Here is a 72,089-nt window from a genome sequence, read left to right as displayed (position 1 = left end):
GAGAAGAGCAGAGAACAGTTACTAATAGTTACAGAAAGAATTGGAGAAGGCAATGGCACCCCACTCCAGTACTCTTGCCTAGAAAATCCCATGGATGAAGGAGCCCGGTAGGCTGCAGTCCATGGGGTCGTTAAGAGTCGGACACCACTGAGCAACTTCACTTTCACTTTTAACTTTCACACATTGGAGAAGGAAATGGCAACCCACTCCAGTGTTCTTGCCTGGAGAATCCCAGGGACGGGGGAGCCTGGTGGGCTGCCATCTATGGGGTCGCACAGAGTCAGACACGACTGAAGCGACTTAGTAGCAGCAGCAACAGAAAGAATGAAGCAGTTTGGCCAAAGCAGAAATTATGCTCAGTTGTAGATGTGTCTTGTAATGTAAGTAAAATCTGATGCTGTAAAGAACAGCATTGCATGGGAACCTGTAATGTTAGGTTCATAAATCAAGGTAAATTCAACATGGTCAAGCAGGAGATGGCAAGAATAAGCATCAGTATCTTAGGAATCAGTGAACTAAAATGGATGGCAATGAGTGAATTTTACTCAGATGACTATTATATCAGGGATTCCGTGGTGGCTCAGATAGTAAAGAGTCCACCTGAAATGTGGGAGACCTAGGTTTGATCCCTGGCTTGGGAAAATCCCCTGGAGGATGGCATGGCAACCCGCTCCAGTATTCTTTGCCTGGAGAATCCTTACAGACAGAGGAGCCTGGTGGGCTACAGTCCATGCGGTCACAAAGAGTTGGACACAACTGAGTGACTAAGAACAGGACAACATTATATCTACTACTGTGGGCAGAAATCCCGTAGAAGAAATGGAGTAGCCCTCAAAATCAACAAAAGAGTCCGAAATGCAGTAGTTGTGTTCAACCTCAAAAACGACAGAATGATCTCAGTTCATTTCCAAGGAAAACCATTCAACATCACAGTAATCCAACTATCAACGCTGAAGAAGATGAAGTTGATCAGTTCTATGAAAACCTACAAGACTTCCTAGAACTAATACCAAAAAAGATGTCCTATTCACCTATTCACCAGGGGATTGGAATGCAAAAGTAGGAAGTCAAGAGATAACCTGGAGTAACTGGGAAGTTTAGTCTGGGAGTACAAAATGAAGCAGGGCAAAGGCTAACAGATTCTGCCAAGGGAATGCACTGGTCATAGCAAAACCCTTTTTCAACAACACAAGACACGACTTTACACATGGACATCACCAAATCGTCAATACTGAAATCAAATTGATTACATTCCTTGTAGCCAAAGATGGAGAAGCTGTATACAGTCAGCAAAAACAAGACCTTGTGGCTCAGACCATCAGCTACTTATGGCAAAATTCACGCTTAAACTAAAGAAAGTGGGTAAAACCACTAGGTCAGTCAGGGACAACCTAAATCAAATTCCCTATGATTATACAGTTGGAAGGAAAGTTATGACCAACCTAGATAGCATATTCAAAAGCAGAGACATTACTTTGCCAACAAAGGTTCGTCTAGTCAAGGTTATGGTTTTTCCAGTGGTCATGTATGGATGTGAGAGTTGGACTGTGAAGAAGGCTGAGTGCCGAAGAATTGATGCTTTTGAACTGTGGTGTTGGAGAAGACTCTTGAGAGTCCCTTAGACTGCAAGGAGATCCAACCAGTCCATTCTGAAGGAGATCAGCCCTGGGATTTCTTTGGAAGGAATGATGCTAAAGCTGAAAGTCCAGTACTTTGGCCACCTCATGCGAAGAGTTGACTCATTGGAAAAGACTCTGATGCTGGGAGGAATTGGGGGCAAGAGGAGAAGGGGACGACAGAGGATGAGATGGCTGGATGGCATCACTGACTCGATGGACGTGAGTCTGAGTGAACTCCGGGAGTTGGTGATGGGCAGGGAGGCCTGGCGTGCTGTGATTCATGGGGTCGCAAAGAGTCGGACACGACTGAGCGACTGATCTGATCTGATACAGTGGAGGTGAGGAATAGCGTCAAGGTATTAGATCTAGCAAACAGTGTGCCTGAAGAACTATGGACAGAAGTTCATAATATTGTATAGGAGGCAGTGAACAAAACCATCCCAAAGAAAAAGAAATCCAAGAAGGCAAAGTGTTACAAATACCTGAGAAAAGAAGAGAAGTGAAAAGAAAGGGAGAAAGGTAAAGATATACCCAACTGAATGCAGAGTTCCAGAGACTAGCAAGGACAGATAGGGCCTTCTTCAATGTACAATGCAAAGAAATAGAGGAAAACAACAAAAAGGGCAAGACTAGAGTTCTCTTCAAGAAAATTGGAGATATCAAAAGAATATTTCATGCAAAGATGGGCACATTAAGGGTAGAAACAGTAAAGAACTAATAGAAGTAGAAGAGATGAAGAGATGGCAAGAATACAAAGAATAACTACACAAAAAAGATTTTTATGACCCAAATAACCACGATGGTGTGGCCACTTACCCAAAAGCCAGACGTTCTGGAATGTAAAGTCAAGTGGGCCTTAGGAAGTACTGCTGCCAATAAAGCTAGCTGAGATGATTGAATTCCAGTGGAGTTATTTAAAATCCTAAAAGATGTTTGGCAAAACTAATACAATTATTTAAAGTTTAAAAATAAAATAAAATTAAAAAAAAAATCCTAAAAGATGATGCTATTATAGTGCTGCACCAATATGTCAGCAAATTTGGAAAACCCAGCAGTGGCCACAGGACTGGAAAAGGTCAATCATTATCCCAATTCCTCAGCAGGGCAGAACTAAAGAATGTTCAAACTCTCAGACAATTGCATTCACCTCCCACGCTAGTAAGAGTATGCCCCAAATCCTTCAAGCTAGGTTTCAGCAATACGTGAACCAAGAACTCCCAGGTATTCAAGCTGGGTTTAGAAGAGGCAGAGTTCAAATTGCCAACATTCGCTGAATCATAGAGAAAGCAAGGGAATTCCAGAAAAATATCTACTTCTCTTTCGTTTATTACTCTAATGTCTTTGACTGTATGGATCATAACAAACTGTGGAAAACTCTTAAAAAGATGGGAATAACAGACTATCTCACTTGTCTCAACAACCAGTTGAGACAACTGGTCAACCAGTCAGTTTTTTGTGTAGGGTTCTAACTCTTCCTTCTTGACCTGCATTCAGGTTTCTGAGGAAGAGTTAGAACCTTACACGAAACAAATGACTGGTTCAGGATTGAGAAAGAAGTATGACAAGGCTTTTTTTGTTGTTGTTATCCTGTTTATTTAACTTATATGCAGAGCACATCATGAAACATGCTGAGCTGGATGAGTTACAAGCTGGTATCAAGACTTCCAGGAGAAATATCAACAACCTCAGAAATGCAGATGATACTACTCTAATGGCAGAAAGTGAAAAGGAACTAAGGAGCCTCTTGATGAGGCTGAAAGAGGAAAGTGAAAAAGCCAGCTTAAAATTCAGTATTAAAAAACCAAGGTCATGGCATCTGTTCCCAATAATTCATGGCAAATATAAGGAGAAAAGGTGGAAGTAGTGGTAGATTTCCTTTTTTTGAGCTCTAAAGTCACCATGGATAGTGACTGCAGCCATGAAATTAGATGATTGCTTCTTGGCAGGAAAGCTATGATAAACCTAGATAGTGTATTAAAAAGTAAAGAAATCACTTTGCTGAAAAGGTCCATATAGTCAAGGCTATGGTCTTTCCAGTAGTCATGTATGGATGTGAAAGTTGGACCATAAAGCAGGCTGAATGCCAAAGAATTGAGGTTTTCATACTGTGGTGTTGGAGAAGACCCTTGAGAGTCACTTGGACAGCAAGGAGATCAAACCAGACAATCCTAAAGGAAATCAACCCTGAATCTCATTGGAAGGACTGATGCTAAAGCTGAAGCTCCAATACTTTGGCCACCTGATGTGAATAGCCAAGTCATGGAAATGACCCTGATGCTGGAAAACATTAAGGACAGGAGGCGAATGGGGTGACAGAAGATGAGATGATTGGATGGCATCATTGACTCAATGGACTTGAGTTTGAGCATACTCTGGGAGATAGTGAAGGACAAGGAAGCCTGGCGTACTGCAGTTCATGGGGTCACAAAGACGCAGACATGGCTGGGCAACTGAATAACAACAACAATCTCTTAGAAAATGGGGTCTTTGGCAGATGTTTAGATCATGAGAGTGGAGCCCTTAATGTGGATTAGTGCTCTTTTTTACTTTCAAGTTTCATTGACGTGAAGCAATGAAATTGACATGTAGCATTGTATAAGTTTAAGGAGTACATTATAAATTTGACTTTTATACATCATGAATGATTATTACACGGAAATGGCAACCCACTCCAGTATTCTTGCCTGGAGAAGCCCATGGACAGAGGAGCTTGGTGGGCTACAGTCCACCGGGTGGCAAAGAGTCGGACACGACTGAGTGACTTCACTTTCACTTTCACTATCATCTCATATAGGTACAGAAATAAAGAAATAAAATAAATCAGGTTCGATGCATGATACAGGATGCTTGGGGCTAGCACACTGGGATGACCCAGAGGGATGGTATGGGGAGGGAGGTGGGAGGGGGGTTCAGGATGAGGAACATGTGTACACCCATGGCAGATTCATGTTGATGTATGGCAAAACCAATACAAATTTTAAAGTAATTAGCCTCCAATTAAAATAAATAAGTTTATATTAAAAAATAATAAATCATGGCATTAATATGCTGTGGGACAATATGAGGCTATAATATAGAATGAAACAGAAAAGAACATATTGATCTAAAAGAAATCTGTTACATATCGTTGAGAAAAAATTGTAAACAAATACACATGAGACCTTTTTTAAATTTATTTTTATTGAAATATAGTTAATTTACAGTGTTGTGTTAATTTCTGCTGTAGAAAAAATTATTCAGCTATAAATAGATAGATATTCTTTTAATATTCTTTTTGAATTAAGTTTTATTTGGGGTAAAATGAGGACCTTATCCCAGGATTTATCACAGGATATTGAATATAGTTGGGTTTCCTTGGTGGATCAGTGGTAAAAAGAAACCATATGCCAATGCATGAGACACAGATTCAGTCCCTGGGTTGGGAAGATCCCTTGGAGAAGGAAATGGAAATCCACTCCAGTATTCATCAGAAATCCCGTGATCAGAAGAACCTGGTGGGCTATAGTTCATGGGGTCATTAGTCAGACATGACTTCTCAACTAAACAACAATAATTGAGTATAGTTCTCTGTGTTGGATAGTAGGACCTCATTGTTTATCCATTCCCTATGTAACAGTTTGCATCTACTAATCCAAAGTTCCCATACATGTTTTATTTCACCTCTCTGATTCTATTTCTTGTGTTCATTTTTATTATTGGTAGTTCCCAGAACTGTATCCTTCATCCTTTCTCTTCTCACATATGGCCCCTGAAAGACTTACTCTTTTATAGTGGCTTCATCTACACCCTATCATGTTTATATTCATGATAGAATTTTTCTAATATCAAGATGATAATGTTGGAATAGCATTGATGCAAGAACCCACAAATTTATAGAAGAAAATTATTAAAAGAAAAGAAGATACTGTTGATATCATTATAGGCAATTGGCATACCAGTCTAAACATGCATTGAATCTAGCTCATTCAGTTACAACTTCACAAGAGTGGCATATTTTTCATGCATCCAAGAATGCTCCTCCTTTTCTCTTGTACTAAATGCTGACTTGAAATGGCTATAGAGTTCTTGGGTCATCACCTGCACCTTCCTCAACTGTGTAGATTTTATTCAAGTCTTTTATGACATTTTTGAGGCAGAAAGTAGAACTTTCAGCCTTTGTGATGCTCCCCTATCCAGCTGACTATAGAAATCACCACCATTTACCTCCTCAATGTATAGTTCTCTCATAAGTGAGTGAATCTTAAGGCAGGCCTCACTGTACCCTCACTATTGTCTGGTTAACACAATTTTCTCTAACAAGCAAGCCCAGTCAAAGATGGTTTTCCTCCAATTCTGAGAGGTAATCTCTAAACCCTTGGATGTTGTCAAGCATGAAAGGAGTGTCTGGGGGCTTGCAGCTCCAGATAATAATAATATGATTTAGGGCTGGGGATTTAAGCCACATCAAAAATATGATTCAAGGTGGGGGCTTTGGATCATACATATCAACTCAATTTCCTGAAAGGGTGAAAATTGAAATCAGCCATATTGGAGCCTAAATGATGGAACCCCAACAGTACTGAGTGTACATGCCAAGACTGGAGTAAGCATCTCTGATTGACAATACTTCATGCGTATTGTCATACATCACTTCCAGGAAGAGTTAACACTGTCTGTGGCTCCAAGGCAAAGAACTATTGGAAGATCCATGTTTAAAATCCTTCTGCACACTGCCAGAAACATCTCTCTCTCTCTCTTTTTTTTTTTTTTTTTTTTGGCTTATCTTAATCTGTATCCTTTCCCTATAATAAACTGTAATCATGAGTATAGAAGCTCTCAGGGAATTTTTTTTAACAAATGGAGAGAGAGACTCAGAAAGATCAGCAGAACAAGAAGCTCACACAGTGGCTGAGTAGGCAGAGCCAGGATTCAATACCAAGCCCTGCCCTGTGCACTAATTCCTTGGGTCCAGTGCTGTTCTTGTTAACAGGGGCCTGTGATGCTGAGGTTCATATCTGCCGCCCTGGTTTGAGTACAGAACCACCTGGAAGGCCTGGTATTTCCACGTGGTTACAAATCAAGAACCTTTCACGTGAATTCTAATGAGTTATCAAAATAGAGTACAGTTTTGGGAAACGCCTCAATTTGAAGTATCAGGAGTAAGGAAATTCTCAGGGACTGCCCCCTTCACAGTTGGCTAATCTTCACAGAGACTCTTTGGAAACTGAGAAAGTGTAGGCTGCAGTCCATGAGGTCACGAAGAGTCGGACACGACTGAGCAACTTCACTTTCACTTTTCACTTTCCTGCATTAGAGAAGGAAATGGCAACCCACTCCAGTGTTCTTGCCTGGAGAATCCCAGGGACGGGGGAGCCTGGTGGGCTGCCGTCTATGGGGTCGCACAGAGTCGGACACGACTGAAGTGACTTAGCAGCAGCAGCAGACTGAAGTCCCAATGCCTTCTCCCCTATTGGATCTCTCAGAATTGCAGACAAGCTTATCACTGGTGTGGGAATCATAACCATAGGGTTAAAACAAAGGTTTTCTACTTTTCTGTGAATATTCTGTAAGATATTGTATTCCATTCATTTATCACACTATTCTCTAGTCACTCTTCACCACTCCCATTATTTGAGTAGAATAGTTTATAACTCTGACTGTGCTGTAATGTTCTTGGGAGGTAAACTTCTTGTACGTTCCAATAAATGTGCCATCTCCCTTAAGATTAGATAGACAAACCTTTATCTAGACTAAGAAAAAAAGAAAGATGATTCAAATAATTCAAACAAATGAAGTTGTGGACATTACAACTGGCACCACGGGAATACAAAACATCATAAGAGTCTGCTATGAACTACTATACACCAACAAACTAGATAACCCAGAGGCAATCCATAAATTCCCAGGAATGTGCAACCTGTCAAGACTGAATAATGAAGAGATAGAAAATTTGAACTTCCCCTATATCTCAGGGAGGTTTCCCTGGTGGCTCAGACTGTAAAGAATCTGCCTGCAATGCAGATGACTTGGATTCAATCCCTGGGTTGGGCAGATTCCCTGAAGGAGGGCATGGAAACCCACTCCAGAATTCTTGCCTGGAGAATCCCCATGGACAGAGGAGCCTAGTGGGTTAACAGTCTATGGGGTAGCAAAGAGTCGGATACAACTGAGTGACTAAATAGAGAAAATTTGAACAAACCAGTAACAAGAAAGGTGATTGAATCAGTAATCAAAAACTTCTCAACAAAGAAAAAGCCAAACAGACAGCTTCACTGGTTATTTCTACCAAACATTTAAAAAAGAATTAACAGCAATTCTTCTCAAACTCTTCCCCAAAAACTGAAGAGGAAGGAACATCCCTAAATTCATTTTTATTACACTAGCATTACCCTGATACCAAAACAACATAAGGAACCAAAGGAAAAGAAAGCTACAGGCCCACATTCCTCATGAATATAGATGCGAAGAGTCTCAACAAAATACTAGCACACCAAATTCAACAACATATTAAAAGAATTATACACCATGATCAAGCAGAATTTATCCCTAGGATTTCAATACATGTTAATAAATAAATGTGATGAATTATATTAATAGGATGAAAGATAAAAATAATATAATCATCTTAATAGATGCAGAAAAAACATTTGAAAAAATCAGCATTTTTTCATAAGAAAACTCGCAACAAATGGGGTATAGAAGGAATATATCTCAACATAGGAAAGCCATATATGACAAAATCACAGCTAACATTACACTCAATGGTGAAAGGTTGAAGGCTTTCCTGACAACACTAAGAATAAGACAATGGTGCCCATACCAACCACTCTCATTCACCATAGAGCTGAAAGTCCTAGCCAGATGCATTAGACAAGAAGAAGAAATAAACGTATCCAGTTGGAAAGCAAGAAGTAAATTTGTCTGAATTGTCTTAAAGACTCCACCAAAAAACTATTAGAACTAACAAAGGAATTTAGCTAAGTTGCAGTATACAAAATCAGCATATAAAAACCAATTGCATTTTTTCACTAGCCACAAAATTTCATTGTATATCAATCTTTCTGAAGAATTATTTGAGCTATTCATTTGATGGTTATGAACATGTCAGGAGCTGTTTTATGAGTATATTTTTTATTTGCTTGGCAAGAGAAATTCATGAGTCATTTTTATATAACAATGAACTAACCAAAAAATAAAGAAAACAATCTTATTTGTGATAGAATAAAAAATAATGAACTATTTAGGAGCACACTTAACAAGGGGTAGATTTGTGTACTAAAAATTGTAAGATTTTGATGAAAGAAATTGAAGACACACAAAAAAATTCTGCCTTCATGAATTGGAAGATTTAATATTGTTAAAATATTTGCATTACCCAAAGCCACCTATAGATTCAGTACAATCCCTAGCAAAATTCCAATAGCATTTTTCACAGAAATAGAAAAATTTACATGAAACCAGAAGACCATAGCAAACCTGAGAAAATATACATAGCAATCCTGAGGAAGGAGAACAAATTTGGAGACAACACATGTCTGATTTCAAACTTTATTACAAAGCCATAGTAAGCAAAATACTGTACTATACTGTACTGGCATAAAAAAACAAACATATAGACCAGTGGAACAGAATTGAGAATCCAAGAATAAATCCATGTAAATACCGTCAACTAATATTTGACTAGGGAGCCAAGAATACTCAATGGAAGACGCATAGTCCTCAATAAATGGTGCTGAGAAAACTGATTATTCACATGCCAAAGAATGAAATTAGATCCCGACCTTATACCACTCACAAAAACTGTGAAAATGGATTAAAGATTTAAACACAAAACTGTGAAACTCCTATAAGAAAACAGGGGAAAGTCTCCTTGAAATTGCTTTGGTAATGATTTTTTTAATATGATAGCAGTAGCACAAATAATAAAAGCAAAAATAAACAAGTGGGGCTACATCAAACCAGAAAGCTTCTGTACAGCAAAAGAAACCATCAGCTAATTGAAAAGGCAACCTACTGAATGGAAGTAAGTATTTGAATACCATCTATCTGATAAGGGATTAACATCTAAATATTTAAGAAACTCATGCAACCCACACACCATTTGTTCACTGCAGCAATATTTACAATACCATAATATGGAAGCAACCTAAAAATCCATCAACAGAGGATTGGATAAAGAAGATGTAGTACATATATGCAATGGAATATTAGTCATAAAAAGAACAAAATCATGCTATCTGCAGCAACATGGATGGACCCAGAGGTTGTCATAGTGAGTAAAGGAAGTGAGACAGAGAAGATAGATATATCCTCTAAGAAAACATAGGGGAAAATCTCCTTAACGTTGGTGTTGATAATGAATTTTTTTAATATGACAGCAATAGCATAATAACAAAAGCAAAAATAAACAATATCATATGATATCACTTATATGTGGAATCTAAAAAATGATATGAATGAACTTACTTACAAAATAAATAGAGTCACAGAAGTATAAAACAGCCTTGTGGTTACCAGGGAAGAGAGGAGGGGAAAAATAAATTGGGAAACTGGGATTGACATATACATACTGTTGCTGCTGCTGCTGCTGCTAAGTCACTTCAGTTGTGTCCAACTCTGTGCCACCCCATAGACAGCAGCCCACTAGGCTCCCCCGTCCCTGGGATTCTCCAGGCAAGAACACTGGAGTGGGCTGCCATTTCCTTCTCCAATGCATGAAAGTGAAAACATAAAGTGAAGTCGCTCAGTCATGTCCGACTCTTAGCGACCCCATGGACTGCAGCCTACCAGGCTCCTCCATCCATGGGATTTTCCAGGCAAGAGTACTGGAGTGGGGTGCCATTGCCTTCTCCCATATACATACTACTATATATAAAATAGATAACTGACAAGGACCTGCTATACAGCACAGGGAACTCTATTCAATACTATGTAATGGCTACATAGAAAAAGAATTTAACAAAGAGTGGATATGTGTATAGTGTATTCATTTTGTTGTATAGCAGAAAGTAACAAAACATACCAGAAATGGTATGGACCTAACAGAAGCAGAAGATATAAAGAAGAGGTGGCAAGAATACACAGAACTGTACAAAAAAGATCTTCATGACCAAGATAATCACGATGGTAAGATCACTCACCTAGGACCAGACATCCTAGAATATGAAGTCAAGTGGGCCTTAGAAAGCATCACTATGAACAAAGCTAGTAGAGGTGATGGAATTCCAGTTGAGCTATTTCAAAGCCTGAAAGATGATGCTGTGAAAGTGCTGCACTCAATAGGCCAGCAAATTTGGAAAACTCAGCAGTGGCCACAGGACAGGGAAAGGTCAGTTTTCATTCCAATCCCAAAGAAAGGCAATGCCAAAGAATGCTCAAACTACCACACAATTGCACTCATCTCACACGAGAGTAAAGTAATGCTCAAAATTCTCCAAGCCAGGCTTCAGCAACACGTGAACCGTGAACTTCCAGATGTTCAAGCTGGTTTTAGAAAAGGCAGAGGAACCAGAGATCAAATTGCCAACATCTGCTGGATCATGGAAAAAGCAAGAGAGTTCCAGAAAAACAGCTATTGCTGCTTTATTGACTGTGCCAAAGCCGTTGACTGTGTGGATCACAATAAACTGTGGAAAATTCTGAAAGAGATGGGAATACCAGACCACCTGACCTGCCTCTTGAGAAACCTATATGCAGGTTAGGAAGCAACAGTTAGAACTTGACATGGAACAACAGACTGGTTCCAAATAGGAAAAGGAGTTCGTCAAGGCTGTATATTGTCACCCTGCTTATTTAACTTACATGCAGAGCATATCATGAGAAACGCTAGGCTGGAAGAAGCAGAAGCTGGAATCAAGATTGCCAGGAGAAATATGAATAACCTCAGATATGCAGATGACACCACCCTTATGGCAGAAAGTGAAGAGGAACTAAAAAGCCTCTTGATGAAAGGGAAAGAGGAGAGTGAAAACGTTGGCTTAAAGCTCAACATTCAGGAAATGATGATCATGGCATCCAGTCCCATCACTTCATGGGAAATAGATGGGGAAACAGTGGAAACAGTATCAGACGTTATTTTTTTGGAGGGGGGGAGGGGCTCCAAAATCACTGCAGATGGTGACTGTAGCCATGAAATTAAAAGACGCTTACTCCTTGGAAGAATAGTTGTGACCAACCTAGACAGCATATTCAAAAGCAGAGACATTACTTTGCCAACAAAAGTTCGTCTAGTCAAGGCTATGGTTTTTCCTGTGGTCATGTATGGATGCGAGAGTTGGACTGTGAAGAAGGCTGAGCGCCAAAGAATTGATGCTTTTGAACTGTGGTGTTGGAGAAGACTCTTGAGAGTCCCTTGGACTGCAAGGAGATCCAACCAGTCCATTCTGAAGGAGATCAGCCCTGGGATTTCTTTGGAAGGAATGATGCTAAAGCTGAAAGTCCAGTACTTTGGCCACCTCATGCGAAAAGTTGACTCATTGGAAAAGACTCTGATGCTGGGAGGGATTGGGGTCAGGAGGAGAAGGGGACGACAGAGGATGAGATGGCTGGATGGCATCAGCGACTCGATGGACGTGAGTTTGCGTGAACTCCGGGAGATGGTGATGGACATGGAGGCCTAGTGTGCTGCGATTCGTGGGGTCACAAAGAGTCGGAGATGACTGAGTGACTGAACTGAACTGAACTGAACACAACATCATAAATCAGCTACACTGAAATATACCACCATATTGTTAATGTTACTCCTGTCTCTTAGAAGACAGAATTTTTCTATACGCTTGCTAATCTACAATACCTTTGTGTTCTTTTTGGGAGTTTTTACTAACTGTATTCATTTGCTCAGTTTAGCTGTGGAGTCAATACCAACAACTTATATGAGATCAGAGCTGGTCACAGCTTGTCAGGGGCACATGGTGGCAAGCCCTTCCAGTGTGCTTTCTAGTCTTGTATAGATTTGATGTGATAATCATCTTAATGTGCTAACTTAGCCTGTCTTCTTTACCTCAAAATATACTATTTTATAAAAAATCACCCTTAATTCCACAAAATGGCTCCCAAAGTGATTTATAAATCTCTTTATACTAATCTGCACAGCTAAGTAACTGACAAATGTTTACCTTCTAATAAATTCCCCCTGACTCCCTACCTTTTCTGAAAAAGATTTATATCACAGTCAGCCTTCCATATCTGTGCTTCTCCAGAACATGCAGGTACCAAGGATGATTAAGGGACTTAAGAAACCAGGGTATTTTGGTATGAGGTAGGCAGTCCTAGACCCAGGCCCCCATGATACCAAGGGATAGCTGTATATGAATATAGTGTCATAATTTATAATTGGTGGCATGAGCCATGTGAAGGCAAGACTAGGTATAGCAGACATCTCCATGTTTGTCACCTTACACACACCTACAGTCTCCCACCTACGTCCCCCTGTCATCTTATGTAAGCCTGGCACATGGCACACGTATCTGTGCCAGCAGAGAGCAGCAAAGAGTCAGGGAATTGGAGACGAGGTATCGATGAGGAGTGCTATGGCCTGTCTGAAGGGGTCAGGTGGCTTTTCTGCAGTGGGAAGCTGGAACAGCAAAAGAGAGGACAGAGGGCAAGTGGAGATGAACAGTTGGCATATGGCTCCCCAGCATTCCTCACATAAAGGCTGAGACTTCATCTATTTATGTTTAAGGCTCAAGGCCTGGCTCTTTGTAACTGATTAGAAGATATTTTAAATGAATTAATTAATATAATAGCTAATGTTTACTAAGAACTTACTAGGAGGTAGTCTCTATGCCACTTTAGTATCTATTATCTCTTTTTTTAACACATTTATTTTTTAATTTTTATTTATTTATTTTTTAAAATATTTATTTGGTTGCACCAGGTCTTAGTTGCAGCATGCAGGATCTTCCTTGTGGTTGTAAGATCTTTAGCTGCAGCATTTAAACTCAGTTGCTGCATGTCAGATCTAGTTACCTGACCAGAACTGAACCCAGGACTTTTGCATTGGGAGCATGGAGTCTTAGCCACAAGACCACAAGTGAAGTCCCTCATTATCTCTTTTAATATTTATAATCTTGTGGACTAAGAACTATAGTTATCCCCATTTCTCATGTGAGCAAACTGAGGTATAGAGCATTAAAGTCATTGTGGCCAAGACTAAACAGGGAGAAGGGACATAATCAGGACTCAAGTCTAGGAAGTGTGGCTGGAGCATCTGTGTGCTCATCCACTCACTGGGTAATACTTCCAGAGTGAGAGAGAGAGAGGCAGGGGTTATACCAGGGGAAGTGAGAAGGAGGGCTGTTCTGTGAGTAACAAGGAATGTGGAAAATCTCTGGGTAAATGGACTGACAAGAGCACATTGAGCATTTCTTACATCACTTCCCCTCCTATGTCCCATCTTCTCAAAGAGATTGAATGGAGAGATAACAGAGAAAACATGTAATTGTTTTGTCTTCCTGGACAAAGCATATCTGGAAATTACCATCCATTAAAGCAGGAGCAATGTCTTGCAGTCACAATAGTATTTCCTGCTGGGAGCCGGCATATTGCATATTGAGTGAGGATCTGTAATAGCTCAACTGGAATTCTATCACTGCCGGGAGCCAGCGTGAGGCACTCCGCCCATGACAAAGGTCATGAGGAAGGAGGCTAGGCATACGCAAAGGCGGGATCGAGCCTCAGGAGTCCCCCTGGAAATTCTCGAGCATCTACCCCCAAAACCAGAGTCTGCCTACTTTCTGCTTTGTGCTTTCACCTACACCTCTGACTTTACGGGGGGCTGTCTCCCACTACCTCTCTCTGGAAAAAGAGTTAGCTTACAGCTCCAGTTAATAATTCCTGGATGTGACAGTGTTTCAACCTACAAACTCCTTTGGAAATCCTCTAGCCTGCCTGAATGGGTTTTTCCGGCCACATGTGATTGTTCAGAGCCTCCCAACTGTGAGAGGCAGGAGATGTTCTAAACTGCCTAAACACAGATTCCTTTGAGTAGTTAAAAGATTGATTAGAAATTGTATTGGTGAAGGGTTTTTCACTTGTTGGGCCAATGTTTGCTGCTAAGTCTCCATACTCCTTACCTACTGTGGCCTTGGCAGTGTATTGATTGATATAATGGGTGTATAGAAATGTAAAATGCCGCTTTGTCCAATGCTTTTTGGAAGGCTGGTGCCTGACTTTGGAATAATCACCTTTAGAGAAAAATAAGTTTCTTAAAATGTTAACAGGCCTCCGGGCCAGAAGATGATGTCAATCACCTGAACTTTTGCATATGATAAGTTTGAAAGCCTGGCTTAGATTAGAACCAGGAACTGCTGTCCTTACATGACTCCACCCCTTCCCCCATTATCCTCTATGCATACCTTAAGGTATAAAAACTACTTTGGAAAATAAAGTGCGGGCCTTGTTCACTGAAACTTGGTCTCCCCATGTCATTCTTCCCTTTAACTTCCGGCTGAGCGTCCATCTGGAGCGCAGATGTCCTCTGCGACCATTTATTTGCCTGGGCTTCTAAGACCCACTTGAGAAGGTGTCTAAGGTGGGGCACCTTCCGCTATTCGAGAGGGCGCCTGAGGCCTCCGTGGTCAGAGCTAACCTGGTGTCACGGGTTATATTGATTTTCCGCGTAAACCAAGCCACTCAGCTTCTTTTCTCCACTGAATTTTCCTACTGAGCTATCCTTATTTCAGCCGCTTTTCTCCACTGAATTTCCTCACTGAGCTATCCTTATTCTATTACTCTTTGTATCCTTAATTAAAGTGTAATTAAGCAGTTATTCCCTGACCCTCGCCTAGCCGTCTCTCCTTCGAATACCCTGGATCAGCCGGGGCTGGTCCCCGGCAATTTCCCTTTAGAGTTACAAAGTACTTTCACATCCATTCTACAATTTTGACCCTACAACAACCCATGAGGTCATTAAGAGGAGGTAGTTTTTACTAGAACTACTCTGTACTCTAAAAGCCCCTTAGACTTTATTCATTGCAGTCCTTGCCTTCTGCTTTGTCATTGTTGCCTTATGTGTGGATTTCCCCAATAAAGTATGGTTTATTTGAAAGAAGAAAAGTCTTTCAACTGTATTTTCAACAGATAATACAGTGAGTGACACATGTTATGTTGATGACAAATGAGGAGCACCAGGGTTTTGGTTCAGGACCCTTCACCATAGTACTTGCTGTAGGTCATTGGGTGTTTGGGGTTAGCATGTGGGGGTGAGTGGTCTGGCCATGGTAATTGGGACAAGAAAGGGATTACCTTCATTCCCAGAGGTGCCTTCCCCCAAGGACATGCCATGTGATTGGTGTGACCCAGAGAGAGAATGTAAGTTAATAAGTGTGAAGACTGGAATGCACAATTGAGATGTGAGATCTATTAATGATTCTCTTACCTCTTCCCACTTGTAGAAAATGGGGGCAATTCCAGGAAAGTACAGTCACAGGTTCATATCCAACTAATCTGCACAGGACATGACAATCAGCAGAGTCCAAACCTGGCCGAGTAGGCAGGAGAACAAGGGCACACAGAGGAATGTGGGTGTGCTTCCATCTTTAGGCATTGGACTTGAAGATTTCCTTGTGTAGCTCTGCCAATAGGAGTGCACTGTGTGGTGGTGTAACTAGGGAGCCACTGACCAGTGAAAACATGACACTCTCACTGCAGCTGGTCTCTATGAAGTCTCAAAGCACTACATGATTAAAATTATGTGCATTCCCAGAGACATTTTAACACTGATGTAAACATTTCAGAGTGAGTTTGGAGAATCATTCTAATGAAAATGTTCAAAATTTTGGCCAAATTGTGATTAACATGTTAGTGATAAAGGTATCAAGATGTTCTTGCATTTTCTAACTTGAAATTTTAGGCTATTTCACATTTTAATATCATGCTTAGTTATTTTATGATGAAAAAATTTAATGACAATTGAATGAAAAATCACACCATAAGAAATGTGACGGCTGTGCTTGCTTTGTGGCTATTTTTGCGTAATATATTCTGATTATTGATGTTTTGAAAATAAAATACTATTGAAAGGCTATTTTTAAAATAAGTAAGTCTTAACAATACAGTCATGGTTTAAAGCAATAACCATTTCTCACTTTCAGATGACATAGATTTCCTTTTGTAAATATACATGCATTCTATTTTTAAATAAATTTTCTTTCACCTCTCTAGACTGAGGGAATCCTCCTTTCACATTCTTCTCTGCCACTGTATCAATCTTCACAGAAGGCTGAGTCCTGAGCTACTAAGAAATCCCATACATTTTCTGCTCTCAATTTTACTTTCCAAATAGAAAGAGGGAAATTATGGGTATCATTCATAATTACTCAACTCTTAATGCTCAGGACACTCATTTATTTATTCAACTATGTGTTGAAGATCTACTGTGTACCAGGCACTATTCCAGTTCTGAGAATAGAGTTCTGAACAAGCAGAGAAAGTCTCTCTTCTTAGAACTCTTAAATTTTAGCATGGTAGATCCTATAGAATGTTGACCTGAAATAGATAAACTGCCTAATATTTCTCTAGCAAAGATGGGTTTATTTAGAAATTAGTAGAAAATTGAAATTTGGGGTCTGCAATCATGGCAAGCCATGTGCAAGTCCCCACACAGCCAAAGGAGAATACTTTTAAAAAGAGTAAAGATAATTTGGCAGGGCTGCTCTAAACAAAGTTCATGTCTTTTCACTGGCTGATCCTTGCCAGGGAAGGAAGTCTTTGTTTTTCCTCTTGGGCTCTGTTTTTATCTCAGGACATGAGAGCTCCCCCGTCTGGTATCACAACTCTAATTGAGATTTCTATTTATTAATTTTTCATAGAAAAAATAATAAAGCAGGATAAAGAGATAGAGACTAAAAGATCAAACATTGCTGTTATATCAAGGGAGTCAGGAGGCTCTATTTAATAGGTAACACTGAGTGACTCTTAAGGAAGAGATAGCCATGTGGGCATCTAGGAGAAGAGCTTTCTTCTACTGCAAAGACCTTGAGGTGAGAGTGTGGTGGAGAATTTTAGGAACAATGAGGTGGTGAGTGTCACAGATGTGAAATAAGTTTGGGAAAGAGCTAGGAAATTGTATCAGAAGGTAGCCAAGGGCTATCATAAAGCCTAATAAGAAGCCCTGAAAGGGAGTTTGCACTTTATCCCAAGTAATATAGGAAACAACTAGCAAGCAGAAAAATGAGATGATCTGATATAAAAATCACTCCAGTGATCTAGTGATCTAGAGTATCACTCTAGCCTGTGAAGAGTAGATTACAGAGGGCCAAGGTACACGTAAGGAGATTTGTTAGGTAGCTGCAGCAATAGTGCAGGAAGAGATGCTGTTGGCAAAAGTTGGTAAAGGTGATAAGAAGTGATTAGGTTCTGGGTATTTTCCAAGGTAGAGCCAATAGAATTTTTTGATAAATGGACATAGCATAGAGAAAGTGGAGTCAAGAATAATTTAAATTTTTTGGCTTGCAAACTTGAAGAATGAGTGACAATTTACTGAGATGAAGATAGGAGGAGAAAGAAATAGAAGATAGGGAAGCAACAGTTTGATTTGGTATTTAGATACCTGTCAGACATTCAGATGGAGATGCTGAGTAAGTCGCTGAATATACAAGACAAGAATTAAGGAAAAGGTCAGGCCTGGAAATAAAATTGGGCATTTCAAATCAGGAGACTGAATGAGATGGACTAAGGAATTGGGATAGATAAAGAAATGAGTAAGTCTAAGGACTGAGGGTTTCCCAGGTGGCTCAGTGGTAAAGAATCTGCCTGCCAAGCAGGAGATGTGGTTTCAGTCCTTGGGTCAGGAATACCCCCTGAAGAAGGAAACGACAACCCACTCCAGTATTCTTGCCTGGGAAATCCCATGGACAGAGGAGCCCTTACAGTTCATATGACTGCAATGAGTCAGACATGACTTAGCAATTAAACAACAATAACAACAAGGACTGAACTCAGAGACTTTTCAATATTTATAGATGGGAGAAATTTGCAACAAATTTATATAAGAGAAGCCTGGGGTAGGAGAAAACCAAGAAAGAACAAAGTTCCATGAGCAAAAATATTCCATGAATATTTGAGGGGGTGACTACTGAGTAATAAGTTTCTGCTGCTAAGTTTCACTCTTCAAACATAATTACTTTCTGTTTTTAAAAGCATAAACTTTTAGTTCTTCTTTTCTGTTGTGTCCTAACGGGGCATCCCTAGGATTTTTTTTACTGATTTCATTTCAGCCCATCCATGCCCTTTCCCATTTCAAAAATATTTTCTCTTTGTTTCCCCAGAAGCCTTGGCATGGTCTTTTCTAGAACAAGAAAAGCCACAATATCTTGATTCTGCTAATAAAATGCTGTGTTACCATGGGGTAACATGTTACCTCTTTGTCTCTTAATTGAACTAGGTCAAGATTAGTAACCAAGTGAGCACCAAGTTAGAAGAATATCTTGTATACAATACGGTTGTTTGCTTGAGTCCTGTTCACTGTCTTATTAGTTCTCATACTTTGTCTACAGATTCCTTTGGATTTTCTACATCAGCAGTAATATGATCTGAAAATATGATAATTTGTCTCTCCTCTTATAATCCACACATATTTTTATTTTTCTTGTCTCAAGAGAAAGTATTCAAAGAAACATTTAAATTTCTCCAAATTTGGCAAAAGGCACAAACCTACAGATTCAATAAACTGAATAAACCCCAAACAGGAGAAACTCAAAGAAATATATACCAAAACACAGTAATATCAACCAGCTGAAAACTAACAAAAAAGAAAAAAAAAATCTTCACAACAGAGAGAAATAATACCTAAGCTACAGGGGAAAGTAATTTAAAGGACTGGTGATTTCTCATCAGAAACTAATATGGGCAAGAGAAGTAGCATAATGTTTTTCAAGTGCTGAAAGAAAAGAACAGTCAATCTAGAATTCTATACCCAGGGAATGAAGGTGAAATCAAGACATCCTCAATGTGAGGGAAAACTAACAATATTTGTCACCAACAGACCTACCCTAAAAGAATGGCTAAAAGAATATCTAGAAACAGAAAGAAAAAAGAAACAAACTTGCAGCATCAAGCATAAAGAACGAGCAATGGGAAGAGTAAAAATACATGAGAAAATATAATGGACTATCTTTCTCTTTTCTTTCTTTCTTTTTTTTTTGCCACTCCAAGCAGCTTGCAGGATCTTAGTTCCTAACCAGGGATTGAACCCAGCCCTTGCAGTGTAAGCACTGACTCCTAACCACTGGACAAATAGGTAATTTCCTATCCTTCTCCTCTGGAGTTTTCTAAATTATGTCTGATAATTGAAGCAAAAATTATAACTTTACCTGACATGATTCTCAATGTATGGAAAGATTTTATTTAAGATAAGATAATAAGGAGTGATGGTAAAAGAATCTAGTACAGATAATGTTTCTACACATTAGTTGAACTGGTAAATGGATCATAAAGAAAGAAAGGGAATTCCAGAAAAACATCTACTTCTGCTTCATTGACTACACTAAAGCCTTTGACTGTGTGGATCATGACAAATTGAGGAAAATTCTTAAACAGATGGAAATACCAGACCACCTGACCTGCCTCTTGAGAAACCTGTATGCAAGTCAAGAAGCAACACTTAGAACCAGACATGAAACAACGGACTGGTTCAAAATTGGGAAAGGAGTACATCAAGGCTGTATATTGTCACCCTGCTTACTTAACTCATATGCAGAGTACATCATGTGAAATGCTGGGTGGGATGAATCACAAGATTCCAAGAGAAACATTAACAACCTCAGATAATAAAATGATACCACTCTAATGTCAGGAAGCAAATAGGAACTGAAGAGCCTCTTGACGAGGGTGAAAGAAGAGAGTGAAAAAGCTGGCTTAAAACTTCAATGGGGAAAAAGGGGAAACAGTGACAGATTTTATTTTCTTAGCCTCCAAAATCCTGTGGATGGTGACTGCAGCCATGAAACTAAAAGAAAAGCTATGGCAAATCTAGACAGTGTATTAAAAAGCAGAGACACTTTTCAGACAAAGGTCCATCTAGTCAAGCCTATGGTTTTTCCAGTGGTCATGTATGGATGTGAGAGTTGGACTGTGAAGAAGGCTGAGCTCTGAAGAATTGATGCTTTTGAACTGTGGTGTTGGAGAAGACTATTGAGAGTCCCTTGGACAGCAAGGAGATTAAACCATTCAATCCTAAAGGAAATCAACCTTGAATATTCGTTGGAAGAACTGATGCTGAAGCTGAAGCTCCAATACTTTGGCCACCTGATGTGAAGAGTTGACTCAATGGAAAAGACCTTGATGCTGGGAAAGATTGAAGGCAGGAGAAGGGGATGACAGAGGATGAGATGGTTGATGAGTCAGCATCACCGACTCGATGGACATGAGTTTGAGTAAGCTCTGGGAGTTGGTGATGGACAGGGAGGCCTGGCATGCTGCACTCTGTGGGGTCACAAAGAGTTGGACATAACTTAGCAACTGAAAAACAACTGCAACAATGTAATGCTTTAAGCAGTCATTTAAAAATCTATTGAGATACATTCAAGACACACTATCAGATTCAAGACACACTATCAGTTCAGTTTAGTTCAGTCGCTCAGTCGTGTCCAACTCTTTGGGACCCCATGAATCACAGCACGCCAGGCCTCCCTGTCCATCACCCACTCCCGGAGTTCACGCAGACTGATGTCCATCGAGTCGGTGATGCCATCCAGGCATCTCATCCTCTGTCATCACCTTCTCCTCTTGCCTCCAACCCCTCCCAGCATCAGGGTCTTTTCAATGAGGCAACTCTTCGCATGAGGTGGCCAAAGTATTGGAGTTTCAGCTTCAGCATCAGTCCTTCCAATGAACACCCAGGACTGACTGATCTCCTTTAGGATGGACTGGTTGGATCTCCTTGCAGTCCAAGGGACTCTCAAGAGTCTTCTCCAACACCACAGTTCAAAAGCATCAATTCTTCAGCACTCAGCTTTCTTCACAGTCCAACTCTCCCATCCATACATGACCACTGGAAAAACCATAGACTTGACTAGATGGACCTTTGTTGGCAAAGTAATATCTCTGCTTTTCAATATACTATCTAGGTTGGTCATAACTTTCCTTCCAAGGAGTAAGCGTCTTTTAATTTCATGGCTGCAATCACCATCTGCAGTGATTTTGGAGCCCCCGTAAATAAAGTCTGGCACTGTTTTCACTGTTTCCCCATCTATTTCCCATGAAGTGATGGGACCAGATACCATGATCTTAGTTTCAAATCAAAATGGAATTTTTTGTAATTTAAGTAACCTGTAGAATGGCCAGGAAAGCAAAACAGAAGAACAAAAAAATCAGAAGAAACCAGAAGCAAACAGTAAAATGGCAGACTTAAGCCATGATAAATCAATAACTACATTATATAAACCAAAGGAATGGAATAGTGAACCCCAAAATATACACACACAGGTATGATTAACTGCTTTTTGAAAGAGGTGTAAAAGCAATTCAATACAGAAAGGACAGTCTTTTCAATAAATGGTGTTGGAACAATGGGACAACCAAGTGTTACGGATACAAGACCCTTGTAGAATAAATGTATTCTGGAACTCTCTTGCTTTTTCGATGATCCAGCAGATGTTGGCAATTTGATCTCTGGCTCCTCTGCCTTTTCTAAAACCAGCTTGAACATCTGGAAGTTCATGGTTCATGTATTGCTGAAGCCTGGCTTGGAGAATTTTGAGCATTACTTTACTAGCATGTGAGATGAGTGCAATTGTGCGGTAGTTTGAGCATTCTTTGGCATTGCCTTTCTTTGGGATTGGAATGAAAAGTGATCTTTTCCAGTCCTGTGGCCACTGCTGAGTTTTCCAAATTTGTTGGCATATTGAGTGCAGCACAGAGGAACCAGAGATCAAATTGCCAACATCCACTGGATCATGGAAAAAGCAAGAGAGTTCCAGAAAAACATCTATTGCTGCTTCATTGACTATGCCAAAGCTGTTGACTGTGTGGATCACAATAAACTGTGGAAAATTCAGAAAGAGATGGGAATACCAGGCCACCTGACCTGCCTCTTGAGAAGCCTGTATGCAGGTCAGGAAGCAACAGATAGAACTGGACATGGAACAACAGACTGGTTCCAAATAGGAAAAGGAGTACGTCAAGGCTGTATATTGTCACCCTGCTTATTTAACTTACATGCAGAGTACATCATGAGAAACGCTGGGCTGGAAGAAGCAGAAGCTGGAATCAAGATTGCCAGGAGAAATATGAATAACCTCAGATATTCAGATGACACCACCCTTATGGCAGAAAGTGAAGAGGAACTAAAAAACCTCTTGATGAAAGGGAAACAGGAGAGTGAAAAAGTTGGCTTAAAGCTCAACATTCAGAAGACTAAGATCATGGCATCTGGTCGCGTCGCTTCATGGGAAATAGATGGGGAAACAGTGGAAACAGTGTCAGACTTTATTTTGGGGGGCTCTAAAATCACTGCAATTGGTGATTGCAGCCATGAAATTAAAAGACGCTTACCCCTTGGAAGGAAAGTTATGTCCAACCTAGATAGCATATTGAAAAGCAGAACTACTATCAACAATTATATGCCAATAAAATGGACAACGAGGAAGAAATGGACAAATTCTTAGAAAAGTACAACTTTCCAAAACTGAACCAGGAAGAAATAGAAAATCTTAACAGACCCATCACAAGCACGGAAATTGAAACTGTAATAAAAAATCTTCCAGCAAACAAAAGCCCAGGTCCAGACGGCTTCACAGCTGAATTCTACCAAAAATTTAGAGAAGAGCTAACACCTATCCTGCTCAAACTCTTCCAGAAAATTGCAGAGGATGGTAAACTTCCAAACTCATTCTATGAGGCCACCATCACCCTAATACCAAAACCTGACAAAGATCCCACAAAAAAGAAAACTACAGGCCAATATCACTGATGAACATAGATGCAAAAATCCTTAACAAAATTCTAGCAATCAGAATCCAACAACACATTAAAAAGATCATACACCATGACCAAGTGGGCTTTATCCCAGGGATGCAAGGATTCTTCAATATCCGCAAATCAATCAATGTAATACACCACATTAACAAATAGAAAAATAAAAACCATATGATTATCTCAATAGATGCAGAGAAAGCCTTTGACAAAATTCAACATCCATTTATGATAAAAACTCTCCAGAAAGCAGGAATAGAAGGAACATACCTCAACATAATCAAAGCTATATATGACAAACCCACAGCAAACATTATCCTCAATGGTGAAAAATTGAAAGCATTTCCTCTAAAGTCAGGAACAAGACAAGGGTGCCCACTTTCACCATTACTATTCAACATAGTTTTGGAAGTTTTGGCCACAGCAATCAGAACAGAAAAAGAAATAAAAGGAATCCAAATTGGAAAAGAAGAAGTAAAGCTCTCACTGTTTGCAGATGACATGATCCTCTACATAGAAAACCCTAAAGACTCCACCAGAAAATTACTAGAACTAATCAATGACTATAGTAAAGTTGCAGGATATAAAATCAACACACAGAAATCCCTTGCATTCCTATACACTAATAATGAGAAAATAGAAAGAGAAATTAAGGAAACAATTCCATTCACCATTGCAACGGAAAGAATAAAATACTTAGGAATATATCTACCTAAAGAATCTAAAGACCTATATATAGAAAACTATAAAACACTGGTGAAAGAAATCAAAGAGGACACTAACAGATGGAGAAATATACCATGTTCATGGATTGGAAGAATCAATGTAGTGAAAATGAGTATACTACCCAAAGCAATCTATAGATTCAATGCAATCCCTATCAAGCTACCAACAGCATTCTTCACAGAGCTAGAACAAATAATTTCACAATTTGTATGGAAAAACAAAAAACCTCAAATAGCCAAAGCGATCTTGAGAAAGAAGAATGGAACTGGAGGAATCAACCTGCCTGACCTCAGGCTCTACTACAAGGCCACAGTTATCAAGACAGTATGGTACTGGCACAAAGACAGAAATATAGATCAATGGAACAAAATAGAAAGCCCAGAGATAGATCCACGCACATATGGACACCTTATCTTCAACAAAGGAGGCAAGAATATACAATGGATTAAAGACAATCTCTTTAACAAGTGGTGCTGGGAACTCTGGTCAACCACTTGTAAAAGAATGAAACTAGAACACTTTCTAACACCATACACAAAAATAAACTCAAAATGGATTAAAGATCTAAACGTAAGACCAGAAACTATAAAACTCCTAGAGGAGAACATAGGCAAAACACTCTCTGACATACATCACAGCAGGATCCTCTATGACCCACCTCCCAAAATATTGGAAATAAAAGCAAAAATAAACAAATGGGACCTAATTAACCTTAAAAGCTTCTGCACATCAAAGGAAACTATTAGCAAGGTGAAAAGACAGCCTTCAGAATGGGAGAAGATAATAGCAAATGAAGCAACTGACAAACAACTAATCTTGAGAATATACAAGCAACTCCTACAGCTCAACTCCAGAAAAATAAATGACCCAATCAAAAAATGGGCCAAAGAACTAAATAGACATTTCTCCAAAGAAGACATACAGATGGCTAACAAACACATGAAAAGATGCTCAACATCACTCATTATCAGAGAAATGCAAATCAAAACCACTATGAGGTACCATTTCACACCAGTCAGAATGGCTGCGATCCAAAAGTCTACAAGTAATAAATGCTGGAGAGGGTGTGGAGAAAAGGGAACCGTCTTACACTGTTGGTGGGAATGCAAACTAGTACAGCCACTATGGAGAACAGTGTGGAGATTCCTTAAAAAACTGGAAATAGACCTGCCTTATGATCCAGCAATCCCACTGCTGGGCATACACACTGAGGAAACCAGAAGGGAAAGAGACACGAGTACCCCAATGTTCATCGCAGCACTGTTTATAATAGCCAGGACATGGAAGCAACCTAGATGTCCATCAGCAGATGAATGGATAAGAAAGCAGTGGTACATATACACAATGGAGTATTATTCAGCCATTAAAAAGAATACATTTGAATCAGTTCTAATGAGGTGGATGAAACTGGAGCCTATTATACAGAGTGAAGTAAGCCAGAAAGAAAAACACCAATACAGTATACTAACGCATATATATGGAATTTAGAAAGATGGTAACAATAACCCTGTGTACGAGACAGCAAAAGAGACACTGATGTATAGAACAGTCTTATGGACTCTGTGAGAGAGGGAGAGGGTGGGAAGATTTGGGAGAATGGCATTGAAACATGTAAAATATCATGTATGAAATGAGTTGCCAGTCCAGGTTCGATGCACGATACTGGATGCTTGGGGCTGGTGCACTGGGACGACCCAGAGGGATGGAATGGGGAGGGAGGAGGGAAGAGGGTTCAGGATGGGGAACACATGTATACCTGTGGTGGATTCATTTTGATATTTGGCAAATCTAATACAGTTATGTAAAGTTTAAAAATAAAATAAAATTAAAAAAAAATAAAATAAAATAAAAAAAATAAAAAAAAAGAAAAGCAGAGGCATTACTTTGCCAACAAGGGTCCATCTAGTCAAGGCTATGGTTTTTCCAGTGGTCATGTATGGATGTGAGAGTTGGACTGTGAAGAAAGCTGAGCGCCATAGAATTGATGCTTTTGAACTGTGGTGTTGGAGAAGACTCTTGAGAGTCCCTTGGATTGCAAGGAGATCCAACCAGTCCATTCTAAAGGAGATCAGTCCTGGGTGTTCTTTGGAAGGACTGATGCTGAAGCTGAAACTCCAATACCTTGGCCACCTGATGTGAAGAGTTGCCTCATTGAAAAGACCCTGATGCTGGGAGGGATTGGGGGCAGGAGGAAAAGGGCACGACAGAGGATGAGATGGCTGGATGGCATCACTGACTCGATGGACGTGAGTTTGAGTGAACTCCGGGAGATGGTGATGGACAGGGAGGCCTGGCGTGCTACAATTCATGGGGTCGCAAAGAGTCGGACACGACTGAGCGACTGAACTGAACGGAACTGAACTGAATACAAATATCTTCTCCCACCACATGGCTTTTCTTTTTACTATTATAATGATGTCTTTTGATTAAAGAACTACTCAATTTTGCTGTAATATACTCTAAGCCTTCATTTTCTCATCTGTAAAACTAGGGATTATGGAAGTATTTTACTCACAAGATTGTTATGAGGAATACATAAAAGAATTCAGGTACTCCTGGTACTCTGAAAAGCTCAATAGATATTATTATTATCTCCAGTGCAACTCTCTCATTCTCCATATAACCTTCTATTTCCTTCCATGTTCTCTCTTCTGAATCTCTGAGAGGTCCTATGGTATAGCAGAAACAGCTGACCATATAGCTTTAATCATTAGTGATTTAGTCATGCTTTGTGAACACAGGCGAAAAAGTCACTGAACGTAACTCACTGTCACATGACACTGCCTTCTAACTGGGGAAGAAATATAAACACTACAGAAGGAAGTGCGTATATTTCAGTGACTACCACCCAGAGAGCGATATGCTTGGCGCCCCAGCATGCTTCATCTTTCTCCTCTGCCAGCTCACAGGTGAGTGCAACCAGATTCTCTTATTTTCCTGACTGTCTACCCCATCCTGGGTGTAGCTCCAGGCTCCTGGCTCCACTCTGGATCTCTGGCTCAACTCAGCAGGCTCTATCTCTCAGGTAATATTGTTTTCTGTTTCCTGTGGTATCTGAATCACAGACAGCAGAAAGAGACTGCAGGGACAGGAGAAGGAATGACTTTGGGGGTTAACTGCTCTTCTGACTGTCCCAGGGAAGGAAGGGCTGAACGAAGTGGTGTTGGGTATCAGGAAGACCTGTGTTCTAACCTGGAGTCTGCCGTGAATTAGATGAAAAATGTCATCTTCTCCAGACCTCAGCTCTCCCTCATTTTGAGAGTAATTTTAAAAACAAAATGAGATGCTGAGATGGTACAAGTGTATATTTCTTTACTTAGAAATATGTATTTTAAATATTTTATTTAAATATGTTTATAACATTTATACATGTATTTCTATGTTTTATATTTTCATTGTTGTTTAGTCGCTAAGTCATGTCCAACTGTTTTGTGATCACATGGGCTGTAGCCTGCCATGCTCCTTTATCCATGGTATTTCCCAGGCAAGAATACTGGAGTAGACTGCCATTTCTGTCTCCAGGATATCTTCCTGACCCAGGGATCTAACCTGCATCTGCTGCACTGGCAGGCAGTTTCTTTACCACTGAGCCACCAGGGAAGCCCATGTTTCATATTTACATCAATATAAATATATGTTATTTAGAAAAATATTTTAAATGATTATGTATTTAACAATCATTTTAATGGCAGAGAACTTTTGAATTTTCTCTCTTAACCCAAGCAATGCAATCAGTCTCTACTTAGAAAACCAATCCTTTCCTCCCCACCACCAGAGCTCTTGAAGTGTTCCTCATCAACAGACTCTCACCCTCCTTGAGTTCTTTAGAAGTTTCTGTTTTTAGGAAGCACCTGGTCCTGGTATAGACCCCCACTTTAAAACCACTCCTGAACAGAAATGGTAATCAGAAGTGGAACTTGGGGATGGTGATGTGGCAGGACTTTTCAAAACCCAGGTGCTCACCCGAAACCTGACATGGGGCAGCAGGTTGCTTGGAGCAGCCCTGCTCCAAGAGACTGCGGCAGCCTGCATGCTATACCTCTTGTGATTGAAAGGACAATCCAAGATTGTTCTAGACCTTCCAGGAAGTAGGACCATGGAAGGAGTGCTGCCCCTGGACAAGAAGTCCTGAGTTTGATAGTAACTATATTATTGTGAATAGGTTTCTTGGCCTCTGAAACTTTTTGCTTACAAATACATAACAGAAAATGAAACCTAACTTGCAAATTATTGTGGTGTTTTAAATGAGATATCAAATGCAAAACAATATAATAATAAATCACCATTTATTGAGCTCATATTACACAAGGCATTTTTCATACAATTTCCTCACAAGTTTACAAGATAGGTAATATTATCCCCAAAATGTAGGCTCTGAGAAGTCAAATGTCTTAGGCAAGAGGAGGTAGAGCAGAGACTGAGTTTCCAAAGCTAGTGCTCATTTCACCACAGCAAACTAACTGGCTAACACTGTACTCCCAGGAAAAGTGCTTGATAAATGTGTACTTGAGCTGAATCTTCCCCAGGGATTCCTTCTCTCTCCAGGTACACGAAGCCAAGGTAGGTGCTGGAAATGCCCAAGAAGAATAGGTAACTCCATTGTCAGAATGTGGATGCACCAACCAAGAATCACCCTAGCCAAATTCAGAGGGACTAAGGAGTAACTCTTGCAGCCTCAGTATTCTCATCTGGAAAATGGACACAATTTTATGGTGATTCTATTATACAATAGTGTTGAGGAGAAAGTTAATAAAATGAAATTAGAAAAAGTGGGTGACATATACACAATGGAGTATTATTCAGCCATTAAAAAGAATACATTTGAATCAGTTCTAATGAGGTGGATGAAACTGGAGCCTATTATACAGAGTGAAGTAAGCCAGAAAGAAAAACACCAATACAGTATACTAACGCATATATATGGAATTTAGAAAGATGATAACAATAACCCTGTGTACGAGACAGCAAAAGAGACACTGATGTATAGAACAGTCTTATGGACTCTGTGAGAGAGGGAGAGGGTGGGAAGATTTGGGAGAATGGCATTGAAACATGTAAAATATCATGTATGAAACGAGTTGCCAGTCCATGTTCGATGCACGATACTGGATGCTTGGGGCTGGTGCACTGGGACGACCCAGAGGGATGGAATGGGGAGGGAGGAGGGAGGAGGGTTCAGGATGGGGAACACATGTATACCTGTGGCGGATTCATTTTGATATTTGGCAAAACTAATACAGTTATGTAAAGTTTAAAAATAAAATAAAATTTTAAAAAAAAGTGGGTGAGACGGTATTGGGGAGGTGTTGAAAAAGACAAGAAGAGAAAAACAAGAAGGAAGGTTTGGGAGGTCACAACCCAAAGGAAAGGCATGTAGCAAAGGGGAGGAGCTTTGGTCCCTTCTTGTTATGAAGAGCATCTTAGGGTTGACTCTCCTGGTGCAAAAAATATCTGAGACTTGGCAGAAAGCAAAGGGTCTTCTCTCCCAGCTCCCTCCACTTCCAAAAGTAGGTGGGAATGCTCACTGTAGGAGCTATCTCCCTGTGCGGTGGCCGGACATACTCTTTTGTTGTGCATTAGCCAGTTACTGATGTGTATGCATTAGGGTCCAGACCACCTTCTAAGAAGCTTACCTTGTAAGAAGCCACCCAAAAGAGGTTTTGGGAAATCTCACTTTTAGTCATTCTTGTAGAAATGAGATTAAAAAATAGGAAAGCCTGTCTCTTATACCACTACTGCCTGCTTCCCCTGTGCCCTCCACCATGGTTCAGACTGCTCTGTGCTTCTCAAAAACAACCTTCACATCTGTATTCACCCTTCATCCTCACCCAAATTCTGGTGAATAAAGGTTATGCCTTTTCTCCTATGAGACTTTAGAATACTGAAACTCAAAGCAGTAGTGGGAGGCAGAAGTGGAAAGAATGAGGGTCTTTAGAGGAGGCCGAGGAACAAACTATCTCCTTGTCACATCTGCCACTTTCCAGTTTGGGGTCTTGGGAAAGTGACTCAACGTCTTGGAGCCCCAATTTCTTTATCTATAAAGTTCAGCTTAACCTCTATCACACAGAGTTGCTTTGAGGATCAAGAAAGGGAATACTCATTATACCAAGTATTCATTGCTGGAGTTATTATTACAGAGGAACCAGAATGGAACCCAAGTCTCCTGACATCCAGTTAGCCCAGAGTTCTGTTTGACACTGCCCCAAGCTGCCTGAGAGGAGAGGTCATCTCCACTCATCCCTGGATGAGATCCCAGACCCCATCACCACGGGATCTGGAACCTAATGCCTGTAGATCAGTCATCTGCTGATTCACAGCAAAATGGTATGTCTAGTCAACTGCTAGGGGAATAGCTCCTTCTGGGGAATTTAAAGTGGAAAATAAAATGACAATCATGGTGGAATTTCAAGGGGTTAAGTGTGAGAAAGAGTTGAAGACTTTCTCAGGGAAGGGCTTTGAAGTAGGCTTTATGAGTATCAAACATGATTTCGATAGACAGAGAAAAGGATAAAGCACCAAAAAAAAGTGTGAGTTAGGACATAAACAGGGGATCAGCTGAGGCGGGAGTCCTGGTTGCATGTCTGGTAGTTAAGTGAGTGGCCATCCAAGGCTTCAATCATCCCACAGCATCGACTTTTGCTTGCCTAGGAGCAAAAATCCTGGGCTTCTCTAGATACAGTCAACCTGGGATGTGTAATACCCCTGAACTAATGCCAGAGGAAGGCTACTACTTGAGTTGAGTGCCTGTCAGTCTTATCCAAACCATTTTGCTGCTACAAAATGAGGAGGGGTGAAATGGATGCAGAGGAGGCAAGTTACAGTATTCACTGCACTGATCAAGGTGGGAATCTCATGGGGTCCAAACCTCCAGGCCTTACAGATAAATGGGAATAGCCACCCATTCTCTAGGCTCTTCTGATCATACATGTTACATCCCCCATCCCCCACTGTGTGTTCCCTAAGTACCTGTCACTTCTCCTTTCACAACACATGTTGTTATTTAATGACTCTCTTCCAACTCCATGAGTACAAGGATCATGATTATTTTGCTCCCCATTTATACCCTCCAGTTCCTAAACAGTATCTGGCCAAAATATGGAGCTAAACAAACTCTTGTTAAAAGAAGGAATGACTGAATTGGCAGAGCATGACCTACCTAGATGTGGTAAAACCCTATAGAGGACCACACACTGAAGGTGGGGAAGCCATCCAAGAAAGGGAAGCTTTAGTTCTGTCTTAACACCTGAGAAGAGAAGTGTCTTGTTTCTGGATCAAGAAACAGTCAACTGGGAAGGGGAAGCAAAATTGGTTAGGATTTGCCAGTCCAGCCCCCTAACCTCTGAGCTCACATACAGGAATGGCATGGAACCACTTTTCTCCTTTATGATGCTTCTTCTCATCCTGAAGATACAATAAAGACAGAACAATGTCCTCCATCTAGGTTCCAGTTGGCAATTTGTACTGTAATGCCCTCCAGTTTCATTCTAACAAGGAACAACGAATTTGAAGACAGTTTTTATATGTTCACAAAATTCACATTTCTTAAAATGTACCCTGGGGAGATAGAACTACATATGTAGAGATGTAAAAAGAACAATTATTTACTTGTGGCTTAAGTGTTGCATGAGTGCTAAAACACCAAAGTCAAACTCTTACAGTTTTATCACCTCCGCAACTTAAACATCCCCCCAACACATCAAGTGAAAAAAAATATACCGAAATGTACCCTAATCCAGGAAATTCACCTACTTAGGGGCAAGTCATAGCCAGTCTTTACTTGACTTCAAAATATTCACCCCTTTCATCTTGTGATTGAAGTAAAAGAATGAATGCATTAATTGATAAATCAAAAATTCAAAATAAAATTAATTTTTGTCTGTAACATTTACTGGGACTATTCTGACACCTCATGAGATGACCAAAGAGAAAGCAATGAAAAATCATCTTTCCCTTAGTATTAGAGAAGCAAGGAGGGCAGTTAAAAAAAAAAAAATCTGCATACTTAACAGGGTGATTTGACAAAGGCTTGAGTGATCCAAAGTATATATCCACTGACTGATAAATTATAGAGAGGAAAAAGTTTGAAAGAAAAAACCAACTCTTAAAAAGAACATTCACCCAGGAAGAGAAACCAGTTCTTGCAGAGATAAATTTAGCAAATAAGTTGGTCAAGATCTAAGACCTGTAATCAGAGGACTAGGTCAACACTTGGTAGCAACAGATTCCCTTACTCTGGGGCATTGATAGAACTGCTTGCACCTGAAGGAAGGTCAAGAAAGGACTTGAATGGGAATTTGGGATTCAGTGAGGCCCCTGGGATTCAGAGTGGACACCTAAACCCTTGAGGGAACTGAGGATGGGGAGTAATGGAAAGGGCTGGAGCTGTAACAAATGCCAAGGGACCTTCAAACTGAGCTGTAGTGTAAAGAGTTCAGGCTCCAGGGCTGGAATGACATTGGGTTAAACCCTCAAATTGTCACCTGCTAGCTTTGTGCTCTTGGACAAGTTACTTGAGGTTTTGTTTTTTTTTTAATCAAATCCAGTTTACAAACTTTTGCTATGAGGGGCCAAATAGTAAATATTTTAAGTTTTGCAGGCAGTATGATTTTTATCACAACTCTCCAATTCAACCTTTGTAGTGGAAAAGCAGTCATAGACTGCTGCTATGGAAAGAACATGGCTGTTTTCCAATAAAACTTTATTTTCAAAACAGGGGCAGACCAGATTTGGCCCATGGCCTATAAGGTTGCTGATCCCTAATAAAAGGATCAAAACTAATTTTCAGGATTGCTCTAAGTCACAGGTGTAATATTTACAAAAAAATATTTGACATAGAATAAACCCTTAGTAACAGCAACATAGTTATTTGGGAATAATACTTTCTAGGGTAGTTGAGTGTTAACAGGAATTATAATTTTAGATAAAAACTTCTTCTGGCATCTCAGATGGTAAAGAATTTGCCTGCAATATGGAGGACCTGGGCTTGATCCATGTGTTGGGAAGATCTCCTGGAGAAGGGAATGGCTACCCACTCCAGTATTCTTGCCTGGAGAATCCCATGGACAGAGGAGCCTGGCAGGCTATAGTCCACGGGGTAGCAAACAGTCAGACATGACTGAGCGACTAACACTTTCACTTTCAGGCTTTCATGATTTTAGATATCTGAATAAGCCAGTTGCAGGAATTTGGGTTTTACTAGAAGAGTTATGAGTTACATGAGTGCTGGGGTGGTAGAAAATACTATGGTAAGAGATCTAGCTGTGAAACAAAAAAGAGCCTGAATGATTGGTCAATCAGCCCAGGCCCAAGTAGGCACAGTGCCTGGGACCCACATTAGTTTTCATTTTGATTTTTTTTTTAATCTGAAGAAAAAAAAATATTGCAATAACAATGACTATGTAGTAATAAATCTAACAGGTGTTACATCCATTTTTATACCAACACAGCACAAAATATAAATTTTAATATTTTATGGAAGAATGACCAACTAGGAAGGAAAAATAACTTTGGGTTTTTACTTTTACAGAGAACATCTTTAAGGAGAAGACTTTGGTTCTGGTTTTAGTTTTTCCACTATTTCTGAACCTTGAATAACTTCTACTATTGAGTTTTCTCATTTGTAAAATATGCTGTGTAAGGTCTTAACCCTGTGAGTACTGAGGTAGCGTCTGCCTCTTACCATGTATTTCAGTAAGTCACTTAACCTCATTGTGGCTGTGGTTCCTGATCTATAAAATGAGACTGTGAAAGAAAAAAAAATTCTTCCTCTAAGCATTGATTAGGGTTACATGAGATCAGAGTCGGGGCTTTCAAACAGCTAATCCCTATCTAAGTTCCCTCACTGCTACATCCAGAGGCCAACCTTCAGATCTTAATAGGTAGAAGGTGACTTATTCCTCATATTTGTTTACTAGAAATACTCACTTGACCACTTCTGGAAGCTTTTTCAGCAGCCATTCTTAGCTATTTTTCACCTGGAGACAAAAAAATCAGTGATGGTTGTTTGCAAGTCATACTTTTTGAGGTGAATTAGTATTGCAGTGAAATAAAAATTGGGGAAACAGTGGGCATTAAAACCCTGCTACAATTCCTGATAGTTCAGAGTAAGCATCACAAGGTAGCCTGGGCATATTTCAGAGCTCCCAGTCACTCATTTTTTTCCTTTTCACTCAAGAAAGGATACTGGAACTCAAGTGAATGAGAACCTCATTTAGGGATGATCTTGAATTCCCTCCATTCTATTATAAAATAGAAAAATATTCCATTGTGTGTATAGACCACAACTTCTTTATCGATTCATCTGTTGATGGACATCTAGGTTGCTTCCATGCTCTAGCTATTGTAAATAGTGCTTCAGTGAACAATGGGATACATGTGTCTTTTTCAATGTTGGTTTCCTCAAGGTATATGCCTAAGAGTGGGAATCCTGGGTCATATGGTGGTTTTATTCCTAGTTTTTTAAAGAATCTCCATACAGTCTTCCATAGCGACTGTATCAATTTACATTCCCAACAGTGCAAGAGCGTTCCCTCTTCTCCACACCTTCTCCAGCATTTATTGTTTGTAGACTATTTGATGATGGCCATTCTGACCGGTGTGAGGTGATATTACCACACATAAAATAGATAGCCGATGGGAATTTTTTGTATGTTTCAGGAAACTCAAACAGGGGCTCTGTATCAATCTAGAGGGGTGGGATAGGGAGGAAGATGGGAGGGAGCTCCAAAAGGGAGGGGATATATGTATACCTATGGCTGATTCATGTTGAGGTTTGACAGAAAACAGCAAAATTCTGTACAGCAATTATCCTTCAATAAAAAAATTAATTAATTTAAAAAAATAGAAAAATAAAGCATCCTCATAATTCTGTGTTACCATTGTCTTTAAGAACTTATAGCTTTCTTCTCAGTGCTCTGGCTTGTGCTTGAGAACCTCTGTCCCAGGTCACATAGACTGCTACCTTCCTCATCTGCATCAAAACTGGCTCTCCCAGGAGCAGCCTGGAAGTCCTAAGTGGAGCTTGAACAGTAACCTCCCTACTTGTCCTTCTATTGTCAAGACTGGAGCTGGGTTTCACGGTGTACCTCAGAGCTTGGTCTTTTCAACCAGATGTCTCTGGAAATGGGGTGGATTTACCTGCTGTCACGCCTTTCAGGCAGAGAATTCTGACCTCAATGTCTTTGTGTGAGGAAGTCCCAAAAGGTTTCCTGGGGCTGGTTAGGTTAGACTGAAAGGGTTTCTTGGGACCTTTCCGAGACCCAAAGGGAGTGAGTAATTGGTGGCAAAGGCAGGGACTCAGGTTTATTTTATAGTTTTCTGTTTCTGCAGGGCCAGCAGCCTCTGGAATCCCAAAGAAGCTGGTTGGTGCCATTGGTGGGTCTGTGATTTTCCCTCTGAATCTCTCAGTAAATCTAGTTGACAGCATTATCTGGGTCTTCAATTCAACCACTCTCGTCACCATACAGCCAAAAACGGCAGGCAAAAAAGCCCTTATCATAGTGACCCAAAAGCGTAACATGGAAAGAGTGAATTTCCCACATGAAGGCTACTCCCTGAAGCTCAGCAGACTGAAGAAGAATGACTCAGGTATCTACCGTGTGGAGATACACAACTCAACCCTCCAGGATCCCCTCACCCAGGAGTATGAGCTGCATGTCTATGGTGAGCAGAATCAGGTCCGAAGGTGGATGACTGCCTTCATAAAGTGGTGAACTCCCTGATATTGAAGCTGTTCAAACAAAGACTGGATGTCTATTCGGTTGTCTATTTCTCTTACAGAGTATCTGTCAAAGCCCAAAGTCATCGTAGGTCTGCAGGAGAACAAGAATGGCACCTGTGTAACCAATCTCACATGTTTCATGGAACATGGAGAAGAGGATGTAACTTACAGTTGGAAGTCTCTGGACCAGGCAGCCAATGAATCCCACAGGGGCTCCATCCTCCCCATATCCTGGAGGTGGGAGAAAAGTGACATGACCTTCATCTGCATGGCCAGTAACCCCATCAGCAGCAACTCCTCAAACCCTATCTTTGCCCAGAAGCTCTGTGAAGGTGACTGTCTCTCCTCTTTCTCCAGGAGCCCCTGTTCTTAAGACCTATATCTTCTTCTCCTGGTTCCCATGTGAACAAACCTTTTGTGAAAACTAGAAGCCCTGGGGAAATCATCAGACTGGGAGGAAGGTTGCAATTGCTCTAAAAGCTGTGCCATTTTCCCTAGCTGACTCTTCTCCCTTCCTGTGCCTCCACCCATTCTCTTTCTAAAGGTGTTGCTGGGGGCCAGGCTCCCTACGTGATCCTCTACATCCTGTTGTCATTCTTCCTGCTCTGTTCCCTCGCACTGGTGTTAATTATTTTGATCATACGAAGAGAAAGAAAAAAAGGTAGAGTATGCACTCTTTACCTCAATCTTGCATCTTTTCCCTCATTCATTTAACAAGCACATGTTGGACTGTGTGCCAAGCTTCATGCCTGGCACTAAGGATGCAGAAATGAAGAAGCCACAGTCTGTCCTAAAGGACAGGACCATCCATTGGCACTTGGTTCTGGAGTGGAGAGAATACTTTCATTTCTATCCTAAGGCCAAGGTCTTCTCAGTCCCTTCTCCAGTGCCTGCCTTCTCCTTCCCCCAAGAGGGACTTACTAGTGTAGCCCTTCTGCTGACACAGGCCCCACACAGCTGACTCTGCTCCCCTGACCAGGAGGTCTTGGCCTCCAACACTGAGGTCCACAGACCAGCACACTCCAGTCAGCCCATCCCTGTCAGAGCCCCCAGCCCATCCCAAGTCCCTCCACTGGATCAACTCCAGAGATTTCTCTTTACTCCCCACCTCAGTCTAGATACATTCCTCTTGGAGAAGGCATTGTCTGTCTTTCTCCATGCTATATCCCATGTCCCTAAACCCTGCTGATTTGTCTTTTTGGGTTCCCACTGATACCATCCCCTCAGGGTATCAGGGAGGGACCTAAGCATTGGTTAGGAATGAACTGCAGACACTGAGATCTTCTTTCCTTCCTGGAAACACTGAGGAATCATTTATGATCTCCTCTGCTTCCTATTTACAGTTTGGGAAGCAAAGTGATGAGGGTTACCAGTTCGTCTTGGAGTTTTCCTGGGTTTAGCATTAAAAGTCTCATGTTCTGGAAAACCCTTCAGTTACAGGAAAATCAGGATGCTTGAAAATCACCCTAAGTGGGTTATTCAAATGGGATGGTGGACCAATAGGGGTGGCCAGTGGAAGGAGGACCAGCTCTGATTCTCTCTCAACTTGTTTTCAGAGATCATCGAAGAGAAGAAGGAACTGGACACTCATCAGAAAACTCTTCCCTTCCCTCCCATTCCTGAAGAGATGCCTGAGTATGATACAATCTCTACTTTTCATGTGAGTTCTTTCCCATTTTTTCTGGGGCCTGATTCTCCTCTGAGTGCCTCCTTTGTTTAGTTGAGCTTTTTCCAAGGATTTGGAAAACATGAGAAATGAGAGTATATAACCCTTGAAACCCAATGCACTTTATCTCTTCCATGTTTATGGATTCTTTCCTGTGCAGGAATTGATGGCCTTTGGTTCTGACCCAGCCAGGAATGCTAACACTGTGATCCATGGAATCACTCCTTCCCCCCCACCCCCCCCCCCACCCCCCTGCACAATGGCCACTCAGCAGGCCTGATCCCTTTTGTATAGGACAGTGGAGATAGAAATGTGATTTATTTTTTATTTTTTTTTACTTTGCAATATTGTATTGGTTTTGCCATACATCAACATGCATCCACCAGGGGTGTACACGTGTTCCTTTAACATATTTGAGTTATGGTGTCAGAAGGTGGGCTTCAGAGATGCTTTTTCCTCCGAGGCAATTCAAGGAACCGGCAGGAGGAGGCTCAGATGCTCCACACCCAAGACTTCCCATGTGTGGGTCATCAAGCTTCAGTGACCACAAGGTTAATTCAAAGAAAACTCTTTGAAAAGAAAATCCCAAGATAAAGTTGAAAGAAATCCAAATAACAAGAGACAAGCTGGGGACTTCACTGGTGGTCCAGTGGTTAAGACTCCACACTCCCAAAGCAGGAAGCCCGGGTTCAATCCCTGGTCAGGGAGCTGGATCCCACATGCTGCAGCTAAGAGAGACTGCACCCAGCAATAAAGACCCTGTGTGCCACAACTAAGATCCAGAAGACCCAAATTGATTGATTATAGAAAAATGAGAGCGAGAGAGGCAGTTTTGAGACAAGAACTAGACAGCTTCAAAAGGTCCCCTGGGAGCAATCATTGTAGCCAAGGCTGGGCTTGCTCCTTCTGGGTCATAGTGCTCTTTCCACATTGGCCCACTTAATGAAAAAGTTAAAGCACTTTAGAGCCTCAAAAATCTTAATGTTACTCCAGCCGTCAATGCCTCTGGATCAGGATGCATCTTCTTAAACTTATCCACAACTTTTCCAAGAGGAGTCATTACGTTTCCTCTTCCAAGTTGTTGATGTTCTGAGAGCTCCTTCCTTCCTTACAGGAGAGACCTCTCTGTGCTCCACTCAGCCTGACTTTTGTCAAAACTGATCACTTTCCCAACATCCCCCTCTTCTCCTGCTCAAGACACATTCCCTGGAGACCACAGTACTGTCCTCGATGTTCAAGAATAAACTTTACTGACCCAGGATATCTTTCTCTGGCCTGGGAGGAGCTTTTGTTACTGTTGTCATCATTGTTTTATCCCTTTCTGATTTGAGTTTGTTTGCAACATTAGCAGTATTATTTCAAATTATTCTTTAATCACTTGGGAGATTCATAGCTCATGGGACTTATTTATCTTACATATTTATTAGGTGATTTAAACAGAACACAGTTTAAAAATAATGCAGTTGCTTCTTGAAAAAAAGTCATTAATAATTACAATGGCAGTCACGGGCAAGAATACTTCTCACTCCCTGTTCCTGCTCCAGAACCCTCTCTTCCCTCTCACCATCTCTTTCCCACCTCTGCTTTCCCTTCTCCAGATTCTGGATGCCTCTTTAGCCTTGTCTATGTGACCCAGGGTGTTCAGTTCAGTTCAGTTCAGCTGCTCAGTCGTGTCCAACTCTTTGCGACCCCATGGACTACAGCACTCCAGCCCTCCCTGTCCATCACCAACTCCCAGAGTTTACTCAAACCCATGTCCATTGTGTCAGTGATGCCATCCAACCATCTCATCCTCTGTTGTCCCCTTCTCCTCCTGCCTTCAATCTTTCCCAGCATCCGGATGTTTTCAAATGAGTCAGCTCTTCACATCATGTGGCCAAAATATTGGAGTTTCAGCTTCAGCATCAGTCCTTCCAATGAATATTCAGGACTGATTTCCTTAAGATGGACTGGTTTGATCTCCTTGCAGTCCAAGAGACTCTTAAGAGTTTTCTCCAACACCATAGTTCAAAAGCATCAATTCTTTGGCATTCAGCTTTCTTTATAGTCCAACTCTCACATCCATACATAACTACTGGAAAAACCATAGCTTTGACTAGACGGATTTTTGTTGGCAAAGTAATGTTTCTGCTTTTTAATATGCTGGCTAGGTTGGTCACAACTTTTCTTCCAAGGACCCAGGGTGTAGGTGATGATTTCTTTTGTTTGTTCTTTGTTTTCTAACAGAACACTATTCCAGAGGAAAACCCGGCCAATACCATCTATTCCACTGTGCACATATCCCCAAAGGTAAGAACCCTTAGGGCTGAGTTTCATCTTAGGTGTCCCATCCTCTTTTCTTATTCAAGATTACCTAGAATTTCTTGGGCCCCAGGGATCTCATTTTCCCTGGTACTAGAAGGCACCCAGTATATCCAATTCCCATTGCTTAAGTTTACAAGTATGTGGGGAAAAGGAGAGAATTGTGTTTTTAAGAGTTGAAGTGGGAATAAAGTGGAACAAATAGAGTAGGAGAGAGGTTCCAGGTAGGAGTGATAGGGAAAATCAGCAAGGGCCTGACTGAGGGCATGGGGAAAGGTCCACGGCTTCAGCTGTGCCTGGGAGAAAGGGATGGCTGGGGAGACAATTCCAGCTTATTTCGAGTCACTTGTAAACTGGAGGCAGAAGAACATACCTCTTCTTTTCCAAGGTCTAGCTATGTTGCATCTAGTTTGCACCTCCCCCCACAGTCAAATTACTACCAACACAGTAAGTCTGTAAATCTTATTCCTTCAGAGATCACGCTTGGTGGAAGCAGGGATACCTTCCTTTCTCATCTTCAAACCAGATCAGAAAATTGAGGATGGGGCAAGCACTGTGCTTAGTAATAGGAAAGGTTGGTTTGGATAGATTGTTAGAAGGAAAGTTCAGTCCATTAAGCATTCAAAATAAATGTGGGTTAAGCTTGAGGGATAGTTTTTCTAAGGTCAAAATGATTAAACAGAGGAGCAAGCACAGTGGCGGGGGTTGGGTTGAGTACCCTTGGCAGTAAAGTGTCTGGGATGGTGGGGTCTCCTGGGAGGATCCAGAGCCCTGCTCCCTTACAGCGTTCTTCATTTTTATGTCTGCCCAACAGGTAACAGAACCCCACTCCCTGCCCATGTCGTCAGATACACCAATGGCATCTACTTATAACAATGTCATGTAAACAGACATGTGCTCCAAAGAAAATGATCAGAAGAATTCACATCAAGGAAGAATGAATAACACTGACTTTCTCCCATAATAAAGTATCCCTTATGCTCCTTCAGAGTTAAGAGTTCCTAATCTGGGAATTCCCATGTGGTCCAGTGGTTAGGACTCTGTGCTGTCACTGCTGAGGGCCAGGTTCAATCCTTGGTTAGGCTACTAAGATCCCACAAGCCACGGGGTGAGGCAAAAAAAAAAAAAAAAAAAAAGAGTCCCACATCCTATCCACTGCTGACAAATCTCCTCAAACCCTAAATCCCTCCCTGGAAATTTGACTAGGAATTTATTGGCCAATTCAAAGCAAGAGGCTTAGAAGCGTCTCTGTTGAAATGTTAACACAGATTCAAACAGCTCCCTTTCCAGGGCTTGGAGATGAGGAATACACCAAGTGCTTTGTTGCCAAGAGGGCAAGAACTTCAGGGTGGCCAGCCGACCTTAGCAGCAGAAGCAGAAGACAACGGTCAGAGGGGATTGATTTACTGACTCATCAGTGACATGCTGAGCTCACGAGTGCTGTGCTGAGCTCACACTTATTTTGGTCAGATGTGCTCTCTGTGACCCTGAAACTGACCCTTCAGGAACTACTTCCCTGGGCAGTGGCAGCAGGCCTGACCACAGATTTCTGAAACCTAGTGGGTCAAGAGTGGATACACAAGACTTGGGAGTCAAAGTGCACAAGGAAAGAGAAGCCAGGTGGAAGACAGTTTGGCTGACTGGAAACTCAAACAAGGAACATGCCGAGAGAGAACATTGCTTTTGGATATCTTTCTGGATACACAACTTGAATGGAAATGTTGGGAACATATCTGAGATCCCAGGTCTGGGGGTGTGAAGTGTGTCCTTTATTTAAGCAAAAACAACTTCTGCATTGGGGACGTGTAAAAATATATGTCACTTACAAAAGAGGAAGGTCTATTCATTTTCAGAGCTTTTGCTATTTCTGTAAAAACAATCAGCACAAAATAATCCTTATGCCAAAGAGACATATTTTTGAGGTGAAAAATTCTGTTCCCCTTCATGCTGCTGCTGCTGCTAAGTCGCTTCAGTCATGTCCAACTCTGTGCGACCCCATAGACGACAGCCCACCAGGCTCCCCCGTCCCTGGGATTCTCCAGGCAAGAACACTGGAGTGGGCTGCCATTTCCTTCTCCAATGCGTGAAAGTGAAAAGTGAAAGTGAAGTCACTCAGTCGTGTCTGACTCTTAGCGACCTCATGGACTGCAGCCTACCAGGCTCCTCCGTCCATGGGATTTTCCAGGCAAGAATACTGGAGTGGGGTGCCATTGCCTTCTGCAGTTCCCCTTCATAGATGTGTCCTTTCTGAGACACCACACCCAGTGGAGTGATATGCACATGGTAAATATTGTAAGTGATTGTATTTATTACTACTTTTTTTTTTCAGAGTTCTAGGACTTTTAATATGTCCCAAAATTGCTGAAGCAAAAATCATGATAAAACATTCTGCTTTCGTTTGCAGATGACATGATCCTCTACATAGAAAACCCTAAAGACTCCACCAGAAAATTACTAGAACTAATCAATGACTATAGTAAAGTTGCAGGATATAAAATCAACACACAGAAATCCCTTGCATTCCTATACACTAATAATGAGAAAACAGAAAGAGAAATTAAGGAAACAATTCCATTCACCATTGCAACGGAAAGAATAAAATACTTAGGAATATATCTACCTAAAGAATCTAAAGACCTATATATAGAAAACTATAAAGCACTGGTGAAAGAAATCAAAGAGGACACTAACAGATGGAGAAATATACCATGTTCATGGATTGGAAGAATCAATGTAGTGAAAATGAGTATACTACCCAAAGCAATCTATAGATTCAATGCAATCCCTATCAAGCTACCAACAGCATTCTTCACAGAGCTAGAACAAATAATTTCACAATTTGTATGGAAAAACAAAAAACCTCGAATAGCCAAAGCGATCTTGAGGAAGAAGAATGGAACTGGAGGAATCAACCTACCTGACTTCAGGCTCTACTACAAAGCCACAGTTCTCAAGACAGTATGGTACTGGCACAAAGACAGAAATATAGATCAATGGAACAAAGTAGAGAGCCCAGAGATAAATCCACGCACATATGGACACCTTATCTTTGACAAAGGAGGCAAGAATATACAATGGATTAAAGACAATCTCTTTAACAAGTGGTGCTGGGAAATCTGGTCAACCACTTGTAAAAGAATGAAACTAGAACACTTTCTAACACCATACACAAAAATAAACTCAAAATGGATTAAAGATCTAAATGTAAGACCAGAAACTATAAAACTCCTAGAGGAGAACATAGGCAAAACACTCTCTGACATACATCACAGCAGGATCCTCTATGACCCACCTCCCAAAATATTGGAAATAAAAGCAAAAATAAACAAATGGGACCTAATTAACCTTAAAAGCTTCTGCACATCAAAGGAAACTATTAGCAAGGTGAAAAGACAGCCTTCAGAATGGGAGAAGATAATAGCAAATGAAGCAACTGACAAACAACTAATCTCGAGAATATACAAGCAACTCCTACAGCTCAACTCCAGAAAAATAAATGACCCAATCAAAAAATGGGCCAAAGAACTAAATAGACTTTTCTCCAAAGAAGACATACAGATGGCTAACAAACACATGAAAAGATGCTCAACATCACTCATTATCAGAGAAATGCAAATCAAAACCACTATGAGGTACCATTTCACACCAGTCAGAATGGCTGCGATCCAAAAGTCTACAAGTAATAAATGCTGGAGAGGGTGTGGAGAAAAGGGAACCCTCTTCCACTGTTGGTGGGAATGCAAACTAGTACAGCCACTATAGAGAACAGTGTGGAGATTCCTTAAAAAACTGGAAATAGACCTGCCTTATGATCCAGCAATCCCACTGCTGGGCATACACACTGAGGAAACCAGAAGGGAAAGAGACACGTGTACCCCAATGTTCATCGCAGCACTGTTTATAATAGCCAGGACATGGAAGCAACCTAGATGTCCATCAGCAGATGAATGGATAAGAAAGCAGTGGTACATATACACAATGGAGTATTATTCAGCCATTAAAAAGAATACATTTGAATCAGTTCTAATGAGGTGGATGAAACTGGAGCCTATTATACAGAGTGAAGTAAGCCAGAAAGAAAAACACCAATACAGTATACTAACGCATATATATGGAATTTAGAAAGATGGTAACAATAACCCTGTGTACGAGACAGCAAAAGAGACACTGATGTATAGAACAGTCTTATGGACTCTGTGGGAGAGGGAGAGGGCGGGAAGATTTGGGAGAATGGCATTGAAACATGTAAAATATCATGTATGAAATGAGTTGCCAGTCCAGGTTTGATGCACGATACTGGATGCTTGGGGCTGGTGCACTGGGACGACCCAGAGGGATGGAATGGGGAGGGAGGAGGGAGGAGGGCTCAGGATGGGGAACACATGTATACCTGTGGCAGATTCATTTTGATATTTGGCAAAACTAATACAGTTATGTAAAGTTTAAAAATAAAATAAAATTAAAAAAAGAAAAACATTCTGCTTTCCTTTACACCCCCAATGCAAAAAAAAAAAAAAAAAAAAAAAAACAACTCCATAGGAAAAAAATGGTTTTGTACATGGGAAGAAACAATATAAATTCGAAACTTACAGATAAGGGTTAGCTCAATCACTCATCTCTTTAAAAAGTTTATACGAATATCCAGTCAACACCAACAGGGTTATCTCCCTTGAAATGTTATCTATACAGATTTCCAAGCAGACCACAGGGCTGTATACTGTCTTGGAATGTCCTCAGAAGGCTCTGTCATTGATCAGGTAACACAGTAAAAACCCCAGAGTCCTTTCTTTCTAATGCAAGAGAGAGAGGAGACAGGGATAGAAGAAACTATTCAAACTTCATCTTCTTTCCTTGTGGCTATGGTTTCCTCCTCCTCCTCTGCCTCCTCGGAAGCCTCCTGGCCCTCCAAAGCCTCCCCGGCCTCTGCCGCCAAATCCACCTCGGCCACCTCTGCCACCACCTTGGCCTCCAAAGCCACCTCTGCCTCCTCCTAGGCCACCAAAGCCACCTTCACCCTTAGGTTTGGCCCAGTCCAAAGTGACTTTGTTACCTTCAATTTCACCATCTTCCCTGGCCTCCTTGGCAGCTTTGGCATCTTCCTTGCTATTGAAGTCTACAAAACCAAACCCTTTCAAGGATCCAGTCTCCCAGTCAGTGACTATCCTTGCTTGAATAGAGGCATCAAACAACTCCTTTAACGTCTCTTCTGTTTTTATCCTGATAGACCTTTGACAAACAGAGTTTTGGATGGCTGGCTTCTTGCATTAGGTGATCCCTTGGGTCCTTGCAACTCCAGTCTGATGGCTCTGCCCTCAATTTCCCTTTTATTACATGAATTTAAAGCTTCTTTAGCATCTTCAAATGAAGCAAATTCTATAAATGCATACCCTTTAGATTTGCCATTTTGGTTCTGGGGTACCTTGATATGAGTTGCCTTCTCAAATACTTCCTGAAGAGTGTCTTCCATTGCACTATAGGAGAGGTTGCTTAAAACCAGGGTTTTTGATTCACCACTGCAAGTGCTATTCTTTCCATCTATATGGTCTTGACTTTGACCTTTCTGTTTTTTTTAACTATGTTCTATTTTATTTTTTTAATATAAATTTATTTATTTTATTTGGAGACTAATTACTTTACAATATTGTATTGGTTTTGCCATACATCAACATGAATCCGCCTGGATTGCCCATCTATCTCTGTTCCTTGCTTTTCTTCCAAGGTTTTTTCTGCATCAGCTTCTGTCTTAAATGCAATATAAGCAATCCCTTTACTCTTTCCATCCTTGCTGACTAATCTGATCTCCACAGCATCTTCAAACACTTCTTTTAATTCATCCTGAGTAACTTTGTAAGGCAGATTTTTAGCCAAAAGTGTTCTTGCATCTCTATCTTTCTTACTGTTTCCCTTTGGTTTTTCTAGTTTAATTTCATTGCCAAAGACTTTTAAACCACTGAGTTCCAAGGCTTTTTCCAGGTCTTCGGCAGATTCAAAATCCACATAGCCAAACTTTCTAGACACACCAATTCTGACATCGACAACAGCAAGATCATTTTTAGCAAAAAGGTCATTGATACCTGTTTTCAACTCAGGGGCAGATTTATTGAAGTTCAGGTTTCCAACAAAGAGATTGGAAGACGTAGTTGGTTCTGTGTTTCTTGGCTTCAGGAGCTACTTTTTGTTTGGCCATTTCCTTCTTTCATTTTCCAGGTGCTTCTTTGACAGGCTCTTCTTCCTCTTCCTCCTCCTCCTCCTCTTCCTCCTCCTCATCATCCTCCTCTTGATTATCATCATCCTCTTCCTCCTCTTCTTCCTCCTTCTCCTCCTCTTCTTCCTCATCCTCCTCCTCCTCTTCATCATCGTCATCCTCCTCCTCCTCTTCATCATCCTCCTCCTCCTCCTCCTCCTCAGCATCATTGTCATCCTCTTCTTCATCTTCAGCAGCGCTCTTGGCCTTCACAGGACCAGCTTTTACAGGAGCTTTCTTTCCTTTGGCTGGTACAATCTCCATAGGTTCCTCTTCGAGTCATCTTCATCTTCCTCCTCCTCCTCATAGTCATCCTCGTCATCCTCATCATCTGTGGCAGGAGCAGCACCAAAAGCAGCAGCTGCCTTCCTCACGGCTGGCTTATCCTTCTCTTCATCATCTTCATCTTCCTCTTCACTGTCATCTTCATGTTCTGCATCACTGTCTTCTTTCTTGGCATTCTTGCCATTCTTTGTTCCCTTGCCTGGGGAAGCTGCTCCCTTCTTACCAGAGGTGCTACCAATGCTTTGCCTGGGGTGGCCCCCTTTTTGCCAGGTGTTACCATTGCTTTGGAAGGTGTAACTGTCTTCTTGGCTAGTGTAGCTGCTGCGTTTTTTGCCAGAAGTGACAGCTGCTTTCTTTGCCGGTGTGGCAACTGCAACCTTTTTTGTTGGGGAAACCATCATCTTCTTTGCGGGAGTTGTGGTAGCCTTCTTGCCTTTTTTCTGAGGGATAACAACCTCTTCTCTACTCCTCTCATCATCTTCATCTTCTGACATTTCCTCATCTTCACTATCTTCTTCTACCTCCTTTGGGGGAGGAGCCATTTTCTTGGAGTCACCTTGATTTTTACCAGCCTTTGCTTTGGATAAAAAGGCTACTCTCTTCTTGCTACATTCTTTAAGCACACGCATTTTAAAAATTACACCTCCAGCCAGAATTGAACCTTGCTTCACCAAACCGTTTCTCAATGAGGACTACAAGTGGACCACTGTTCAGTTCAGTTCAGTCGCTCAGTCATGTCCGACTCTTTGCAACCCCATGAATCGCAGCACGCCAGGCCTCCCTGTCCATCACCAACTCCCGGAGTTCACTCAGACTCACATCCGTCGAGTCAGTGATGCCATTCAGCCATCTCATCCTCTGTCATCCCCTTCTCCTCCTACCCGCAATCCTTCCCAGCATCAGAGTCTTTTCCAATGAGTCAACTCTTCACATGAGGTGGCCAAAGTACTGGAGTTTCAGCTTTAGCATCATTCCTCCAAAGAAATCCCAGGGCTGACCTCCTTCAGAATGGACTGGTTGGATCTCCTTGCAGTCCAAGGGACTCTCAAGAGTCTTCTCCAACACCACAGTTCAAAAGAATCAATTCTTCGGTGCTCAGCCTTCTTCACAGTCCAACTCTCACATCCATACATGACCACAGGAAAAACCATAGCCTTGACTAGATGGACCTTTGTTGGCAAAGTAATGTCTCTGCTTTTCAATATGCTATCTAGGTTGGTCATAACTTTTCTTCCAAGGAGTAAGCATCTTTTAATTTCATGGCTGCAGTCACCATCTGCAGTGATTTTGGACCACTGTAACTGCCAACAATTCAAGGCCCTTCACGTGAGGAAAACCATCTTGGAGAAGCCTTTGAGGTAAATTGTGGCACCAAATTCCACCACCCTCGTCTGAATTTAAATTAAGGCAGCTTTAAAAAAACAAAACACATCTTAACCCGTAGTCTTCTATTAAGACTTCCTTTCCCAGGTTACCAACCCCGCCCCTTTCAGCCCTGGAAGGGCCACATGGGATAAGTCTCAGGCCACCACGGGTGCAAAGCCCAGCGCAGAAAGCATGCAGTAGGGCCTCCTTCCGGAGCCCCTCTCCCGTCCGCCCACCCAACTGGACCGGAGACCAGCTGCACCGCCACCCTCCATCCCAGGGCCGGGTCCCTCCACAGGTCGCCCATAAGGTGCAGGCCGCCCATAACACACAGGCCACCCACAAGGCACAGGCCACCCACAAGGCGCAGCCCACGTGGCAGGCCCCGTGCCACTATATAATTACTTTTTAAAGATAAAACCAGCAAGTCTTGAGGAAGAGGTTTTTTTCTAATTCTCAGAAACATTAGGGGTGCAGAACCTTCCTGGATAGGCCTCTTATCTTAAATTCTTTTAGGCATCAGTGTTGTTCCTGAGTCACCAAAGTTTGCAGTAGAGGAAAGGTTTATTCATAAGACAGCCAAGTGGGGAGACAGGACAACAAATCTCAAATCTACTTTCCCAAAGGTGAAGGGCTCAGGTAAGAAAGCAGGTGGTCTGAGACATGAGGAATGTGGGGAAAGGTAATTAGAAATAAGAAAAAAAGTGAGATAAAAATCACTGTGCACTACAGCTAAACTACAGGCTTCTTCATTGGATGTATGTTCTGAAAATGGCTTCATGACCATGTTCCAAGGGTGGACTTTTGGACCCTCTAATAACCTCAGATATGCAGATGACACCACCCTTATGACAGAAAGTGAAGAGGAACTAAAAAGCCTCTTGATGAAAGTGAAAGTGGAGAGTGAAAAAGTTGGCTTAAAGCTCAACATTCAGAAAACGAAGATCATGGTGTCCGGTCCCATCACTTCATGGGAAATAGATGGGGAAACAGTGGAAACAGTGTCAGACTTTATTTTTTGGGGCTCCAAAATCACTACAGATGGTGACTGCAGCCATGAAATTAAAAGACGCTTACTCCTTGGAAGGAAAGTTATGACCAACCTAGATAGCATATTGAAAAGCAGAGACATTACTTTGCCAACAAAGGTCCGTCTAGTCAAGGCTATGGTTTTTCCTGTGGTCATGTATGGATGTGCGAGTTGGACTGTGAAGAAGGCTGAGCGCCGAAGAATTGATGCTTTTGAACTGTGGTGTTGGAGAAGACTCTTGAGAGTCCCTTGGACTACAAGGAGATCCAACCAGTCCATTCTGAAGGAGATCAGCCCTGGGATTTCTTTGGAAGAAATGATGCTAAAGCTGAAACTCCAGTACTTTGGCCACCTCATGTGAAGAGTTGACTCATTGGAAAAGACTCTGATGCTGGGAAGGATTGCGGGTAGGAGGAGAAGGGGACGACAGAGGATGAGATGGCTGGATGGCATCACTGACTCGATGGACGTAAGTCTGAGTGAACTCCGGGAGTTGGTGATGGACAGGGAGGCCTGGCGTGCTGCGATTCATGGGGTCACAAAGAGTCGGACATGACTGAGCAACTTAACTGAACTGAACTGAATGTTAAAATGTCATCAAGAGGACACTCATGCATGCCCAGTTGGAAAACCAGAGATCTTAATCAGTCTTAACTGTCTCAATCTCCAACTGAACAGCTGACTCCAAGTTTCTAAAAAGCAATTAGGGCAAACATTTTATTTAGGCTGCATGATGCTTGAAGGACATGGAAGTTTTTGTAAAAACAATTAAAGCAAGTTTGATCAGAAGACAAGTTACAGTTTAATAGACCTAACTGATGACTAACCTCCTTAACTGATGATTAATTTTCAGCTTAAAATAATCTGCTGAACACAGTTGCACATCTTGAGGTGGCTTGCTCTCAGTCCCATCACTGTGATGGACAAAATATCAAAATTTTAAATAAATGCATGTCTTGCCAAGGCAGATTGTAGACCAAAGGAAGAGGAAAGATTAGTAATACTGATTCTGTCTTTAGTTAAAATGTTGATACTTTATTCTCTGAGCTGTGCTGTTCTCTCTCCTTCAGTCCAAAGTCAGGTGGGTCTTTAGGTAAGAGTGTGACTCCATTATTCTAACTGGAAAAAGTACTACTTTACAGTATTCCCTAGACTGAGATGACAACCTCGCAGGGTGTTTGCCTGACTCCACTGGAGAAAATGTGTCATTGAGATTCCACTAGCATTTTACACCCACCTAAATCTCTCAACAAGTGAGTCTTCTTAGACTCCCCTCTCTCCCCACACTTCCTCACCCACCTCTCTCCCCACGCTTCCTCACCCAACAATCCCTCACTAAGGGCCAGTTACTTTCACATAAATTTTGTCCCATTGGGTCCTCATATGACTCCTATGAGGCAAGCTATTCTGGGGTAGCTTCCAAACTAGGAGACCTGCTAAAGTTCCACACTTCAGAGTGCAACTAAGGCTAGAAAAAAAGCAAAGCCCTCTCCACCACCTATTAGCCACTGCAGAGGAAGATGTGGTTCAAAGCTTGAGAAGGGTGAATCCCCCTCTTCCCAGCTTTAGATGGAGGAAAGGACATAGCTTTGGAGACAGGCAGGCCTGGGGTTGAGAACACTTACTAGCAGAGCAACTCTCACCAAAGACTTGGGTTCCATGAGCCTCTAGCTTCTTATCTCTAAAACCCTTACAGGGCTTCCAATGGTGGGGATTATATGAAACAAGCTCTTGGTCTGTAGTCAGATTCATATATGGTACTGATGCTTAGCAAAGACAATAGTACTTTTATTAAAAGTGGTTAATTTCCCAAAAGTCAACTCAGGATAAGATAACAGAAGCATTAAAGTGAATGCTCAGCCCTTAAAAGAGAGATGTCTATTGTAGGAGAGAAAAAAAATTCCTCTTTTTATCTTCTAGGTTTATTGGCTGGGATAATTAGATCAATGGAAGACAGAGTTACAAGACAAAAAATTTAATTTTATATGTACAGGAGACCCATAGGAATATGAGACTCAAAGGCAGTCAGGCAATTAAGGCTTATATACCATCCTAAGCTAATAAAAGAAATGGGGAGCTAGGACTTCATAGGGGCAGAAGACAGCTCACATGAAGATAAGAAGAGCAAATACTTGGTTAACAGATATTTGCCTGCTGTACAGATAAGTGTCTCAGATGAAAAAGCTGTCTCTGGTAATAACCCTCTTTCAGGTACAGACCACATTTATAAATTATTTTAGGCAATTTTAAGGGGTGGTAAAAAGTTTTTCCTGGATGGCTGAAACTTAGTTGACTTCAGCACAAAATAATTCACCTGCAAAGTGGCACATTCTAAGGTGGCCTATTCTAGTCCTGTTTACTGGCATTAAAAAATGAACCGCTTAGGTGATACAAACAAACACTTCATGAAGTGTACTGTCTCCATTTGGAGAACTGCAAATTGGGCAGGAGACAGGACACTTTTACAGGATAAACAATAAAGAACAAGGAAAAAGAAAACAGAAAATACCTGATTGGCTGGAGCCACATCATCAACCTTGTTTAGGTTGAGAAGACCTAAAGCTGGGTTGGCCTTTGGGGATTGGCTGACCAGATATACTGCATTTCTGATCAAGGGAAACATTTGGAGAGACACAAGTTATCTGAGTTTCACTTTGCTCACTTGACATCCTGGGCTGAAGCAGCTCCATCTTGGACCAAGAAATTTATTTTAACACTGACTTACAGCAAAAAGGAGCAGGAAGAGAGGGAGGAAATGGGAATTAATCTCTCCCCCTACCAAGTGTTAAAAGAACTTAAAAACAATGCTTCTTGAAGAAGTTGGATTGAGGGTTATCTCATCTCAAAAAGGAATGTTAGGGTTACCTACAGAAACGTGTTATTTTGCCATGTGTGATGGTGAAGTTCTGGGAAACACCTAAGAGTCTCACCACAAGGGAAAGATACATGAATGTTTACATTAGGAATTAAGGATTATAAACTAGAGAAAGAAGAACAACAACAACAACAACAAAAAAAAAAAACCCAAAGTTAATAGAAGGAAAATAAATCATAAAGATCAGAGCAGAAATAAATAAAATATAGACTAAAACACAATAGGAAAAAAATCAATGAAATTAAAAGATGGTTCCTTCAAATAATTTCACAATTCATATGGAATTATAAAAAACCTCAAATAGCCAAAGCAATCTTGAGAAAGAAGAATGGAACTGGAGGAATCAACCTGCCTGACTTCAGGCTCTACTACAAAGCCACAGTCATCAGGACAGTATGGTACTGGCACAAAGACAGAAACATAGATAAATGGAACAAAATAGAAAGCCCAGAGATAAATCCACATGCCTATGGACACCTTATCTTTGACAAAGGAGGCAAGAATATACAATGGAGAAAAGACAATCTCTTTAATAAGTGGTGCTGGGAAAACTGGTCAACCACTTGTAAAAGAATGAAACTAGAACACTTTCTAACACCATACACAAAACTAAACTCAAAATGGATTAAAGATCTAACTGTAAAACCAGAAACTATAAAACTATTAGAGGAAAACATAGGCAAAAAATTCTCTGACATATATCACAGCAGGATCCTCTATGACCCACCTCCCAGAGTAATAGAAATAAAAGCAAAAATAAACAAATGGGACCTAATTAAACTTAAGAGCTTTTGTACAATGAAGGAAACTATAAGCAAGGTTTAAATACAGCCTTCAGAATGGCAGAAAATAATAGCAAACAAAGTAATTGACAAAGAATTAATCTCAAAAATATACAAGCAGCTCATGCAGCTCAATTCCAGAAAAATAAGTGACCCAATCAAAAAATGGGCCAAAGAACTAAACAGACATTTCTCCAAAGAAGACATACAGATGGCTAATAAACACATGAAAAGATGCTCAACGTCACACATTATCAGAGAAATGCAAATTATAACCACAATGAGGTACTATCTCATGCTGGTCAGAATGGCTGCTATCCAAAAGTCTACAAACAATAAATGCTGGAGAGGGTGTGGAGAAAAGGGAACCCTCTTACACTGTTGGTGGGAATGCAAACTAGTACAGCCACTATGGAGAACAGTGTAGAGATTCCTTAAAAAACTGGAAATAGAACTGCCATATGACCCAGCAATCCCACTGCTGGGCACGCACACTGAGGAAACCAGAATTGAAAGAGACATGTGAACCCCAATGTTCATCGCAGCACTGTTTACAATAGCCAGGACATGGAAGCAACCTAGATGTCCATCAGCAGACAAATGGATAAGAAAGCTTTGGTACATATACACAATGGAATCTTACTCAGCTATTAAAAAGAATGCATTTGAATCAATTCTAATGAGGTGGATGAAACTGGAGCCTATTGTATAAAGTGAAGTAAGTCATAAAGAAAAACACCAATACAGTATATTAACACATATATATAGAATTTAGAAAGATGGTAATGATGACCCTATACGCAAGACAGCAAAAGAGACACAGATGTAAAGAACAGACTTTTGACTCTGTGGGAGAAGGTGAGGGTGAGATGATTTGAGAGAATAGCATTGAAACCTGTATATTATCATATGTGAAACAAATCACCAGTCCAGGTTCGATGCATGAGACAGGGTGCTCAGGGCCGGTGCATGGGGATGACCCTGAGGGATGGGATGGGGAGGGAGGTGGGAGGAGGGTTCAGGATGGGGAACACATGTACATCCATGGATAATTCATGTGAATGTATGGTATAAACCACCACAATATTGTAATTAGCCTCGAATTAAAATTTTTAAAAAAAGAAAGAAAGAGGGAAAAAAAGCTGGTTCTTTGAAAAGATAAATGAAATTGATAACCTTTAGCCACACTTACCAAGAAAAAAAGAGAAAGGGCCAAGATCAATAAAATCAGAACTGAAAAAGGGAGAAGTTACAAATGACACCACAGAAATATAAAGGATCATAAGAAACTAGTGTGAACAACCATTTGACAGCAAAGTGAACAACCTAGAAAGAAATGGACAAGGAAAATCTCCCAAAACTGAACCAGGAAGTAGAAGATATGAACAGATCAATTTCTGTTGCTGCTGTTGTTGTTCGGTCACTCAGTGAACAGATAAATTACCAGTAATGAAATTGAATCAGTGATTTTTAAAACTTACAATAGAGAATTATGCACTATAAAACCAGAAAATGTTATAAAGGATAACCAACTTTACCACCCAAAATTACGCCTCTTGAGCATGATTACTTTGAGCTGATTTGCTGTGTGTGTGTGTGTGTGTGTGTGTGTGTTGTTTGTTTTGGCCACACCACACAGCTTGTAGGATATTTGTTCCTTGACCAGGAATTGAACCCTGGCCCTTGGCAGTGAACGTCTAGCGTCCTAACCACTGGACCACCAGCGAATTTCCTTGAGCTGTTTATTTTTAAGAAACAGCAGACACAGAAGAAGCTCTGAAAACCAAGCGGAAGTTACCCTTTTGTAAGGGACATTTATATTTATGAAGGAAATCTCCATGTGAAGGGTGTCTCCTCTTTGTACCAGGAAGAGGAGGGTGACTAAATCTCTAGAAACTCTTATCAATGGAAAAGGTGGTGATTTATTTTTTACAGTAAATCTCACTTCATTATTCATTGTTGAACAAAAATAGCTGTCAGAAAGTCATGAAAAAACGTTGGTTAGCCAAAGATCTAAGCAAACACAATAAGTATATGACAATTAAGCCTCATTCACATTCAGCTGGTAAAAACTAAGATGGAACCATGACAACATTAGTTTTTAGGACTACTCCCCAAGCAGTGTAATGTTGTGACTTGGCTCTGGAAAGCTCCCCTGAACCACCAATGTACATCTCCATCTTATCACCCTCACGGATCCTTCAATCTTGGTTTCCCCAAGACAGCCTCCTCATTCTGACTCCAGGATCATGGAGAGAAAAGCAAGGAAGGATCAAGTTTAAAGCAGAGCCTGGACTTCCCTCTGAATAGGGCCACCCACAGGCATGTGACAGACGAGCAGACAACAGTTTCAAATACCAGTAAACCTCTCTGTCCAATAAAATAACATGTTACTCATAGTTGATTCTTTAATTTTTTTAACTTTTCATTTGTAATAGAGTCCAGTACTGTTGCCTGGAAAATCCCATGGACAGAGGAGCCTGGTAGGCTGCAATCCATGGGATGGCTAAGAGTCGGACAGGACTGAGCAACTTCGCTTTCACTTTTCACTTTCATGCATTGAAGAAGGAAATGGCAACCCACTCCAGTGTCCTTGCCTGGAGAATCCCAGGGACGGGGGAGCCTGGTGGGCTGCCGTCTATGGGGTCGCACAGAGTCAGACACGACTGAAGCAACTTAGCAGCAGCAGCAGCATAGCCGATTAACACACGATGTTGTGATAGTTTCAGATGAACAGGGAAGGGACACAGCCACACATATACATGTATCCATTCTCCCCCAAACTACCCTCCCATCCAGGCAAGAAGGCAGTGATCTGAAACTGCATAACAACCATGCATTACTGTGCTTTGCCCAAACCTCCCATGACTGCCCTTCACACTATCTTTTCTCTTTAGCTAGAGGTGGAGATGGAAGGGGCCATGTTGGGGGCAGGGGGTGTTACTTAGTTTTCCTAGGTATCTCACATGTATACAGAGGTATACTTGTTATTACACTTCTGTCTATTTTTCTCTTGTTAATCTTTGATTAAGGGGAGGGTCTCAGTCACAGAACCTAGAAAGAGAGAGAGAGTAGAAAATTGGGTTTCCTCCCTTACAACATCACAAGTATAAAAAGTAGGATGCAAATTTTAATATGTTGTATGATTACAATTGCATTTTTAAAAGGCCTATGCAAAAAAATTGTGTCAATGAAAAAATTAATCAATAGTTGACCTAAGAAAGAAACAGAAAATTTTATTCATGCCAACTGAGAATTATAACCCAGGAGATGCTCTTTAAGAAAGTTCTGAGGACTGTTCATCCCTTGTAGAAGTCAAACCACAGTTATATATGATTTTGAGATAAACGGTTATAGTCAAATGATGGCTTATTGACAGTTAACTCAATCCAGATCTATGCATACAAAGCAAGTAAGTGAGTCATAGGTCCTGACCCCTTATAAGATTAAGAAGGAAGACTATCTCTTAAGGAGTTATGATGCTTTATAATATTAAGAAGAAGTGTTATTCCTTAGGAGGTCTAGTTATGCAGATGCATAATACACAGTAAGGGGGAAGGAGAAGCCCCAAGTGGGCAAAGAAAAATTTCATGTTTAAGTTATTTTTTTTAATCTTGCCATAAAATATGAATCTGTTTCATCAGGAAAAAAACCATCAAAATATTAACACTGTCTTTTGAGGGGAGGGGTGGTAGGTAGCATCATTTTCTTCTGCTTGTCTTCATTGTTCAAATGTTCTTTAATGAGAAGGCGCATATTACATAATGGAGTGGAAGAAATTTTAAATAAACATTCAGTGAGGAAAAACAGAAGTGTTACCCACTGTGAGGGGCAAGGGAAAATCTGAGACCCACGTGTTGGGGATGAGATGGCGGAAGATGGAAAGTGCCTTCTCCGAAGGAGGATGGGTGGGAAGAAGCCCCTCCACACTCATCAGAGGAAAAGGTTATGAGAGGGCGGCTTGAGGTTGGAGGAGGTTCAGAAGGGGTGACGATTAGCAGGGGGAGAATTGTAACTGCATCCGTTCCCCCACACGCTCTCTCCTCTAAGCCAGTTCACGTGCTGAAACAGTTAGAATTACCCTCCCTACTTCTTCTTTTTCTTTCCCATCAGAGCTGAAATTGGGCCCAGGGATGCCAATAGATCTGGAACCCCAACATGCAAGATCTTTCCCAAGGGAAGATGCAGAAAGACACCTCACCTCAAGAGTTCAACCAGCAGGCAAAGGAAATCACCAGCTGATAAGGACAGGAAATCACCTTTTACATCAAGGTCCAACACTTGCAGCCCCCAAAACTGTGTAGTTTAGGGCTTGTGAGCTGTAGATCACAGGTGCTTAAGTGGAAATAGAAATACAAGAAATGCATCTATACCATTTCAGGCAGACATTTATTCATTCACACATGCCTTCATTATTTACTCATTCAGCAGGACTTATTGAGCATCACACAGTGCCAGGAACTGTGCTGAACACAAAATAAAGCAGTGAGCCCAAAGCAGAGGTCTCTGCCATCAGAGTGCTTATATTTAATGTGAGAAGCTGTGATATTGTGATATAATAAAAAACATATGTTGGTCTTCTCCCACTTCCTTATACACAGCTCCAAAAACCCTTGAACTCTTCAAAGTGATGTGTGTGTGTGTGTGTGTGTGTGTGTGTGTGTGTGTAATAAGATGACTGATCTTATTACAATCATATGACTGAAATTCCTGGATAGTCTCAGGATTTTAGCTGGTCACCAGGGAAACCAACCACATGGTTAGAGGGTTGGAATTTTAGGCCTATCATCCCCCAATTCTCCTACCCACCCACCTCCAATCTCCAGGGATGGGAGAGGGGCTAGAGACAGAGTTCTGTCACCAATGTTCAACGATTTAATCAATCATGCCTACATGATGAAGCCTCTATTTTAAAAAAATTGCCAACCAAGAGGTGGCAATCCTGGCTGGTGAACACATGGAGGTTCTGGGAGGGTGGTGAGCCTGGAGAGGACATGGAAGCTTCACACTCCTTACATACTTTGGTCTGTCCATCTCTTCCATTTGTTTGTTCCTGAAATGTATCTTTTATAATAAACCAGTGATGAAATAAAAATTCACATTTTAAGGCAAGACAAGAAAAAAACTAAGCATATACTTTTTCCTCTGTCCTTTGAAGTTCTCATCCCCTCACACCCTGCTCCCCACCTCTAGTGTGCATCCTGCTGCTGCATTATGTGTTAACCAGATCTAACCAATGGCAGAGATCAACCATAAAGATAAAATTTTCTCTTTCTGAGACCAGCCATATCACTCCTTAGAAGATAATATTTCTTTCTAAATCCTGTTACTGCTGCTGCCGCTAAGTTGCTTCAGTCGTGTCTGACTCTGTGTGACCCTCTATACGGCAGCCCACCAGGCTCTACCACCCCTGCGATTCTCCAGGCAAGAACACTGGAGTGGGTTGCCATTTCCTTCTCCAATGCATGAGAGTGAAAAGTGAAAGTGTAAGGAGTCACAATAACCCACTACTGAAGGCAATGGCACCCCACTCCAGTACTCTTGCCTGGAAAATCCCATGGACAGAGGTGCCTGGTAGGCTGCAGTCCATGGGGTAGCTAAGAGTCGGACACGACTGAGCAACTTCACTTTCACTTTTCACTTTCATGCATTGGAGAAGGAAATGGCAACCCACTCCAGAGTTCTTGCCTGGAGAATCCCTGGGACGGGGGAACCTGGTGGGTTGCCGTCAATGGTGTCGCACAGAGTCAGACACGACTGAAGCGACTTAGCAGCAGCAGCAGCACCTTGTCTATGCATATGTCTTTGGAGAGGCATCCATCTTATGCATATAGATTATCAGTTCAGTTCAGTCGCTCAGTCATGTCCGACTCTTTGTGACCCCATGAATTGCAGCACGCCAGGCCTCCCTGTCCATCACCAGCTCCCGGAGTTCACTCAAACTCACGTCCATCGAGTCGGTGATGCCATCCAGTCATCTCATCCTCTGTCGTCCCCTTCTCCTGCCCCCAATCCCTCCCAGCATCAGAGTCTTTTCCAATGAATCAACTCTTCGCATGAGGTGGCCAAAGTACTGGAGTTTCAGCTTTAGCATTTTTCTTTCCAAAGAACAGCCAGGGCTGATCTCCTTTATTTTTTTTTTAATTTTATTATTATTATTATTTTACTTTACAATATTTGTATTGGTTTTGCCATACATCAACATGCATCCTTTAGAATGGACTGGTTGAATCTCCTTGCAGTCTAAGGGACTCTCAAGAGTCTTCTCCAACACCACAGTTCAAAAGCATCAATTCTTTGGTACTCAGCTTTCTTTACGGGCCAATGGTCATATCCATACATGACTACTGGAAAAACCATAGCTTTGACTAGACAGACTTTTGTTGGCAAAGTAATGTCTCTGCTTTTTAATATGCAGTCATAACTTTCTTCCAAGGAGTAAGTGTCTTTTAATTTCATGGCTGTGGTCACCATCTGCAGTGATTTTGGAGCCCCAAAAAATAAAGTCAGCCACTGTTTCCACTGTTTACCCATCTGTTTGCCAGTGATGAGACCAGATGGCATGATCTTAGTTTTCTGAATGTTGAACTTTAAGCCAATTTTTTGGTGTGGGGAAAAAAAAGCCCACACATTTGGTGTCAGATGTATTGGTTGTCCATAAAAGGAAATAGAGAAGTTTCCCTTTCACTGGTGCAACAGAGAGAGAAAAGGGACTTCACTTTTTAGAGGCCAACAATCAAATTATTCCTCAAATATCATTGTAGCAGTGGTGACTACTATGAAAGAAAGGTGCATGGTACTATGACAACCTTATAAAGGGGGATTTTGCAAGGGTCTAGGAAGGCTTCTCCATTGCAGTGAGGATTCAGTTGAGATCTCAATGGTAAGAGAGACACAATCACAATAAAATCAAATCCCATACCTGTTCTATTTTTGACCCACAAACTCAGAACAATTATACCACAGAGGTTCTCCCACTGTTATGAAGATTGTGAGCCTCAAGAAAGGCCAGCAATGGGAATAGTAGTCCATAGGGAATCTGACTTTGAAGACCAGCAAGATTTGATTGCAAGACTTCTACAAGGGAGGGGGAAAAAGAGACCCTTGGAGGGCACACACAAAATCTTGTGCACACTGAGACCCAGGGGAAAAGAGCAGTGACTCCATAGAAGACTGAACCAACCTGCATACTAGTATTGGAAGGTATCCTGCAGAGGCCTGGGGTGGCAGGGACTCACCATGGGGACAAGGGCACTAGCAGTAACACAATAAAAGTGGGAGACTTTATTTTTTTATTAATTTTATTTTATTTAACTTTACAATATTGTATTGGTTTTGCCATATATCAAAATGAATCTGCCACAGATATACATGTGTTCCCCATCCTGAACCCTCCTCCCTCCTCCCTCCCCATACCATCCCTCTGGGTCGTCCCAGTGCACCAGCCCCAAGCATCCAGTATCGTGCATCGAACCTGGACTGGTGACTCGTTTCATACATGATATTATACATGTTTCAATGCCATTCTCCCAAATCTTCCCACCCACTCCCTCTCCCACAGAGTCCAAAAGACTGTTCTATACATCAGTGTCTCTTTTGCTGTCTTATATACAGGGTTATTGTTACCATCTTTCTAAATTCCATATATATGCATTAGTATACTGTATTGGTGTATTTCTTTCTGGCTTACTTCACTCTGCATAATAGGCTCCAGTTTCATCCACCTCATTAGAACTGATTCAAATGTATTCTTTTTAATGGCTGAGTAATACTCCATTGTGTATATGTACCACTGCTTTCTTATCCATTCATCTGCTGATGGACATCTAGGTTGCTTCCATGTCCTGGCTATTATAAACAGTGCTGTGATGAACATTGGGGTACACCTGTCTCTCTCAATTCTGGTTTCCTCAGTGTGTATGCCCAGCAGTGGGATTGCTGAATCATAAGGCAGTTCTATTTCCAGTTTTTTAAGGAATTTCCACACTGTTCTCCATAGTGGCTGTACTAGTTTGCATTCCCACCAACAGTGGAAGAGGGTTCCCTTTTCTCCACACCCTCTCCAGCATTTATTGCTTGTAGACTTTTGCATTGCAGCCATTCTGACTGGTGTGAAATGGTCCCTCATTGTGGTTTTGATTTGCATTTCTCTGATAATGAGTGATGTTGAGCATCTTTTCATGTGTTTGTTAGCCATCTGTATGTCTTCTTTGGAGAAATGTATATTTAGTTCTTTGGCCCATTTTTTGATTGGTTCATTTATTTTTCTGGAATTGAGCCATAGGAGTTGCTTGTATATGTTTGATATTAGTTGGTTGTCAGTTGCTTCATTTGCTATTATTTTCTCCCATTCTGAAGGCTGTATTTTCACCTTGCTTATAGTTTCCTTTGTTGTGCAGAAGCTTTTAAGTTTTATTAGGTCCCATTTGTTTATTTTTGCTTTTATTTCCAATATTCTGGGAGGTGGGTCATAGAGGATCCTGCTGTGATGTATGTTGGAGAGTGTTTTGCCTATGTTCTCCTCTAGGAGTTTTATAGTTTCTGGTCTTATGTTTAGATCTTTAATCCATTTTGAGTTTATTTTTGTGTATGGTGTTAGAAAGTGTTCTCGTTTCATTCTTTTACAAGTGGTTGACTAGTTTTCCCAGCACCACTTGTTAAAGAGATTGTCTTTAATCCATTGTATATTCTTGCCTCCTTTGTCAAAGATAAGGTGTCCATAGGTGCATGGATTTATCTCTGGGCTTTCTATTTTGTTCCATTGATCTATATTTCTGTCTTTGTGCCAGTACCATACTGTCTTGATGACTGTGGCTTTGTAGTATAGCCTGAAGTCAGGCGGTTTGATTCCTCCAGTTCCATTCTTCTTTCTCAAGATCGCTTTGGCTATTCGAGGTTTTTTGTATTTCCATACAAATTGTGAAATTATTTGTTCTAGCTCTGTGAAGAATACCGTTGGTAGCTTGATAGGGATTCCACTGAATCTATAAATTGCTTTGGGTAGTATACTCATTTTCACTATATTGATTCTTCCAATCCATGAACATGGTATATTTCACCATCTATTAGTGTCCTCTTTGATTTCTTTCACCAGTGTTTTATAGTTTTCTATATATAGGTCTTTAGTTTCTTTAGGTAGATATATTCCTAAGTATTTTATTCTTTTCTTTGCAATGGTGAATTGAATTGTTTCCTTAATTTCTCTTTCTATTTTCTCATTATTAGTGTATAGGAATGCAAGGCATTTCTGTGTGTTGATTTTATATCCTGCAACTTTACTATATTCATTGATTAGCTCTAGTAATTTTCTGGTGGAGTCTTTAGGGTTTTCTATGTAGAGGATCATGTCATCTGCAAACAGTGAGAGTTTTACTTCTTCCTTTCCAGTTTGAATTCCTTTTATTTCTTTTTCTGTTCTGATTGCTGTGGCCAAAACTTCCAAAACTATGTTGAATAGTAGTGGTGAAAGTGGGCACCCTTGTCTTGTTCCTGACTTTAGAGGAAATGCTTTCAATTTTTCACCATTGAGGATAATGTTTGCTGTGGGTTTGTCATATATAGCTTTGATTATGTTGAGGTATGTTCCTTCTATTCCTGCTTTCTGGAGAGTTTTTATCATAAATGGATTTAAATTTTGTCAAAGGCTTTCTCTGCATCTATTGAGATAATCATATGGTTTTTATTTTTCAATTTGTTAATGTGGTGTATTACATTGATTGATTTGCGGATATTGAAGAATCCTTGCATCCCTGGGATAAAGCCCACTTGGTCATGGTGTATGATCTTTTTAATGTGTTGTTGGATTCTGATTGCTAGAATTTTGTTAAGGATTTTTGCGTCTATGTTCATCAGTGATATTGGCCTGTAGTTTTCTTTTTTTGTGGCATCTTTGTCAGGTTTTGGTATTAGGGTGATGGTGGCCTCGTAGAATGAGTTTGGAAGTTTACCATCCTCTGCAATTTTCTGGAAGAGTTTGAGCAGGATAGGTGTTAGCTCTTCTCTAAATTTTTGGTAGAATTCAGCTGTGAAGCCGTCTGGACCTGGGCTTTTGTTTGCTGGAAGATTTCTGATTACAGTTTCAATTTCCGTGCTTGTGATGGGTCTGTTAAGATTTTTTATTTCTTCCTGGTCCAATTTTGGAGAGTTGTACTTTTCTAAGAATTTGTCCATTTCTTCCACGTTGTCCATTTTATTGCCATATAATTGCTGATAGTAGTCTCTTATGATCCTTTGTATTTGTGTGTTGTCTGTTGTGATCTCTCCATTTTCATTTCTAATTTTATTGATTTGATTTTTCTCCCTTTGTTTCTTGATGAGTCTGGCTAATGGTTTGTCAATTTTATTTATCCTCTCAAAGAACCAGTTTTTGGCTTTGTTGATTTTTGCTATGGTCTCTTTTGTTTCTTTTGCATTTATTTCTGTCCTAATTTTTAAGATTTCTTTCCTTCTACTAACCCTGGGGTTCTTCATTTCTTCCTTTTCTAGTTGCTTTAGGTGTAGAGTTAGATTATTTATTTGACTTTTTCTTGTTTCTTGAGGTATGCCTGTATTGCTATGAACTTTCCCCTTAGGACTGCTTTTACAGTGTCCCACAGGTTTTGGGTTGTTGTGTTTTCATTTTCATTCGTTTCTATGAAAATTTTGATTTCTTTTTTTATTTCCTCTGTGATTTGTTGGTTATTCAGCAGTGTGTTGTTCAGCCTCCATATGTTGGAATTTTTAATAGTTTTTCTCCTGTAATTGAGATCTAATCTTACTGCATTGTGGTCAGAAAAGATGCTTGGAATGATTTCAATTTTTCTGAATTTACCAAGGCTAGATTTATGGCCCATGATGTGATCTATCCTGGAGAAGGTTCCGTGTGCACTTGAGAAAAAAGTGAAATTCATTGTTTTGGGATGAAATGTCCTATAGATATCAATTAGGTCTAACTGGTCTATTGTATCGTTTAAAGTTTGTGTTTCCTTGTTAATTTTCTGTTTAGTTGATCTATCCATAGGTGTGAGTGGGGTATTAAAGTCTCCCACTATTATTGTGTTATTGTTAATTTCTCCTTTCATACTTGTTAGTATTTGTCTTACATATTGCGGTGCTCCTATGTTGGGTGCATATATATTTATAATTGTTATATCTTCTTCTTGGATTGATCCTTTGATCATTATGTAATGACCTTCTTTGTCTCTTTTCACAGCCTTTGTTTTAAAGTCTATTTTATCTGATATGAGTATTGCTACTCCTGCTTTCTTTTGGTCCCTATTCGCATGGAAAATCTTTTTCCAGCCCTTCACTTTCAGTCTGTATGTGTCCCCTGTTTTGAGGTGGGTGTCTTGTAGACAATATATGTAGGGGTCTTGTCTTTGTATCCATTCAGCCAGTCTTTGTATTTTGGTTGGGGCATTCAACCCATTTACGTTTAAGGTAATTATTGATAAGTATGATCCTGTTGCCATTTCCTTTATTGTTTTGGGTTTGTGTTTATACACCCTTTTTGTGTTTCCTGTCTAGAGAAGATCCTTTAGCATTTGTTGGAGAGCTGGTTTGGTGGTGCTGAATTCTCTCAGCTTTTGCTTGTCTGTAAAGCTTTTGATTTCTCCTTCATATTTGAATGAGATCCTTGCTGGGTACAATAATCTGGGCTGTAGGTTATTTTCTTTCATCACTTTAAGTATGTCTTGCCATTCCCTCCTGGCTTGGAGAGTTTCTATTGAAAGATCAGCTGTTATCCTTATGGGAATCCCCTTGTGTGTTATTTGTTGTTTTTCCCTTGCTGCTTTTAATATTTGTTCGTTGTGTTTGATCTTTGTTAATTTGATTAATATGTGTCTTGGGGTGTTTCGCCTTGGGTTTATCCTGTTTGGCACTCTCTGGGTTTCTTGGACTTGAGTGATTATTTCCTTCCCCATTTTAGGGAAGTTTTCAACTATTATCTCCTCAAGTATTTTCTCATGGTCTTTCTTTTTGTCTTCTTCTTCTGGGACCCCTATGATTAGAATGTTGTAGCGTTTAATATTGTCCTGGAGGTCTCTGAGATTGTCCTCATTTCTTTTAATTCGTTTTTCTTTTTTCCTCTCTGATTCATTTATTTCTACCATTCTACTTCACTAATCCTATCTTCTGCCTCTGTTATTCTACTATTTGTTGCCTCCAGAGTGTTTTTGATCTCATTTATTGCATTATTCATTATATATTGACTCTTTATTTCTTCTAGGTCCTTGTTAAACCTTTCTTGCATCTTCTCAATCCTTGTCTCCAGGCTATTTATCTGTGATTCCATTTTGATTTCAAGATTTTGGATCAATTTCATTATCATTATTTGGAATTCTTTATCAGGTAGATTCCCTATCTCTTCCTCTTTTGTTTGGTTTGGTGGGCATTTATCCTGTTCCTTTACCTGCTGGATATTCCTCTGTCTCTTCATCTTGTTTAAATTGCTGAGTTTGGGGTGTCCTTTCTGTATTCTGGCAGTTTGTGGAGTTCTCTTTATTGTGGCATTTCCTCACTGTGTGTGGGTTTGTACAGGTGGCTTGTCAAGGTTTCTTGGTTAGGGAAGCTTGTGTTGGTGTTCTGGTGGGTGGAGCTGTATTTCTTCTCTCTGGAGTGCAATGAAGTGTCCAGTAATGAGTTATGAGATGTCTATGGTTTGGGGGTGACTTTGGGCAGCCTGTATATTGGAGCTCAGGGCTGTGTTCCTGTGTTGTTGGGGAATTTGCTTGGTATGTCTTGCCCTGGAACTTGTTGGCCCTTGTGTGGGGCTTGGTTTCAGTGTAGGTATGGAGGCATTTGATGAGCTCCTGTCAATTAATGTTCCCTGGAGTCAGGGTTTGGACTTAAGCCTCCTGCTTCCAGTTATCAGTCTTATTTTTACAGTAGTCTCAAAACTTCTCCTTCTATACAGCACCATTGATAAAACATCTAGGTTAAAGATGAAAAGTTTCTCCACCATGAGTGTCACCCAGAGAGGTTCACAGCATTACATGGAGAAGAGAAGAGGGAGGAGGGAGCTAGAGGTGACCCAAATGAGATGAGGTGGAATCAATAGAAGAGAGAGCAGGCTAACCTGTAATCACTTCCTTATGTGCACTCCACAACTGGACCACTCAGAAATGTTCACGAAGTTATACAGAGAAAAGAAGAGGGAGGAAGGAGACAGAGGTGGCCAGGCGGATAAAAGGGGGGAATGGAATGGAGAGAGACAGGTCCAGCCAATAATCAGTTCCCTAAGTGTTCTCCACCATCTGGAACACACAGAAATTCACAGAGTTGGGTAGAGTAGAGAGGGGTTAGGGAGGAGACACAGGCGACCTGGTGGAAAAAAAAGGAGAGTCCAAAGGGGGAGAGAGCAGTCAAGCCAGTAATCTCGCTCCATAGTAGAAAATGGGTACTGAAGATTGTGTTCTTAAAGGTACAAAATTGGTAACAAATACCTAAAAGCAAAAATTAAAAATCTAGAGTAGAGTTTGGAATTTCAAAAATACAATGTTAAAGAAAAGAAGAAGGAAAAGAAAGAGAGAAAAAGAAAAAGAAAGAAAAAAAGTCACAAAAATTATAAAGAAAATATAGGTACAAAATTGATAACAAATACCAAAAAGCAAAAGTTAAAAATCTAGAGTAGAGTTTGGAATTTCAAAAATACAATGTTAAAGAAAAGAAGAAGAAAAAGAAAGAGAAAAAAAAAGTCACAAAAATTATAAAGAAGATATAGGTACAAAATTGATAACAAATACCAAAAAGCATAAATTAAAAATCTAGAGTAGAGTTTGGAGTTTCAGGAATACAATGTTAAAGAAAAGATGAAGAGAAAGAAAGAGAGAAAAAAAGTCACAAAAGTTATAAAATAAATAAAGGTACAAAATTGATAACAAATACCAAAAAGCTAAAATTAAAAATCTAGAGCAGAGTTTGGAATTTCAAAAATGCAATGTTAAAGAAAAGAAGAAAAAAAAGAAAAAAGAGAGAAAAAAAAAAACAAGGTCACAAAAGTTATAAAAAATATATATATGAAGTTTTCTTTTTTTTTAAAAAAAGGGGTCTTTTTTTTGCAAAGTAATAGTAGGTTATAAAAGTGAAAATTAAAGGAGTAATAGAGGACTTAATTAAAAAAAAGAATGATCGTAAAAATAGTAAAAATATACATAGGACTTTCTCTGATGTTGTTGTGGGTATTGTGGGTTCCGTTAATTTTTGGCTAGTTCCTTGTTCTGGTTTATATTTCCCAAGATCTATAGGCCTCTTCCTATGTAGTTGGTACTAACTACGGGGTTTTAATCTATTGCCTGTCACTTCCAAGGCAGTTCCCTCTGTTATAGCTTCTTCTGTTTGCTGGTCTCTTCAGTGTCTGGTTTCCGCCCTGATACAAAGGGGGTGGTGGTGGACACCTTTTTTTTTTTTTTTTTTTTAAGGCTCACTTGTTCAGTCGTGCTGTGGGGTGGGAGGGATGCTGCAAATAAATAAGACTGGCATGTGCTCGCAGTGCCTCAGTTACACTGGGCCTGCCCCCACTCACGGCGAGTGTAGCCTTCCTGCCCACACTGCTCAGGCTCTAGGTTCCTCTGCCAGAAACTATCCGCGGCCAGCCCTGGGCTGCTTGCACCTCCCAGGTCTAAGCCACTCAGGTTCAGGCACTCGGGTAGTCCTCAGAGGCACAGACTCGGTTGGGCCTGCATTTTGTGCCCTTCCCAGGTCCGAGCAGCTCAGGTGATGAGGTGTTTGGCGAGTGCGGTTGCTGCGACTTATCACCTCCCCGCTGCTCGGTTATCTGGGTGTACAACCGGCGCACCTTCTCAGGCGGATGTTGACTGTCCAGAACCCCAAGAAGTTTTAGTTAGCAAAGAAGCCTGCTTACAGTTTTGTAGATATTGTCTCTCTGGGGCTGCGATTGCCCCCTTCTGGCTCTGGCTGCCTGTCACCGGAGGGGGACGGTCTGCAGCCGGCTATCTCTGTTCAGTCCTTTGTTCTGTGCGCAGGCCTGGCATGTCTTAGGTTAGGCTGGCTTTTCTCATGGTAGATATCCCACAGTCTGGTTTGCTAGCCCAAATTATTTCGCTCAGGTAGAGCTTGGGGTATTCAGGCCAGATCCTTACTCTAAGCGATTCAGCCCGCGCAGCGCCTCCCTGCCCAGCCCCCGCTTGCTAATGGCAGATGCAGGCGTCTGCGCTGCTTCTCCGCTGGGGGAGTTACCGTAGGGCTCGTAATCTATGGGTTTTAATTGTTTATTTATTTTTCCTCCCTGTTATGTTGCCCTCTGTGCTTCCAAGGCTCGGCACAGACTCGGCAGTGAGAATGTTTCCTGGTGTTTGGAAACTTCTGTCTTTCTAAGACTCCCTTCCCAGAACAGAGCTCCGTCCCTCCCTCTTTTGTCTCTTTTTTTGTCTTTTATATTTTTTCCTACCTCCTTTTGAAGACAATGGGTTGCTTTTCTGGGTGCCTGATGTCCTCTGCCAGCATTCAGAAATTGTTTTGTGGAATTTACTCGGCATTTAAATGTTCCTTTGATGAATTTGTGGGGGATAAAGTGTTCTCCCCATCCTATTCCTCTGCCATCTTAGCTCCTCCTCAGTGGGAGATTTTAATACCCCATTAATACCAATGGACAGATCATCCACAGAGAAATTAATAAGGAAACACAAGCTTTAAATAATATACATTTGACCAGTTGGACCAAATTTTTATCTATAGGGCATTTCATCCAAAAACAGCAGATTTCACATTTTCTCAAGTGCACGTGGAACTTTCATTCTTCAGGGGAAATCACATCTTGGATACTAAATCAAGCTTTGTCAAATTTTTAAGAATTTGTTCCTTCAGGCTGGGGAGAGGGGTGGGTATGGCAGCCACAATCAGGATGTACCAGGGAGTGCCTGGGATGGCAAAGACGTGCCAGATGTTACAGCCTAAAGCTGGTTGTATGCTCTCCCAGAGGAACTGGCCCCAGGTCGTGGGTCCCAGTGTGTGTGTGTGTTCAGTCACTTCAGTCCTGTCTGGCTCTCTGTGACCCCAAAGACTGTAGCCCCCCAGGTTCCTCTGTCCATGGGATTCTCCATGGACAAGAATATCAGAGTGGGTTGCCAATCTCTTCTCCAGGGGATCTTCCTGACCTAGAGATTAAACCCACATCACCTGTACTGCAAGCAGATTCATCACTGCTGAGCCACCAGGAAAGCCAGAGGACACATACCTCAATGTAATAAAGACCATATATGACAAACCTGGGGCTTCTCTGGTGGCTCAGTAATAAAGAATCTGCTTACAATGTAGGAGCTGTGGTTTCAATCCCTGAGTCAGGAAGATCCCTTGGGGAAGGAAATTGCAACCCACTCTAGTAATTTTGTCTAGGAAATCTCATGGACAGAGGAGCCTGGTGGGCCAGGGTCCATAGGGTCATCAAAGAGTAGGACATGACTTAGCAACTAACAACAACAGTGTTTCCCCTTTGCCTGCTTTCTGGAGAGTTTTTATATATATATATATAACTGGGTGCTGAATTTTGTTGAAAGCTTTTCCTGAATCTATTGAGATGATCATATGGTTTTCATGCTTCAATTTGTAGATGTGGTGTATTACACTGATTGATTGGCAAATACTGAAAAATCGTTGCATCCCTGGGATAAATCCCACTTGATCACGGTATATGATTCTTTTCTTAAAATTTTTTATTTATTTATTTTAATTGTAGGATGATTACTTTACAATATTGTGATGATTTTGCCATACATCAGTATCAATCGGCAATAGGTATGCATGGGTCCCCTCCATCCTGAACACCCCTCCCACCTCCTTCCTCACCCTATCCCTCCAGGTCATCACAGAGCGCTGGCTTTGGGTGCCCTGCATCATTCATCACTCACTCACTGGTTATCTATTTTACATATGGTAATGTATTATGCTTCAATGCTATTCTCTCAAATCATCCCACCCTCTCCTTCTCCTGAGTCCAAAAGTCTATTCTTTACATCTGTGTCTCTTTTGCTGCCCTGCACGTAGCATTGTTGGTACCATCTTTCTAGATTCCATATACATGCGTTAAAGTATGGTATTTGTCTTTCTCTTTTTGATTTACTTCACTCTGTTTAATAGACTTTACGTTCATCCATCTCATTAGAACTGATTCAAATGCATTCCTTTTTTACAGTGAGCAATATTCCACTGTGTATATGTACCACAATTTCCTTATCCATTCATGTGCTGATGGACATCTAGGTTGCTTCCATGTCCAAGCTATTGTAAATAGTGCTTCAATGAATATTTGGGTACATGTGTCTTTTTCAGTTCTGATTTCCTCAGGGTATATTCCCAGTTGTGGAATTGCTGGGTCATATGGTAGTTTTATTCAGTTTTTTAATATCCATACTGTTTTCCATAGTGGTTGTATCAATTTGCATTCCCACCAACAGTGTAAGAAGTTTCCCTTTTCTCCACACTCTCTCCAGCATTTATTGTTTGTAGATTTTTTGATGATGACCAATCTGACTGGTGTGAGATGATACCTCACTGTGGTTTTGATTTGCGTTTCTCTAATAATGAGCAATGTTGAGCATCTTCTCGTGTGTTTATTATCCATCTGTATGCCCTCTTTGGAGAAATGTCTGTTTAGGTCTTCTGCCCACTTTTTTTATTGGGTTGTTTGTTTTTCTGGTATTGAGCTTCATGAGTTGCTTGTATATTTTGGAGATTAATTTTTTGTGAGTTGTTTCATTTGCTATTATTTTCTCCCATTCTGAGGGCTGTCTTTTCACCTTGCTTATAGTTTCCTTAGTTGTGCAAAAACTTTTAAGTTTAATTAGGTCCAATTTATTTATTTTTGTTTTTATTTCCATTACTCTAGGAGGTGGGTCATAGAGGATCTTGCTGTGATTTATGTCAGAGAGTGTTCTGCCTATGTTTTCCTCTAAGAGTTTTATAGTTTCTGGCATTACACTTACATCTTTAAGCCATTTTGCATTTATTTTTGTGCATAGTGTTAGAAACTGTTCTAATTTCATTCTTTTACGTGTAGTTGACCAATTTTCCCAGCACCATTTGCTGAAGAAACTGTCTTTTCTCCATTGTATATTTTGGCCTCCTTTTTCAAAGGTAAGGTTTCCATAGGTATGTGGATATATCTCCAGGCCTTCTATTTTGTTCCATTGGTCTATATTTGAGAAGGCAATGGCACCCCACTCCAGTACTCTTGCCTGGAAAATCCCATGGACGGAGGAGCCTGGTGGGCTGCATTCCATGGGGTCGCTAAGAGTCCGACACGACTGAGCGACTTCCCTTTTACTTTTCACTTTCATGCACTGGAGAAGGAAATGGCAACCCACTCCAGTGTTCTTGCCTGGAGGATCCCAGGGACAGGGGAGCCTGGTGGGCTGCTGTCTATGGGGTTTCACAGAGTTGGACATGACTAAAGTGACTTAGCAGTAGCAGGTCTATATTTTTGTTTTTGTGCCAGTACCATGCTGTCTTCATGACTGTAGCTTTGTAGTATAGTCTGAGGTTGGGAAGGTTGCTTCCTCCAGTTCCATTCTTCTTTCTGAAGATTGCTTTGGCTATTTGGGATCTTTTGTGTTTCCATACAAATTGTGGAATTCCTTGCTTTAGTTCTGTGAAAAATACCATTGGTAGTTTGACAGTGAGTGCATTGAGTCTGTAGATTGCTTTGGGTAATATAGTAATCTTCACAGTATTGATTCTTCCAGTCCAAGAACATGGTATACCTCTCCATCTGTCTGTGTTAACTTTGATTTCTTTCATCGATGTCTTATAGTTTTCTCCATACAGGTCTTTTGTCTCTTTAAGTAGGTTTATTCATAGGTATTTTATTCTTTTTGTAGTGGTGAATGGGATTGTTTTCTTAATTTCTCTTTCTGATTTTTCACTGTTAGTGTATAGAAATGCAAGTGATTTCTGTATATTAATTTTATATCCTGCAACTTTATTATTTTCATTGATTAGCTCTAGTAATTTCCTGGTGGCTTCTATTTATATTATCATGTCATCTCCAAACAGGGACAGTTTTACTTCTTCTTTTCCAATTTGGAGTCCTTTCATTTCTTTTTCTTATCTGATTGCTGTAGCTAGGATTTGCAAAATTACGTTGAATAAAAGTGGTGAGAGTGGGCAAGACAAACCCTTGTCTTGTTCCTGATCTTAGAGAAAATGCTTTCAGTGAGCAAGTGAGCCTGAGTGAGCAAGTGAGTCCTAATAAACTGAATAGCCAAAACAATCCTGAGAAAGAAAAATGGTTCTGGAGGAATCAACCTTCTTGACTTCAGACTATACTACAAAGCTACAGTAATCACAATAGAGTGGTAGTGACACAAAATCAGAACTATAGACCAATGGAAAATGATAGAAAGCCCAGAGTTAGACCCATGCACCTATGGGCACCTTATCTTTGACACACGAAGCAAGAATATACAATGGAAAAAAGACGGCATCTTCAATAAGTGGATCTGGGAAAACTGGACAGCTACATATAAAAGAATGAAACTAGAATACCTCTTAATACCATACAAAAAAATAAACTCATAATGGATTAAAGACTTAAATAGAAGACCAGAATCTATAAAGCTCCTAGAGGGTAATATATGCAGCACACTCCTTGA

The 72,089-nt window shown here is 40.8% G+C and overlaps 1 protein-coding gene and 1 pseudogene across 3 annotated transcripts; one reads left to right on the top strand and one right to left on the bottom strand.

Annotated features, from left to right (window-relative positions):
- The first annotated feature begins 26,991 nt into the window (after nt 1–26,991).
- SLAMF7 (SLAM family member 7) lies at nt 26,992–42,350 on the top strand. 3 transcript variants are annotated; one of them, XM_044944131.2, is made up of 7 exons: nt 26,992–27,145; nt 35,565–35,897; nt 36,015–36,287; nt 36,500–36,616; nt 37,512–37,615; nt 39,848–39,910; nt 42,327–42,350. In XM_044944131.2, exons 1-7 carry the CDS (start codon nt 27,097–27,099, stop codon nt 42,333–42,335), a joined length of 948 nt encoding a protein of 315 aa, XP_044800066.1. In that variant the 5' UTR covers nt 26,992–27,096; the 3' UTR covers nt 42,336–42,350. The 3 variants fall into 3 exon arrangements, with proteins under 3 accessions (XP_044800066.1, XP_006060355.3, XP_044800067.1); XM_006060293.4 differs by lacking the exon at nt 42,327–42,350 and adding an exon at nt 40,737–40,905; XM_044944132.2 differs by lacking the exons at nt 36,500–36,616; nt 42,327–42,350 and adding an exon at nt 40,737–40,905.
- A 2,399-nt stretch (nt 42,351–44,749) lies between these two features.
- Nucleotides 44,750–47,080, bottom strand: LOC102403143 (annotated as a pseudogene).
- Nucleotides 47,081–72,089: the final 25,009 nt, after the last annotated feature.

Source organism: Bubalus bubalis, chromosome 6 (assembly GCF_019923935.1).
Source record: "Bubalus bubalis isolate 160015118507 breed Murrah chromosome 6, NDDB_SH_1, whole genome shotgun sequence".
Taxonomy (NCBI): Eukaryota; Metazoa; Chordata; class Mammalia; order Artiodactyla; family Bovidae; genus Bubalus; species Bubalus bubalis.
The sequence above is the reverse complement of the archived record's forward strand: the minus strand, read 5'-3'. Positions and strand labels throughout refer to the sequence as shown.

What these genes read in the sequence shown, in the direction of transcription:
- SLAMF7 (XM_006060293.4), top strand. Translation starts at nt 27,097, where the DNA reads ATGCTTGGCGCCCCAGCATGCTTCATCTTTCTCCTCTGCCAGCTCACA. An exon ending in ATACAATCTCTACTTTTCAT is followed by an intron (nt 37,616 to 39,847) that starts GTGAGTTCTTTC and finishes GTTTTCTAACAG; the next exon opens with AACACTATTCCAGAGGAAAA. An exon ending in CTGTGCACATATCCCCAAAG is followed by an intron (nt 39,911 to 40,736) that starts GTAAGAACCCTT and finishes TCTGCCCAACAG; the next exon opens with GTAACAGAACCCCACTCCCT.